General features: G+C 42.5%; 6 protein-coding genes across 7 annotated transcripts; 4 read left to right on the forward strand and 2 right to left on the reverse strand.

Moving 5' to 3' along the window:
* Positions 1-1,675: 1,675 nt before the first annotated feature.
* Positions 1,676-11,971, reverse strand: tmc1 (transmembrane channel-like 1; the record flags this gene model as incomplete). Its single annotated transcript, XM_080050613.1, has 20 exons — positions 1,676-1,890; positions 2,425-2,560; positions 3,760-3,838; positions 3,971-4,096; positions 4,194-4,433; positions 4,534-4,601; positions 4,738-4,866; positions 6,318-6,470; positions 6,560-6,739; positions 7,242-7,436; positions 7,531-7,675; positions 7,764-7,906; positions 8,038-8,136; positions 8,300-8,406; positions 8,627-8,708; positions 8,803-8,893; positions 9,017-9,205; positions 9,324-9,493; positions 9,656-9,855; positions 11,890-11,971. 20 exons carry the CDS (start codon positions 11,969-11,971, stop codon positions 1,676-1,678), a joined length of 2,829 nt encoding a protein of 942 aa, XP_079906739.1.
* A 9,735-nt stretch (positions 11,972-21,706) lies between these two features.
* Positions 21,707-29,292, forward strand: zfand5a (zinc finger, AN1-type domain 5a). Of its 2 annotated transcripts, none has more exons than XM_080036984.1 (6): positions 21,707-22,029; positions 25,403-25,564; positions 26,233-26,335; positions 26,453-26,538; positions 27,086-27,214; positions 27,356-29,292. In XM_080036984.1, the coding sequence occupies exons 1-6, from the start codon at positions 21,999-22,001 to the stop codon at positions 27,502-27,504; spliced, it is 660 nt and encodes a 219-aa protein (XP_079893110.1). In that variant the 5' UTR covers positions 21,707-21,998; the 3' UTR covers positions 27,505-29,292. The 2 variants fall into 2 exon arrangements, with proteins under 2 accessions (XP_079893110.1, XP_079893111.1); XM_080036985.1 differs by having other exon boundaries at positions 21,707-21,955.
* Positions 29,293-31,799: 2,507 nt separating this feature from the next.
* On the forward strand, positions 31,800-45,292 carry snrnp200 (small nuclear ribonucleoprotein 200 (U5)). The gene is made up of 44 exons (XM_080045839.1): positions 31,800-32,085; positions 32,311-32,474; positions 32,979-33,150; positions 33,304-33,496; positions 33,656-33,711; positions 33,801-33,899; positions 34,014-34,166; positions 34,263-34,362; positions 34,461-34,597; positions 34,697-34,774; positions 35,292-35,465; positions 35,588-35,725; positions 35,820-35,975; positions 36,085-36,255; positions 36,351-36,544; positions 36,689-36,812; positions 36,919-37,068; positions 37,168-37,410; positions 37,503-37,691; positions 37,786-37,983; positions 38,080-38,232; positions 38,343-38,423; positions 38,673-38,756; positions 39,434-39,540; positions 39,636-39,754; positions 39,842-39,996; positions 40,096-40,285; positions 40,380-40,553; positions 40,660-40,820; positions 40,925-41,152; positions 41,295-41,486; positions 41,598-41,776; positions 41,868-42,019; positions 42,108-42,216; positions 42,343-42,451; positions 42,555-42,744; positions 42,868-43,032; positions 43,150-43,271; positions 43,390-43,533; positions 43,642-43,818; positions 43,928-44,088; positions 44,236-44,317; positions 44,423-44,515; positions 44,621-45,292. The coding sequence occupies exons 1-44, from the start codon at positions 32,041-32,043 to the stop codon at positions 44,768-44,770; spliced, it is 6,411 nt and encodes a 2,136-aa protein (XP_079901965.1). The 5' UTR covers positions 31,800-32,040; the 3' UTR covers positions 44,771-45,292.
* Positions 45,293-45,342: 50 nt separating this feature from the next.
* ciao1 (cytosolic iron-sulfur assembly component 1) lies at positions 45,343-48,371 on the reverse strand. The gene is made up of 7 exons (XM_080045850.1): positions 47,890-48,371; positions 47,228-47,376; positions 47,029-47,140; positions 46,824-46,912; positions 46,525-46,726; positions 46,126-46,195; positions 45,343-45,806 (listed from the first exon to the last, which is right to left on the reverse strand). The coding sequence occupies exons 1-7, from the start codon at positions 48,026-48,028 to the stop codon at positions 45,572-45,574; spliced, it is 996 nt and encodes a 331-aa protein (XP_079901976.1). The 5' UTR covers positions 48,029-48,371; the 3' UTR covers positions 45,343-45,571.
* Positions 48,372-48,702: 331 nt separating this feature from the next.
* Positions 48,703-51,286, forward strand: tmem127 (transmembrane protein 127). The gene is made up of 3 exons (XM_080052003.1): positions 48,703-49,443; positions 49,536-49,700; positions 49,808-51,286. The coding sequence occupies exons 1-3, from the start codon at positions 49,206-49,208 to the stop codon at positions 50,116-50,118; spliced, it is 714 nt and encodes a 237-aa protein (XP_079908129.1). The 5' UTR covers positions 48,703-49,205; the 3' UTR covers positions 50,119-51,286.
* A 733-nt stretch (positions 51,287-52,019) lies between these two features.
* Positions 52,020-57,177, forward strand: gatd3l (glutamine amidotransferase class 1 domain containing 3, like; the record flags this gene model as incomplete). The annotated part of the gene is made up of 7 exons (XM_080048552.1): positions 52,020-52,136; positions 52,229-52,281; positions 52,736-52,849; positions 52,979-53,110; positions 53,203-53,295; positions 56,747-56,943; positions 57,047-57,177. 7 exons carry the CDS (start codon positions 52,020-52,022, stop codon positions 57,175-57,177), a joined length of 837 nt encoding a protein of 278 aa, XP_079904678.1.
* Positions 57,178-70,062: the final 12,885 nt, after the last annotated feature.

Consider the following 70,062-nt stretch of genomic DNA (forward strand, 5'->3'; position numbering starts at 1 on the left):
ACCAGTCATTAAATATTCATTAAATAATGTGATTATTTGCCCAGGCTGAAAGTATAAATCGTATAGGGGCTTACTTCATTCTCCTGTTCTCACATAGCTGCAGGATTAATACTTAATGTTAACCGGCCATGAATTGATCATGAGCATCGATGGAAGTGGATTTGACTGGCAAGGTAACTCAACGTCACTGGCACAATGAGCTTGTTGGCTTGTTGTCCTGAATGATTTAGAGACAATTAATCCTTATTGACATCCTTAGCAACCCCTTCCATTGCACACGTCTTCAATTTCAATTTAACAAGACTTTGAATGACTAGCATTATAATGACTATATAGAATGTCAGGTTAATAAAGTTTAACTAATGAGACGAGACTTATAGATTTGACTGAGACAACAGCTACATGGCAGGTTGATTGACATGACCACTCAGTGTTCAGGGAGAGCAGAGCAGATTCAGCTTTTGGGACACTGGATATGGAGATGTGGTTATCAGATGATACAAGTCAGACGTCTATGCAACAAGATGAAGGTTAGGAGACAGCAATGAATGGATTTACACTGACAGTTCAAATTTGATTGGCACAGGTAAGATTTCTTTTTTTTTCTCCAACAGAAGAATAACATGACACTCTCTATGTGTATTTTTAAAGTTCAAAGATCCTGCAGTGTGTCATATCTATATTGAACAGATGGAAAATGTTTTAAAGTTGGGTGTGCAAAGGCAGCCAGAGATCATTTAAGCCTGGCTAGCTAGGTTAAATGTTCTCCATGTCTAATGAATTGTTTAATGCTCTGGGTCAGTCACAGGGGAGAGGGACAGCTGTGATCAATGTCTCAGCGTGACTGACCAAGAGACACAATCGTAATGAGGAAAGTGTAAGAACATGATTAAGAATATAATGTCGAAACATAACTCCTCTTCTTCAAAGAAATAAAACGTGTAGGCCTACAGAATTATTCAAAAATAACTGAATGTTTTTTGAAACAGCAACACCTTGGGGTGGTGTAGTGGATAGAGCGCGTACCATATTTTCTCCGGCCTTCGTTGCAGTGGTCGCGGGTTCAAATCCGACCCGTGGACCTTTACTGCAGGTCATCTCTCTCTCTCTCCCCATTTCAACTCTGTACTGTCTAATAAAGCTAGAAAATGCCCAAAAATTAATAATCTTTAAAACAGCAACAACCCCAAGTTTAGTTCATCCATTTTAAAAACAAGTCAAGAAAATAACTGCCCTGGAGTGCTGAGTTACTATAAAGCCGTAAACCTGTCTAGCCAATATAGCTTAAATACACACTTCCTTTGTGTGCTGGATAGAAGGACAAACGTAAGCTTGTTGAAATGTCACATTAATTCAAAATGTACTGCAGATTTAATTGAGTAATTTACTGATTAATGATTTTAAAAAGACACAACTGAAATGCAACATTTAAAGAAAGATTACATTCTGCTCAATAAACAGAGGCACAACTGTTCATTTGAAATGCTAACAGTTTCTTTTTATCATGAATGCACGGTTAAAAAAAGAGGGGGGAAACACTTTCATTCAGGAGAAAATGTGCACTAACTTCCATCGAGTGTTAGTGCACATTCTTGCTACCCTCAGTTCACAAGAACTTCCCATTCAAGTGCTTTGCTTCGAGTGACATTTTACTAGCATGCTGCTGTTTATTCTGTCAGTGTCTCTGCAGGCTCGGCACCCTACACATCCTGGGTTCACTTTGCCGAGGGAGACCCGGCAGGTACCCAGGTGCCCCGTGTTTGCTGTGGTGATGGGTCCTGGAGAGGCAGGCGCTTGTGGCTGGAAGTTGGTCTCTCACAGGAGGATGAGGGTTGCGTCCATTCCTACCATGAGACAGCCGGTGACTACTGCCCTGCTTTTCTTCCCAACCTAATGAAGTAGAAGGTGGAATAAGAGGGGTGGACAAATGATTATTTCCATTGCGGATTAATCTGCTGATTATTTTCTCCATTTCTGCTGTGATAATAATAACAATATAAAAAAATATATATATTAAAACGTTCTGAGAATAGTGTGAACTGCCATCACAATAACTTATAAGGTATTCCTTCACAGTGCTTGTTTGGTTCAAACAATCGTACAATCCTGAAATGATCCAAAATGAGTTACAGTTATTTAAAGGAAAAGCAGCAAATCCTCCTCCATTAGCTGTGCTTATTCTGTATGTAATGTCAGGTAGATATATTTCTAACAAAGCATATTTTATAAGCTCTTCGTGTCACTTAACTCACTGAAGCTTTCAAATAAAAGCAGTGGAATAAATTAGTAATAGCAGGCCTTAAAATATTTTTATTTTCTTTACCAACTGATTGGTGTTTCAGTACTACACTTATGCAACTACCTGTAATATTTTTGACTTATTCAGTGAAATTCTCTTTTTCATGTAATTTTCATTGTACTAACCCTCTTGGTCTTCTACTGATGCGTTGTTGTTTCTTTGTCGCTCTGCAGTATGTGATGCAGCTTGTCTGGCCTCCTCTAGATCCATTTGGGCCTTCAGCGCTGCTTGTTTGTTCTTCTTCTTGTTCTCCTCATTTTGCTTGCAAGTGAGACACAACAGCAATTTTAAGATTGACTGAAGGAAACATAACCCAATCCACTAACCCACACAGGCACAATAATTTAAAAAGTTAAAAGGACATACAGAAATTATTATACGTCTTTGATTCAGCTGCAGCAACAAAGTTAATATTACTTTGCTGCTCTCTGCTGGAGTGATTATACTAATACAACGACAGTAGCCAGAACAACACCACAGTGCAATAGTATCCAGCTGCATCCCCGGAGAACAACACCCTGGCTGGGCGGAAGTTAACTACGAATTCTTATTTTTTTTAGACAAATAAACGTATTTATCGCTGAAATTAACATAACAAAAAAATTAGAAAATATTTCTAACGTTATTTAGACAAATACCTCAGGAGTTATTTAGACAAATTACATTGTTTTGGCGATTATGTTCAGGCATCACAGCTGGGTGGTTAGGGTTAGGGCAAGGGGACAGGGAGAGGTTAGAATATATATAGATAGAACATTAGATTATGTTCAGGCATCACAGCTGGGTGGTTAGGGTTAGGGCAAGGGAACAGGGAGAGGTTAGAATATATATAGATAGAATATTAGATTAGCCACGGCGCTATTGAGCTCCACTCGGCTGACGGAACACCGCGGCGGCCATCTTGAGTAGGTCACGTGAAACAATAAAAAAAGACCGCAGACCGATAGGCAACAAAATTTGTGTTATTTATATTGTTTTGAGGATTAGGTTCAGGCATTACAGCTGGGTGGTTAGGGTTAGGGCAAGTGAGTGACGTAGCAGCAGACATGTTATGGGAGCTAAATAGTCAAAAAACACGTTTGTCACACCACTTCCGCCCAGCCACAGTACTTCCGCCCCGCCAGGGTGTTGTTCTCCGGGGCTGCAGCTAGACTCTACTCCCACAGTGTGGCCTCAGGAGCATTGTGAATTCATACTGTTGGGAAGTTTCGAAGATGCTAAACTGCATTGGTCAGCTCTAGAATGACAAGAATGAAATCTGAATGACAAACAAATAAACACGAAAGTTCATCCGAATTTCATAGATTCATTTCCCTCTTTATTTATGTCTATTAAAGATTGAAAAAAAATAAAACAGCATTACTTCAATTCCCACCCCAATCACTTGACTGAACATCATTCAAATGTCCTAGTACGAAAATGAATTTATTGTTTTCAAAAGCAGGTAAAGCTAAAGTTACCGTTTGCAGTTTTCTTTTCAGTTCCACATTAGCTTCTTTGTAGCTTTTAGATGTGGATTGCAAGTAATAAATTGCCAGCCTAAAAGACAAAATGAGAAATTGTAAGATAACCGTCAAAGAACCTTAAACCTTACCACAAAAGAAATTATGACAACATAGTCAGAAAAACATCTAATCATGCAATTCTGCTGCTGAGTGTTAACTGACTCACACCATCAGCAGAATGAACGGTAGCACCAGTCCAGGGTTAGAGGCATAGCTGAACACTTTACCGATCCAGGCAGGGAAGTCTGACTCAAGAGTCTCCTGGATCACATCGAACATACGGTTTTTCCCACTGAGGGTGAAATATAACATAAAAGGGGCAGGACTTTGACAAAAAGTTAAAATAATCCAATTGTTAATGCTAGGTACCCTTGACCAAGCATGATTACCTGAAGGGTCCACAGTCAAAGGAAGGAGGGATGGTGACAATGGTGTAGATGGCAGGCAGTGTGGACAGGAAGAGGATGACCAGCAACATGGCCATGTAGAAGTTGTTGGAGCCAGAGGCCTTGAAGACTCTTTCCTGCGGCACATTACAACACATCACGGCCCAGCACTGCAGGTACATGGACACATGGAGCCGGAGGACGTTCAGGGCAGGCAGGCACGGAGCATAGAAAGCACCCATCCTGGAGGGGAAAGAAAAACATTGGTAGTTTTCCTTTGTACCTGACCTGCTGTTGGTAATTGAAACATAACCAAAAGAATGAAATCAATGTTGTTTTTTACCATATCATTCCTTGATTGAAGATCAGGCCCAGGACGTTCCCACTGACATCGAACTCAGAATAGGACGGCTTTACCGAACAACACAAAATTTACATATTTACATAGCCAACGTTTGAATTTAACTTGAAGGTGTAAAGATGTATAAATGATTTAGTCTGTTGAATTTTAGTAGCACAGTTTAATCAGTAAGAAAAGGTGACTCACAAATCCGGCCTCAAGGTCCCAACACCAGCAGTAGTTGAGAAAACGAACAAGCACAGCTCTCAGGAAATCACCAATCAGCAGCGTGATGTAGGTTGTCATGGTATCAGAAATGATCAACCGCACAAACTCCTGCAGAGAATGAAGCAACCACACATAAATATCATTTTACAAAAGTTATACTTTTATGTTTTATTTCTCATTAGTTCACATATGTATGGTTTATTGTTTTCTAAGTACAGAATGTAATTGTCCTACCCAACATAAGACACATCAGATATAATTTCTTATGAAAACCTTAAATAACCTTAAATCTGTATTTCTGAGGATTTGTCAAGCAAAGGTAATCAATGTATGGTGACCCAAAGCTGTCAGTATTAAATATGTTGTAAATAAATTGTATTATAGTCAAATTTACCAGTGAAAGATGGCTCTATTGATAAATGGCAGTCCACTCATTTACACCACTATCATAACTGACTTTGCCATATTTGTGTTCATTAGACATAGATAGACCAAGTGATGAAAAATGCTATAGGAAAAATGAATCATGGATGAAAAGGGACATTCTGAAATACAAACGGCTATGATTCATAATACTGACCTGCTATAGATTCTGATGCTTTGATTAGAAGCAGTATATTTCAACATTTTCCCTTCAATGTGACTCCAAAAAAAATTGCATATTACCATGACAAAACCAGTTCTGCTACGGACACTAAGAAATACATTTCCACCTTCAGTGGCCAATCTACAGACGCCCCCAGCCACTGTGCATCTGCTGCAATAACAGTGAGTCACTTACTGGATTGTTTCCTTACACTAAGAGAAAAGCATCTTGGGGTATTCTCCCCAATGTTACCCCACTGCTGAAAATCCATTCCTAAATCTATCTCAAATTAAGAACTACAGGCCGTTCTTTCTAATACCCTATCCAATGTTCCAGAGCATGCAGTTTCACCCAAGTTGACCTCATCTCTCAAGATAACCTAATTGATCATAACTTGGTTTTGAGAACGGTCATTACACTGAATCTGCACTGATGTCAGATAATAACCCTAAGGTCAGTAGGAAGGTATGCCCAGTCACGAACAAATGCTTCTGTTCACCCTTTCCTGAACCAGACACCTACCATATTCTATGAGCAATCATTTAAGTCCATGCATCTTCCTTTGTCTGGTTATTCATTCACATGATGTTTCTTACCACTGCTGTATGCCGACGATACCAAGCTCTACCTGTCCTTCCCATAATAGCAAAACTGTCTAAGCACAGACTTCAGTCAGCCTTAGTTATATCTAAAATTGCATGATGGAATGTTGCCTTCGAGTCAAACTCTCCAAAACTGAACTCTTGGTGATCTCAACCAGTCCTTCTGTTCAGCTCAACATTAGTATCCAGCTGAGCTCTGTCTCAATCTAACCATCTAACCATCAAAGGCTGCTCAAAATCTGGACATCTTGATTGATGATCAACTAACTGCATCGGTCACTCGGTCTTGTCCCTTTCCACTTGGTCATGTCCCTTTAAAAAGATACATTCATTATTTGTAACTTTTGGTATAGACGCACATGCAAACTGACCTGCCCCACCATGGTCTCCCAACATGGCCCTCTGGGCACATCAGCTGGCTGGATAGTAATTGGTGGAGCAGTGCTGTTTTCTGATACTGTGCCATTGTAAAAATGTGCTTCCCAAATGGTGATATTAAACTTTATTATCTGTTCCTCTTCCCTCTGCAACACATATACAAACACCTCAGGTCAAGAATTTTGTAAAATGACAGTATACAATATCCCACACATCTTCTTGCTTGAGTTCTCACTTTGAGGTTGATCTCATCCATGAGTGCAATGATGAAGGTGTAGAGATTTCCCAAAAAGAGGGCAAAGATGCGACCCAGCTGCCACTGCAGGGCGACACGAGGGTGGTAGTTCTCAAGGGCGCTGATGACGTCAAACAACATGGGACAGAACATTCCCAGTAATGACATGACCATGTTCACCTGAGCAACACAAAAGCCCACACTAATCAAAGGCTCATAGGACATGTAAGAACACCAATGGACAGCACAGAATCTTTTAGTGTGTGTAGCCTACGTATTTTCCACTTACACATTGTGTAAGTGGAAAATATGAGTATGAAATAATATCACTATGAAGTATGAAATAATATCACCAGCAGCTGGATTTTCTCTGTCTCTCAGGATACTGTGCACACTTACATTTTAGCAAAAAGCCCAGCAATAGGGAAAATCTAAGAGTGAAAACTTGTGCACGTGCAACATTCGGACCATGCACTAGTCCAAAGCAGTTTGGTATGATTATTTTTTGTTAGTAATAACAGATGTGCTTTTCTTGCTATGTCAAACATGAAAGAGGCAAACTTCCAAATGGTAGCATGGTACTAATTCTTGAAAAACCAAATATTCACCCATCTGTATAAGTCTTGCCTGATACTATGATGACTCTCACACTAATTTTCAATCTCTTATTTCTCAAGGCTACCTCATTCCTCTCCCACCAGGAGTGAGTATCTAGTCCATCGAGGGCAAACTTCTGAGAGCGCCGCACTACAAAGTAGATCAGGTATCCGCTCCCTGCTAAGCAGCACAAGACCAGGAAGTTGGCCAACACACGAAGAAAACGAGTCAGGTGAATGTTGTCATCCTTTTGGCTCTCTTGCTCCTCTAAGATTGCCTCCTGGAGAGGTAGAAGGACGGATAAACAGGATATAAATAAATGTGTTACAAATGGCCATAACTACACTGGATCCCCAAAAGGCAGCTGCACTCACCTTGAAACTGGTGGTGATGGAGGCAAACTTATTGTCTGCAGTTTCAGGGTTTCCTATCAGGTAGTCCCAGCTGGTGAACATCTTCCAGCTGAAATTAAAGCTGTTATCATCTCCAACCCCGGACTCATTTGCATTGCGGGCCATCCTTCAATAAGAAATAATTACAGATTCAGTGGAAAATTGTGCCTTAAGGAGATTATTATATTGTGTGGAGTGAGTCACAACAAACATACGTTCTTATGACCACCATATAGCTATACGCCACTGTTCCCACACCAACCAGGAAGTATGACAGAGGCAAACGGAACTTGAGCCAGCCAATAGCACGCTGGTTGTTGTAGTAGCCGTAGAAGAGGACTGAATACTGAGCGTAACCCTGTGGATGGAAATCTCAGTTGAGGTTATCCGCAAACAAAGAAAGCATCATTATTTTCTAAAATTACTCATGGGCATTCAAAAAAATGCTATTCCAGCTGATTGTGATGTTTGCACATATTCTTAACTGACTCCGAAATCCCATAAGACAGCAAAGTCCATGGCAGAGGACCCCTCGGCCCTGGGCACAGTCTTTCTTGGGATGCTGCCATAAGGCCGGCCCATCAACGCCTGTTAGCAAAAAGAACGATGGCGATCAGAAAACTAAATCATAACAGGCAACACAAACAGAATGAACAGAGAATTACACATGAGAGCTAAACCAAGCCAAACAAAACAAGGAAATTATGACTGGTTTACAATCAACCGCAAAAAACTGTTCATAGTAGCCTACCTCTGGCACCATAACCAGGCCAAAGGTCAGACTAAACAAGATCAGGTTGATTCCATACATCCATCTCAGGAAGATAAAGTAAGAGGCAACTGAGGAGCCAAAATGACCTGAGAGGCAGAGGGAATGAATACGAAGAGGAGTGTTACACCAGCAAATACTTTGTGAAAGCAGATAACCTGGGGGCTAAATGTGAGGCCTGCATGACATACACTATAAACTGTAATGAATAATCTGGTCTCTTAAAACTTTTTGAATTCTTGAGTACTTCACCTAATGTTTTAGGCTATGAGGGGGAAAAAATACGTCTGAAGAATAAACCAAACCTACTTTCGATCTCCTTGATTTTCATCTCCCATGGAATGCAGGCAGTCTTAAAGTTTTCAAAGTCTCGTTGAAACTTCATCCATTTCTACAAAAGACATTAAAGTGAATTTAAAAAATGATTACTCAAATAATGACATGACTAAATTATTATCGATCAAATCACTATGGGAATTCCTAACCTTGCCCATCATGACCTTGTACGCATAGAGCTTCCTGCCTTTCCCTTTGCCCAAAGCTCCCTCATATTTATCCACAAACTCCTGAGACTCCCTGTACGAGCGAGGAGATTAATTGATTCAAAAGTGAGATATACGGGCAACATGTCGTACTGCTACTGACAGAGTATGTTTATTCAAAGTGTACTTCCATAACAACCTGTTGAGCGAATTTTACCGTAGGGTCAAGAGTTTCTTTTTCATTGTCCAGGGTTTTCCCCTCAGACCCTGAATGAGTTTCTTCCTCTCGTCCACAGCCTCCTCCAGTGTCTCCAGCTCCTCCGGGGACAGAGACTCTGGCCTCACCTCTGTCTCATCATTGTCCTCTTTTTGGTTGTCTTCTACCTCACTTGTCTCCTGCTCTGAACTGATGGAAGGGAAGATCAAAGACTTAAATAATCACCTTTCTGCTTGTAATAAAGGCTGACCACACTACAGACTGGGATGATTACTCATTAGTTTTCATTTGTACGATGATACGTTACCTTGTTTCAACTACTTTCTTCTTCTGCTTTTTCTTCTTCAGTTCCTGCGGTTTCTCCTCCACAGCAAGTTTTTCTGCATCCTGCTCTTTTTCTCCTTTTTTGGCACTTCCTTGTTTCTTTTTCCCTTTGGCATTTCTTTCGTCAGCTTCTCCCTCCCCATCCCCATCCCCCTGCTCCCTTTTTCTTTTTACTTTATTTTTTTCACTTTCGTTTTTGATGTTCTTCCTCGTTTTGCCCGTCTTTCCACTTTTTCGTTCGCATTTTCCCTCCTCCTCCTCCTCCTCCTCCTCCTCCTCCTTCTCCTCCTCCTTCCTCTCTCTTCTTTCTACTACTTCATCATCTCTTGCTCTCCTCCTCCTTCTCCTGCTCTTTTCCCTTCTTTCGGGCCTGGCATGTGATTCCTCTTCCCTTTCTCCTGCTCTGGATGCTCTTTTTCTCCTCTTCTTTCTCTCGCCATCACCAGACCGTCTTTTTCCTCTGTGTCTCTCCCTCTCATATTCCTCTTGACTCACAGAGACTTCATCTTCCTCACCTGTAGCAAAGAGATAGATGCTGGGTTCAATTTTCAATGGTGCAATAAGCCTTAACATGTTGCACATATTGACACTCACTCATAGCATTAACATGAGATCCTTCACCTCATTATCTTACAGTGATGTAAAGTCTTTCTTTGTCTAAGTTAATCAACATCTCTTTTTTGGTCACTGATATATTTTTACACATGGTCTGATAATCCTTTGATATTTGAGGAAACATGTTACAATAGACTGGCAAAAGGCAGATGGCTATGGGGGGAGGGGAAGGGTGTACGGTGGCAGCAGAGAAGGAAGTGAATAAATAACTGGTCAAAACAAACATCTCTGACATAATTCCAACCCCAGGAACATGATAAAATATATACTATATTACCGTTAGAAAGTAAAAACTCCATCGCCTCTATTATAGTGTTGTTTCATGAGGAACATCTTTCATTATCACCTTAGCCGAAGAAATGCCCCTAACAAACAAAAGAACATTTAGGATTCATGTGATATGCAAGAAAATACTCACCTACAAACTCCAGGCCAATGTCAACTGTGGGACAGAAATAATTTCACTGTAAAAATGACAAAGTTGAGAGAACTTGACATTTTTGAGGTTTTCCCATTTAGAATTTCCCCTCTGTTTACTTGTTATTGCTTAACTAATTATTTTACATTGTGACAACTACTTACTTCTGCTTCTGCTCAATTACACATAGTTATAATAATGTGTCAAATTCAGTTAATTGTAAAGCTTGACTTTTAAATTTGGTCCATTGACGCCATTCTGACGTTGACATTTTTGAATGCATGCAAATACCGCCAGATCAGAAACAGTGCTGTTTAATGGGACATCCACATCTGCAGCATTGACCATATTAGGAAGGCATGGAGTGACTTACGTGGATATCTATCTTCATTTGGGTTTGCATTGGTTTCATTGTCATGGTCAAGTGTAATTTAGTGTGAGACATACAGTAACAAGCAACATGCCAGCCTCCACCATGTAACAAAAATTGAGAGCTGTAAATGCAATAATGCATGATGGGAAGAATATCCCAAAAAGCTAACAATTTTTTTTTAACAACCTAATTTGCAGGATCATGTAAACGATGGGTTGGACATTCAATCAACTAATTTTAAAATAAAAGACTGGACTGGATTGCTGAAACTTATATATTTTTCATAATCTGACCAACTACTAATCCCTATTTATAGTAAAGACTGTACATATTATAATAGAATATATATATATATTTCGTCTTCAATACAAAACTGACTCCTTTCAATGGTAGAGCTTAGCCTTCCATATTGTATACCTGGTGCTATTATCCTGCAGTAAAGATGAATAAAGAGTGAAATGAAGAGGATCACTGACAAATTGATCAGATATTTATTTGTGGTCAGCCTTTTGATGTGTAACCGGAGTGGCCAGCACACGGGTCATTACTGCCGAGTGCAGCAGAGGGGCACAATGAGACAAACAATGGCCTAATGACGGGAGACAGGCAGGCTAAGCCCACATGGACAGGGAGACAGCTCAAGGCCAGAGGCCAGCTCCCAAATATGCAGCCGACTGAGTTGGATGGAAGAAAGCAGTGGATAAATATGTTTGATGTTTGGATTTTTATAATGATTAAAACCATATTCCAGTGTAAATATCATATTCTCAATAAAAAATTAATGTTTTTATTCCAAAAATAGGTCAAATCAGTTATCACAATCATTTCATGAACACACCACAAACGGACACCAAAGGGCCTTGCTTTATCATACAGTAATATTTAGCAATATTTTCTACTTATGAACATTTTGACATGCAGGAACTACAGTAAAACTAAAGATCATTTTAATTAGATTGTAGCAAATAAGCAAATAAAACACTACAACAATATTTTGTGTCTTATAATGTCTTATAATGTAAAAAAAAAAACACAAAAACAGAATATAGCGAATTGGTCATGGAGACATACTCACTGTCATTCTCACAGGTGATGAGAGTGTTCCGAGGCATCTTCCTCTCATGGTCCTGTACCCCCTTTGACCTGTCTCCTGAGCATCCAGCTGACTCTGTGCATGTATGACGTGGCCTCTCTCCTCCTGTACCTTCACAGTGATAGATGCCATTGCCGCTTATCCATGCCCACACATGAAAATGAAGTGTGTGTGTGTGTATGTGTGCGTGCGTGTGTGCGTGCGTGCGTGCGTGCGTGCGTGCGTGGGTGGGTGGGTGTGTGTGTGTGTGTGTATGTGTGTGTGTGTGTGTGTGTGTGTGTGTGTGTGTGTGTGTGTGTGTGTGTGTGATGTTTGTCTGAGGGGCTGGTACATGAACTCTGATGAGAAGTTTATTTTTTTCTTGCCACCCATCAACCCGAAACCGGGACAATGAGCATGGAAACCCTAGAGCCACGCAATTTCACTAGTGATCAATTATTCAATACAGTTATGACTGCCTTTATGCAGCTGTGTTTGTGTGTGTGTGTGTGTGTGTGTGTGTGTGTGTGTGTGTGTGTGTGTGTGTGTGTGTGTGTGTGTGTGTGTGTGTGTGTGTGTGTGTGTGTGTGTGGGTGTGTGTGTGTGCATGCATCATGTGTGCGTGCGTGTGTGTACCTCTAGGTATGTGTGTGTGAAAAGACAAAGGACAAGAACACAAGGGTTATAAGAGCAGCGGGCCTAATCGTGGGCCAGCCTCAGCTGTTGGGGTTCACTGAGAGGTGAAATCACATTCCCATCATGTATCTGAATGTACTCTTGGGCCACAGTCTGATTGTTTTCATGAAGTACAGGCACACACTGTTATCTCAGCGTACAGATGGCTTTCCAGCTGATGAACCATGTGTAATGGGTCCTAGATAATGTCTCAGTCCTGTGTGTCTGGATGGGTTTTTGGACGAATTTGACACCTCTGAATATGTGTGTGCATGCGTAACACTTTTGTGTGGGAAAAACCTCTAACATTAGGGAGACTCATCGCCCATTTGGGAACAAAAAGCTGGTCCTCTGGGATTGGTTCACGTCAGTTTAAGATAGGGTCGGACTATATCCATAGAATGTAGTTTGTGATGCTCGGGCAAAAGCTAAATAATGGAAAAATCTTTTTTTTTGTTAAACAATTAACATAAAGCTTAAACATAAATGAACATATGAAGAAAATATTTAAAAGATGCTGGTTAGGCATTTGTGCAAAGGAGTTATTTTCAGCTATGAGAATGTTCTGGATAATTCTGGGGGAAATTATCACATGTGAGTATGGTGTCATTCTGAAATGACTAAAAACTGAACGTGAATTACTGTGTGTATAAGAGAGGCAGAAGGGTGTTCCAAGCAAACCAACCTGTAGATGGCGTTGCTGCTCTGTACTGGAAAGTGTATGAGGGGACACTTCTGTACGGCTGAAGATTATTTTTATCTTAAATTTTTTCGGCAAGTGTGTGTGTGTGTGTGTGTGTGTGTGTGTGTGTGTGTGTGTGTGTGTGTGTGTGTGTGTGTGTGTGTGTGTGTGTGTGTGTGTGTGTGTGTGTGTGTGTGTGTGTGTGTGTGTGTGTGTGTGTGTGTGGTTTGTCTATGCACGTGCAGAGAGAAGCCTAAAGTGTCAGACATGTAAGCATGTTCATCATTAACTGTGTGTGTGTGTGTGTGTGTGTGTGTGTGTGTGTGTGTGTGTGTGTGTGTGTGTGTGTGTGTGTGTGTGTGTGTGTGTGTGTGTGTGTGTGTGTGTGTGTGTGTGTGTGTGTGTGTGTGTGTGTGTGTGCGTGTGTGTGTGTGCGTGTGTGTGTGTGTGATATGGGGGGCAACGAGAGAGTAGAGAGAGATTAGTTTCCTCCTGCTAAAGATAGCCGCAGCTACGAGGGAACCCGTGAACATAGAGGTTATGAAGGTCTTCAAGGCCACTTGAGCAGAGAGGTAGATCAAAGGAAACTGCTAGATTCATCTGAGTGGAAAAAGGATACATCCATGTAGAACAGCTAGGATGAGTAGCTGGGGAATATATTACAGACTGTATACATAAGGCTCCACCAAGACACTGTATTCAGAGAAGCAACATGAATATATTTATGTATAAAGCTGATCAATTGGGTGAGATGTGTGATATGAAAAGGTGGATCCACACAAAAAGTGAACAATATAAATGCATCTCTTGTGGCACTGGCCATGCAGATAGAGTAGTTTGGGTTTTTATTTGGCCTGGTCGTATGAACCATTGCTCTCCCCAACACAGGAGAAATTTGGTTAAGGGAGCTCACAACCTCTAAGAAAAGTGTTTTTCCAGAAACAATGTCTTGGTTTCTTGGTTAGTCAGGATCATTCCCAGGCCTCATTGTTTTTATTGGAACAACCTTCTAGAAAGAAAAGTAAAGAAAAGAAATATCTAATATGTTTGGAGAGATACCATAAAAGAAAATGAGAAAATAGCTTTGCTTTTGTTTAGTTTTATTTTGGGTGAACAGACCATTTAGGAGTAGACTTTTTACAGGTGATGTGGGGCCTTACAGGGAGAAGCAGTATTTAATTATTCCACTTTTTCAGCTATGTGAGGATGAGGCCTATATGCAATGATGTGATATGGTACTTCTTCAAAACAACCGTTTATTGGCTTTAGGGCAATGCCATTTCAAGGTTATATACAAAATAGGGGTTCAGAGACATCTGGAAATGTAAATAATATTAGATATATACTGTATATGCAGTATAATATATATATAATAACTTTCTTTATGGGGTGTAAAAAAAATATAATGAAATCTTATTCAAAGTTCCTATGTGTCTGCGTTTGTTTTGTTTGTTCCAGTCTGTTCTGTTCTGAGCAGGAGCTGATCGGAGTGTGTCGCTGTGCATACACAGAGCAGTGTGTTTGTGCTGTATACCAGTGATTAATCTGACAGTTGGCGTGGTAAGAGGCTACAATCCCCGCAAAGGGCATGTGTGTACTGTGTGAGTCAAACAGCAGCTCTGTTACAGACGATCTGTCTGTCAGCAAACTCCCTGCCCCCTATTGCAGGTTAAAGAGACAGGAAATACAAGATGGACTCAGAGGAAGCCTGTGTAGTGAGATCCAATGGCACTGTACCATACATTGCTAAAAATAAAAATACGAGTTAAACAGAGGAAACAATCCTCTATCAGTTTTGGGTTATGAGAAGCAACAATCTACAATAACCGAGGATATTTCTTCGAATCTAAGTTTCTCTTTCTTTATAGCTTGTCAGATATAATAAATCATCCTTTTTTTAAACATAATTTTTCACCTCAACAGTCGAAAACAAATGCTCAAACACAGTTGGTGTGTCTGGTTGTGCCTCTTTGTTTTTCTCCACCGGCACGATAAACCCGTGAACTTTGTATAGCAATAAAGTCTCTTCAGCTCCACAACTGTTGACACTAAATGTAAAGCAGCAGGGAGTTGTGGCCCCGAGGGCAAACCGTGGCTGTTTTTGTCAGAGAGTGAAGGGAGCTGAGAGAGAGAGGTGAGGGGGGTGCAGGTTAATCAGGTGTGACTCAGACTATAAATCCCATTTTTGCCAAAGGGATTCAAGATGAGACAATGGTGGCATAAAGAGACTTTCCGCCGGTGAAGAAGTCTAAGTGTGTAGTTTCAGTGTGATACAGGGTGTTCAACTGGAAGCCTGTCTGGGATGATTGGGAGGTTTGACTTGTTTTTCAGTTTCAGGGAAGCTATAAACAGACTATACTCTGAATGCTGCTAATGGAATTTCATCCTTGTTTAATATCAAGTGATTACAACATACGTAAGGGGGGGGGGGGGGGGGGTAACAAAAACAGTCACAACACTATTCCCTTAGAAACCCTCATGTCTTTGCTATGAAACCAAGCCCTTGTCCAACTTGATCTCACCCTCCCTTGTTTTCCCCTTCACTAAATTCCTTCTTCCTGTTTCTGGGGGGTTTCTGAGAACTGACTGGTGTCCAAGCATGGAAGTATAGAGGAAGAAAGAAAACTTTTTGGGGGGAGTGGGGGTGGGGGACGGGGATTTCAGCCCTCAACATATCAGGAGCAAGAGAGAACAAGAAATGGTTTTCCCTGGATGGAAGGTGAAGAAGTGTGCAGATAGACCGTGTGAGAGTTAGTGAGAGAGAGAAAAAGGAGATCATGGTGAGTATGCGTGAGTAAAACAGCGTCATCAAGCAGGGGGGAGGACCCTGTCAGACTGTATGAGTGACGGTAGGGGCAGGTTTTAGATTAAAGGGGTGGAGGCGTAGCTTGTCCTTGCAGACAGAGAAGCACGTGGCCAGGGCCGTCTGCACGAGGGAGCAGCAACAAAGACCAGCCAGTCTGGGGAACAGCGCAGAACACCGGGCATATGCTGCTGCACACATGTACGCACGCCCTCACATGCACAAGGGTTCACATTTGTTCACCTCATGCAGGCATGCAGCTGCAAAGTAGGCTACATAGGATCTCCTATATCAGCTGCAAAGCATGAACCCACTGCAGAGCACTATGCAAATGTAAACAGCAACACACACATTATTTCAGATGCTATGTTGGTTTATTCCAACAATCCTCCAGATACCCATGTACAGAGAGGTTTGTGTGTGCGAAGAAAGGGAGGAGAAAGGAAGAAGGAGGGTGTTCAGACAGAGAGTGTATCCTGGGAAACTTTTGGTGGGACTCCTCCCCCAGTCAGAAGTAACAAGAAACACATTCAGGGGAGATGCCGAGGAGCTGTGAAGCAGCAAGTGGAGGACTGAGTGTGGTCAGAAATGGCTGAATCAGCAGATCACATTCATTTGGTCCACTTTTGTTCTTTTGTCTCCATTTCTCTTGTGTTTCTTAATGTGTCTCCAGGTTCTATTATCTTTCATCCAATGTCTTGCTTCTTTGGGACGCCAGTGAATTCCACCTTGCACGTTTCACTTAAAGGTGGGGTCAGCAATTCTGCAAAATCACTTTTTGCCAAACTCAGTGAATATCTCCTTCCAATCCACTATCTATACCGCTTGTATGTACTGAGTTTGTGCTGAAAGAAAATCCAGTCTTACTGTAATACACATAAACAGGAATGTTGCTTGCTACGGTGGGCCTCTTTGTTTACATACCAGTTTACAGAACCTTTGTTGTGTATAATGACCAGATTTTCTGATCATGAGGAGATATTAACTGCCCCCTATTCCATGGGCTGCACATGAAGTTGAATGAGGTCAGGGAAGGGTAGGGGATCAAGTTTTGAAGCAATGGTTTTAGTGAACCTTGGTGCGGAGCTTATCAAGCCCCGCACACAGCTTATGTAAATGGATAAGCTGCCATTTCCACCAGCAACCCCTTTATCAACAGCGTTTCACCACACAGACGCTAGACACAGGCAAGCTGTGCCCCTGTGTGTGTGTGTGTGTGTGTGTGTGTGTGTGTGTGTGTGTGTGTGTGTGTGTGTGTGTGTGTGTGTGTGTGTGTGTGTGTGTGTGTGTGTGTGTGTGTGTGTCGGGTGGGCCAATATCTGCCTGGTAACTATAGGCGGGCTGTTCCACATTCACATAAGTAATCCTCACACCCTCTCACGCCCCCTTAGACTGTCACACAACAAAAATGTGTGTTCATCTGTTGTCATGGCAACAGTGTTAGCCTCAGCCCCTCAGGTGGACGAGTCATGGTCAGGGAAACAAATCGTTACCCCCTCACCCACACATACAACTACCAGCTCTATTATACCTAACCCCCCACACACACACACACTGTCTTGACAATAACTACAAACACACACACGTCCAAGCAGAGCTATGACAGCGAGGGGGATGGGTGATGATACTCGACACTCTCTCCTCAGCTGCCCCCTCCCCAAACTGAAACCCATGAACCTTCACATACTAAACAGACATACATTTCACACACACATGTTCCTTCTTTTCTGCTTCTCCGTCAATGCAGGGCTGCCTGCGTTAACAACAACACACACACACCCACACACACAAAGACCTCAGTGTAAAACACTGACCACATTTTGCTCTTACCTTCCCCCTACCGTCCTGTGCTTTCTTTACTCAAATATGAAAAGCTTGTTTCAGTACAATAAGGGGACCATACTACTTCTACTGTGTCTAATACATGGAGGAACATTTGCATAAAAATGATGAAAAACATGATGGGTCTTTTCACAGTAACCATACTGTGAGCAAGACCTTTCATCTAAATCAACACTACCTGTTGCTGCTTGTCAATAATTCATCCTTCTGCTGTCACGTGATTGCATTATTCGATAACACTGACACTTTAGTCAGCAAATAATCGTCCTGGTTTTGGAAGACAGCCCAGTGTTATACTGGTTGTAAATTGCATTTAGATGAACCCACTGTCATCAAAGTGATTGTTTGTGAAAAGCCTATAGAGAAAAGCAGGAAACAACAAGAACATCATGTGATATTGAGTAAATGACTGAAGTGTGACATGTTGCTCGAGCACATAAGATAACGATGACACCTCTCCTTCTTGTGTTCACTCCTCATGCTAACACAGAGCTACTGTGGAGCCTGTTAATCATTCAGATAACCACTGGTTATCCTAAGGTTATAGTGACCAGCTGGCTTCAAAGATTAGCAATCTGACTTTACAGTTTTTTTCGATTGCTAAACCACAGTGGGCACAACTGGAACGCCAAGTGCAAAACTCTAACTACACTATGGACAGCAGCAGTTCATGTGGACCAAACTCTAGCTAATTTTTCATTGATTAAACACAATTTTCAAAATTCTACTTATCTCATGGCTTAACCACATCCTGCACAACACTGTGGATTTCCAGCACTTTTTTCAAATGCTAACACACTGCTGTCACAACTGTAAACCACACATTCAAAACTGAATGGATTTCAGCCTAGTGCATTTTAAACACTGCTGATTGCAATTTCAACTGAAACACTAAGAAAGTGTCTTGTTTTAGACTTGTTAGTGAACATACAGTATATACAGTATGTAGTATATATATTTTTGGGGGAAATGGACCAATGAAGACAGGTTGTTGGAGGGAGAAGAGTGGCAGTGAGAGTGTGAATGTGAATGTGTGGAAGACCTAGTAGACATAGAGCTGTATTTTCTGATTACTGTAAATACAGAAAGGGCTACACTGATGTACCCTGTTGTGAATCATGGTCTCTCATTGAGAGAGGCAGGGTTGAGGGTGCAAACCAATCTGCAAAGATCTAAAGTTGAATCTGTAATGTGAATTTTCCAGCAAACAAAAACGTAAGAGTTGCATCCTTACAGTAAATGACAACATTACAGGAATTGTATTTCTGTATTACAATTATAGAATATTTACACAGATAAATATCAATAAAATATAAAATAAAAATATGTATCTATTGAAGCAAATGTCTGTTTTTCATTTATTTTTGTTTACCTAAACATAACTGGTATGTTATAAAATAAACAATTTCATGTGAAATAATTTCACTCTTTCATCAAAGAAAATTTTATTATTTGTGTGAAATTTTATTATTTGTGTGAAGTAACTCAAATTATTCAAACTGTAAAGATTAAAAGTTTGTCATTTGTGTATTGGGGTTTGATGCTAGTGTTTATCTAAGTGTGTTCTGAATGACAGTATGTGTTATCTCAATGAAGCTGGTTCATAGTGTTTGCTGCACTGAGCCTATTTTGCAGGTGAAGTGAAATGTTCAGCTCCAGTGACTGTTGGTAGTGCAGACTGTAGTTAGAGTTTTGCACATTGAGCTACAGTTGTGCCCACTGTGGGTTAGCAATTGAAAAAAACTGTAATATGATCAGAGCATTGCTAATGATCAATGTTTCAAGGCCTCCTTAACTCTAATTGTTTGCGAGAAAAGAGATAAACATTATTTTGTTTGTTTCTGTTGTGTGTTGGAAATAGGTCACATTTAAAAAAAATTTAAAAATTCCCCCCGAACACAAAATATTATCATGGCAGGCAGAACAAATAAGGAGCATGAGGCAATGTCATGATGAAACCATGCTATCTGTGTGTGTGTGTGTGTGTGTGTGTGTGTGTGTGTGTGTGTGTGTGTGTGTGTGTGTGTGTGTGTGTGTGTGTGTGTGTGTGTGTGTGTGTGTGTGTGTGTGTGTGTGTGTGTGTGTGTGTGTGTGTGCGCGTGGGTTTACTTAGATAGGGGAAGTTGATCAACAGCGCCTACTTTTACTTTCAATTGGCCAATCTTCTTCCAGTTTCGACACCTATTCCAGTTTCAACTGGAGCTAGCAGAATGTACTATTCTCGAAGTTTCCACGAATCCACTCACTGATAGATGACAGCATGTTCCCTCCTATGACAGCATGTTCCCTCCTATTCACACACACACATACACACACACACACACACACACACACACACACCACGCCGCCCTACCCCACAGTGTTTATTTTCTGCTCGACGTGGCCTATAGTGCCTGGGGATGTGTATGACGTTGCACTGACAAGGTGGGGGAATCGGTTTGGACTTGTTAGAGCTTCAGGATAAACTAATCAGCACACATGGCACACCACAAGCAAGTAGAAGGAACATGTTTTCATATTTCACAAAAACATCCTAAGAAGATGAGGCGGCTGCTGGAGTTTAAAAAAAACAGACTGCTAGTAAAACTTGATAGAACAAAAGAACACACAGCTGTTGAGCATGATCACGATATTGTTACATATCATCAGTATCATGATCCTTTACTGGAACTATGTTCACCACAAGATTCTTAGAATAGTGCTTAGCATAAGAGTCTTTAAAATGGTATTTCCCTAATTTGCCTATTCATTTAATGTATATCTCCTACTAAAATGTATCTACCTTTGAAATGATCTTGATACCACATTCAAGCTTTCCCCACAATGCCAGAATATAAAAATGCATATAAGAATTTGAAATGTGTGATGACAACCATTTTCTAAGATATACGTCCTCAAGCTGTCCTGATCTGTCGGTGCTGTTCAGCCCTTATCTTTTGTCACCTCCCACAACTCATGTTTACACTCTCAACATGAACACGCGTGTTTGTGTGTTCTATACACTCATGTTTGGGAGGACAAATGTGAGTTGCAGACCTTTAGGTTGTGGCCCTTTTTCAAAAGTGATGACACTTAGGTCTGTTTTTACTTGGGGCAGATATTTAAATAACTGTTAAAAGGTAAAGACTTTCTTATTGGATAAGTGTTGGAATTATGTTTGCGTTCAGTTGAGGGCTTTGTGTAGGGTTGGGTGGGTATGACTTGGTATCACACACCTCTTTTGCTTATTGTAACTGTTGTTATGCAAGAAAACATGTTTACACTCTAAATGTCAACAAGTTTATGTGTGTGTGTGTGTGTGTGTGTGTGTGTGTGTGTGTGTGTGTGTGTGTGCGTGTGTGTGTGTGTGTGTGTGCGTGCGCGTGTGCGTGTGCGTGTGTGTGTGTGTGTGTGTGTGTGTGTGTGTGTGTGTGTGTGTGTGTGTGTGTGTGTGTACGTTTGCAGCCAAGTGCACTCTCCCATGACAAACAGGCTTGTTTATCTCTCTTGTGTAAATCTGCACTTGTTTTTTTCCTCTGACAGAACTAATCGTGGCAGGAGGGGGCCAGGCTGCTTTGCCTATACAAAATAGCGGCATCACAGATATTGCATCTTGTACTGGAGGCATTTCCAGAAGGCTAGCGTCTTAGTCATAAGTCCTTTTTTTCAATTCGGTCATGTCAGCACAACCATTCACATTTAGGTGAATTACTCAATAAAAAAAGAGTCGTGGCCTTGTACAAGGATGACGAATAGATGTGTAATAATGCCACCCTGGGCACGCGCATGCGCACACCCCGCCGTTTAGCAGAACTGCGCTCGGGGGCTCCGCGGCCAGCCAATGGCGACACGTTGTTTTACCCGTGACATCATCCACCACTCCTCTTACTAAAGAAGGAAACAAACATCCATCCAGAAGGGACGGGAGACGGATAGAGAGAGAGAAAGAGAGGTAGGAGGGCGAGGAAGGGAGAATTAAAGCCACCGAAACCTCACTGATACGGAGGACAACGCCACACAAGAAACACAGCTGGACACAGAACCAAAAAGGACGTTACCAGGACCTGAAACCCCTCGATCCCCTTTTTTCTTCTGCCAAGAGACAAACGGCCACTTTTCCTGTCGTCTCGCGAGAAGCCCCATCGATTTTTAGCAGGTGATGATCTTGGATTATTGGTTTCTTTTTTCTCTTAACAAGGATGAATTTTGAAGTGAGCTCAGCTTGTCGAGGTAAACAACGAAAAGAGGGGTGTTTAACTAGAGCTGGCGGTCGGTCACTGCGACCTTTAACGGTGGATTGAAAGGTCAGGTGCTGTGTGTGTGGGTGATTGTATTGTGTGGTAAACAAGCTTTTTTTGTATGAGTGTGTGTGGGTCTTTTGCTGGTTTAAGTTGCTTCCACCACCATCTCTTCTTTGACTGGAAATATCACTAGTCCTCAAACGTGACTCCGTCTGCTTCAGTGGGGAAAACAAGGGAGGGAGCTAGCTGCTGTCGATGGTTGCTATCTTCTGTTTTTCTATTGGCCCAGAGCTGGGGGATGGGGAACCAAAGCCAACTAATTCCTGTCTAGAAATAGAAAATGTATAAGCCGAACGGGCAAGTAGAGCGAGAGGGTTTCCCTGAAATTACTACCGAGCCTTTGGTTAAATATTAAATGAACTGCCAGCAGAGCTTTTGCCGTGTGTGTGTGTGTGTGTCTATAGTAGGATCAGCTTTGGTGGAAACGAGCTTTGGGTCGGCGTTCAGAGCTATGTGGCGACGGCAAGTCGTTTTTAAGTAGCCTACTTAAGAGTGCTTATATAATCGAGGTTCTGCACATTGGTTTGTTGTAAACACGTATTGAATGGTTAGCCTACTAGTGGAAAATGCTGCGAGAAAGGAGAGCCACACCAAACGATGGCTAAACAGGAAGCGTAGGGGTTGTAGACAAAGGAATAAAGAAGAAACAAAGGGAGCAGTGAACACACCGTCTAGACTGTGGTTTATCAGAAAACATCAGTGCTGTTGCCTTCCTCTCTGCCTCCTGTGATAATTTGCAACACCGTGTCCTTTTTTTTCACAGAGCATAATTCACTTGCTTGAAAGAAAACAACTGAGGGCTTTTTTTCTGTTCCGTCCTTCAGTGTGACTCAGTAGTTTTCAGCAGGGCCTGATATATGAGACTGATACAGGAGCAAAGTCTTCCTTCCCCCTTTTGTTTGCTCCATATAGCCTATTCACACGTATGTTCTTCAAACTATGCGTCGATTGTCTAGAACCCAAAGGGATCAAATTCAGTCAGACCAGTTTTCACATGTTAGTGGTGTGAGTGAGTGAGTGGGGTTTTGAGAAAGGAAGTTGGTAGTGAATGATTGAGGCTGCTTATCTGGAAAGCCCCTGACTTACCCTGTCGGATATACAACATTTGAGACACACAGTCAATGGCATAGTTGTAGCTTACTGTAAAGTTGAAAACGAAAGGCACTGGTATTTGTTTTGCTCAAGAGCAGTAATGTAGCTATTAATCAATCAATAATAATATTTTCCATTACCTCCATTTGGTGGTAAACATCAGCATTAGCCACATGGTCAGTTTTTCTTTCATGAGTAATATGTGTGACCTCCAGCCTGAGTGTCTGTACCTTCAACCTAGAAAAGGTCTTGGTAAAGGTTATGTTCACAGGCCTGCTGTTTGTCTGACAGCTGGGCACAAACGTGACAGCTGAGCCTCACTGTTCATTGTTCCCTTTGTGTCATAAAGTCAACAGCCACAGTTAATCTGTTCTCTGCTGGCTAAGGGCCTCGCTGTGTTCCTTGTTTTTTCTGTTGTTTTGGTTTTTAAGATGTGATGAAGGCTTAGTCTTAGATATCATTCCTTTTTTTAAGGAGCTGTATTTGTTTGAAGACCTTGTCTGGAGGACATGGGGTCTGTCTGGGTGTGTAGATCAGACCCTGCAGTCCAAATGTAGCTGTCCATGTTGTGGGTTTAAAAAAAGAAAAGACCATTATAACTATGTCACGTGTAATGAAAAAAAATCCAACTCCAGCTCAGTTGCCCTGGCTGGTATTTTTCAGCAGTCAGCAGTTGAACACGTGACACCATAAGGGAGAAAAGGTCTTTGTGGGCTTTTCCAAGGAAACCCTTTGTTGACACGGCAGTGATAGCACGCAGGGGTGGGGGTTGGTGTGGGATGTTGCTCAAGGTTTAAGAGCACTTGTTACTCTGTTGGTGAGGTCAGGACACCTTGAGTGAACTGACAGGACGTTCTAAAGAAACAACAACAGCCAGCGTCTCATGGAAGACTCGTCTGCTGCGCTGTTTGTGTCCGTGACCAGAATACAGACAAGCCTCACACTCAGGCAAGTAAGAAGCAGCTGCCATGTTACACCACATAAGGACTAACGGTTGTTTGCAATGGAGATATGGTTCTCTTGCTGTGTATACTGGCTGTGTTTTAGTTTTTGGTAGGACAGTCACAGGCGGGGGTGGGGGTCATCTGGTATCAGTTGATCTGATGATTTGTGAAACAGTCAGGGCAGGACCGGCAGACAGGATGCCTAATCTAGGCCTTACTGTTTGTCTGTTTTTGTTCATTCATCAAGGTTTACTTTTTGATGTGTTCCCTCAAAGGCAGCGCCTCTGTTTACACACATTCCAGCTGTATTGCATTGCAGCAGAGCCGGTCGATAACGTCATAGGGCTACACACGTTTCGCCAAGTTACGCACATACTTGCTTGTTTATGGGCGTATGTGTGTGGTGAAATGACACTGGAAGTTTTGAAATCTCTGTTTGGCAAGAACCACGGGGAGGGAGGTGGATGCTTTCTGAAACCAGCAATCAACACTGTTCTTCTCTATTCATTATCTTGTGTCTTTTGGTAGAAGAGCAGAATATTACTTTACCGTATGAATTCCTGTTCTTTTTGTTGGTTATTGTTAAGACTTATTGTACTCATGTGATTGTTATGATGCACAACGATGATGCGTAAGTGCGTGGCCATGAGGTTATTTTCTTTCACACATAACACAATTACTGTTTTAATTGTGAAGAATTTACTATACCTATTAGCTATGAGGCATGATGGGCCAAATAATGAAACCGTTTTTCCTAAGATGTGAAATGTTAGGAAGAAAGGAGCCATAACCAACTTTTCTCATGGCAGTGATAAGTGTGTGGGGATGAAAATGGATGGAGGAATTGGGGACACGGCCGTGAAACAAAGCTGTTGGACAGAACGGAGTCCGGCTTCTGCCACGTTGCTGAACAGAACACAGCGACTGTTGTTTGTTCCCTCGACTTCCTGCTGAGAAGCCTTCATTACTGTGTACAGGCTAAAGGCCAGATACAACAACAAAACAGGCATTTTTGATTTTTGATTTTTTTTTTTTCATGATACGACTCCTGTTATCTCAGCCCGTCACATTTCTGTAGAACCAGACTGGCAGGATGACAGCGTCTTTTTAAAGGGGAACTTGACCTCACCTGTGATGGGGAAACATTTTAGCTCTCAGTCATATTTCACATTGAAGTTTTCGTGCAGCAAAAATGCTCTGGTTGGGTCCTTGTGTGTGTCTGTCAGACTAATAAGCATTCTCATTGTGTCTCTTTCATTCTGTTAGCAATGGCCCAAGAGACGAACCAGAGCGCCATGCCCGTTCTTTGTGCCACAGGCTGTGGTTTCTATGGCAACCCAAGAACCGATGGCATGTGCTCTGTATGCTATAAGGATCACCTGACACGGCAGCAGAGCAGCGACCGTATGAGCCCCCACAGCCCTATGGGTAAGTCACTCACGTCACTAAAATAAAATAAATTCTGTGCGTTTCTCAGAGAAATGGGGAAAAACTTGCGCACTCCAAATTGGGTTTCAGTCGCCTCGAGTTCAGGGTGTCAACACATAACTGCTCTTCAAACTATACATTTACAGATAGAGAAAAGTGTAGACGTTGAAATCAAACCAGTTCCAGGCTGGTCGGTGTGTTTTTTTTTTTCCCCAGCTCTCCTTCCCTTGCCCCCCTCTTTCTGTTTTTCACTCTTGTGTAATGAAAGACAGCTGTTTTCTTCATTATAGTGTTCAAGGGTAGGGGTTGTTCACTCCTTTAGACATTTCTTAGGTCAAACATTGAAGTTTCTCTCCTGGGGGACATTGGTGACCTGTTAGAACCTTTTTTTCCAACAAGACAAACACGTTACAAAAGATAATACAGCTTTGAGAGGGAGGGAATTGGCCCGATATTTCTACATTCCCAAGTCACCTTAAGAGATTTTAAATGATTAATGAGGTATTATTTCAACATCAATGCAGTGCAGCGTTTGCGAAGAAAATTTGTATGCACATTCCTCTGAATGCGCCGATGATTGTGCATGTTTTGTACTTTGTGTTGAGTTGAAATGTTATTGTTTTCTGTTTTGAGTTTTGTCTAATGGCATTCACTGTGTTTTCTTCCAGGCTCAGCTGGTAGTTCTTCCTCAGGGGCCTCAGCCATCCAGAGACTAGAAGCCAGTCTAGCCAAGGTTGATGCCTCCCCTGCCTCTTCACCAGTCATGTCTAGGTCAGTACTAGCTGTGTTTAACTGTTGGAGATATTCAGTAGGCTTTCTGTTAGTCTCACTGGTTCCCTTTCTCCTGCTAAAGCCTTTCCTCCTTTTTTATTTTATTTCAACCACCAGGACTATTCAAGGATCTCTTCCTGTTACTCAACAAATGACAGAGATGAGCATCTCGAGAGAGGACAAGCCAGAACCCTTAGAACCTGGTAAGAGACGCATAAACACACAAACAAGGGGACAATAGATGTGCACGCAAAGAACAGACACGGGTGGGTGACTGCTCACACACATGGATTTCTTAAAGCAAAGATCACCTTTTAGTATCCACTGTGGCCACTGTTTATTTTTTATGCTTCGCTGCATACCTCAAACCCAACTGTTGGTTTTACTTACAGCCTCCAAGAAAGAGAGGGAGAGAGCCTAAAAATAAATCTGTTTAAAAATACCTCTACGCCAGAGGCCATTCTCAGATTTGCTGTTGCCTGCCAGACACTTTCTCAGAGTGGGAGCAGTATTTTCCACGAAGAATGAGAGGGGGGTAATTAAGAGATAAGGAACACTCTAATCTCTATCGTGAGGGGACAAAAGTGCACAATTTAAGGTGCCAGTGGGTTTATATCTTCTAGATCTAGGAGGAAAAAAACATATACAAAAACAATATGCTGCGCTTGATAATTAAAAGCGACAATAGTAATAATAGCGAAACCTTGCATTATTAAACGTTTTTTCTCCCTGTTTTCTTTCTCTGTGTAGTTGTAAGTCAGCCTGCTGCTTCTAGCCCTGCTCCTGGAACTTCTTCCAGCAGTGAAGAAGGCAATGGTGACACCCCCAAACCCAAAAAGAATAGATGCTTCCTGTGCCGCAAAAGGGTGGGCCTTACAGGTGAGCTGAAGGGGGCATCTGATCATTTTTAATTCAGGTTATGATTATTGTTTGATTGGTCGTTAATGGAGAGATAAAGGGTATTCTTTTTCTTACCATTTCTACTGTTCTTGCGCTAACCCCTGACCTTTGTGCTTATAGGGTTTGACTGTCGCTGTGGCAACCTGTTCTGTGGCATCCACCGGTACTCGGACAAGCACAACTGCCCATATGATTACAAGGCAGAGGCCGCTGCCAAGATCCGCAAAGAGAACCCTGTTGTGGTGGCAGACAAGATCCAGAGAATATAGATTTGACACAAACGACAAGCAGCGGCAACGATGACAACAGCTTTTGACAAAGACTGGAGTATGAGTGTGAACCTTTAAGAGACAATTGAAAAGGACTTGATTTACAAAATAACAACCTCAAGAAAATTGACGGAGGGGAAAAAAAGAAGAAAAAAGAAAGAAAGGATCCTATCTGACGGAGATGCATGAATGATCACCTTTCTTCTTTTTTTGATTTAATTCATTAGTTTGTTTTATTCTATTTTTCTGTGGTGTGACTTTTGCCGCTGTTCAGTCCTATTGTTTTTCTAAGAATATGTATTGTCTTATTAAGAGCGGCCCAGGCTTACTGTCCAGGATATGCTGTGCTCCTCTCACCCAAACCAGGCGCCATTTTGTGCCAAACCATAGCCAACCCATTTTACTCTTGAACCTTGTCATGTGTCAGACACTGGCAGGTCTTTTAAAACATTCAGAATACACAGTAACAGTCCACACAAGTTGTGTCCCTCAACCTTTTTAAACTATTTGCTCTGTGCTCCGTTGGTACTGGAGTCAGTCAGCGTTTGGAGAACCGTACAACTGTCCCCTACCACGCACAAGGGGGCTTTGTTACTTTGTCTCTGTCTTTCCTAGCTTTACCTACCTCACAGCTGCTGTGTTAAGCTTTGTCGTCTTCCCGTTTTACTTTGTTTTCATCAGCTTTGACCCCCAGCAGAACAATGGATCATCTTGATAGTCGGCCTCAGTGACCCTCTGATCAGCATGTCGGTGTTGACTTCGATCGGTTTGATTGTGATGAGGCTGTTCCATTATGACTGGAGGTATCACGCTAGACAGGGACAAACACAATGACTCCACGTTTAACTGAATCCTAAAAACATTTTCAATGGACATAATGGGTAAAGGAGTCCCCCTGCGCTCATATTGTGTGGAGCAGGGCCGTGTGTGCCGATGTGTGGCCCGAAAGGAAGGATGGAATCCTTCCCTGGCAAGGCCTGGAGGTTGACTTTAAGGAACAATATTGTAGGGGCATGAATGAATGAATGGGATAAATGCATGAGTTACTCTTCATCTGCATTAGTGTTTCAGAAATATTGGGCATAACAAAACTTAGGGTTTCAGACATTTTATTTGCTGAGAGACAATTATCTGTTATTTTATTAGCTTTTTTTTCTCTTCCATTGATATTGTGCTGATGTTAGCGCATGTATTCAGTGCATTTGTGGACTAGGGTATGTGAACCATGAATTTGTTTTTTTTAAATGCGCTAACAGAACGTTCATGTGAGCACAGTGAGTATGTGTTTGTGGGTGGATGTGTTGTTCCTTGTCTGTGGAGCTACCCGGTTTATCAGCACATGTTTACAGAACTACAGGAGCATGCCAGAGCTAGATTTATGAAAAATAATAGATACCAAGATTAGATGTAACTTTTCATCTGTCTAACAGCTAATGGTCTGTGTGTCGCATTAGAGCACCATAGATAAGTGTGTGTGAGTGTGTGTGTGTGTGTGCACATTTCTGTGCAAAAGTGTGTTTTCATGGCTGCCTGACACATTGAAACCATGTATGTTTGTGACTTGTTTTAACCCCCCCTCTCCATATTTTCTTTATCCCCCTGTAAGGATGTGTTTTTCATTTAAAACAACTGTATGTATCCGTTTGAGTTTTCCTTTCTGATTCTTAGTTATATGCAAATTTGTACAAAAAATGAAAAAACAACAAACTGTGTTGATATTTATGTATTACATATAATCTTGCTATCCAGCATTACGACAGAATAGTATCATGTAAATAAAACTGTACAGAGAGACATTAACAATCTTTTTTGTGTGTTTACTTGTGCGACTCCCCATTTTCTAATTCTGAAGTGTTCAAGTAAAGTTGGAGTGTGATGGCTATTTTAAATATTTGTTTTTAAGTGGCATTATTCATTTTCAGGCCTTTTTTTTGTGTAAAAACACCTGTCGGGCCAAAAGGGCAACTTTAAGTTAATGGGTACATTATGCGACTATAGCGTATAGTAAGTATGACTATAACAAGCTTTTGGGGTCAATCGAGGTGTGTGATGAATCAGCACAAGATGGTTATGAGTGAACACTGGACCTTATTTCAGTCAGGACAAAAATAGTGCAGAAGCCACATGTCTGGAGCGCCAGCAGCATTACCCTGTAATACTTTGCCCTGGCTAACCCGGCGTCTTTAGCAATCCTTATGTTAATACACAGTACTGGCAGAACAGACTGTAAAGCTTTTTTCAAGGCACTCTTCTCCAAACCTCGCCGGGGTCAAACGGGAAGAATTAATCCCTGTTGCCTGGATGAAAGTGATCCTGGTCAGCTCTATCAGGGTAAACGGTGCATGATCAGGATGCACATTATCGTGTTTCCGAGACAATGTGTTTTCTCACACTCCTGTTGGGAGCTCCTAGGCAGAGGGGGCTCACAGATGGTGTCACTGCGACAGCTGCTCAGACAGCTGAGGTGTGCTTGTGGTGGTCCTGTGACAGATAGTTCCAGAGATCACATTGTCTGAGGAAAAGTACAGTGGGCGATTTACACAAAGGCATATTATTGACAAAACATCACAACCTTTTGGGTGTTCAAACACCAGACTTTTGTTGCCGTCTCTAAATCCAGCCATGCAGTGACGATGTATCATAAGGCAAAGCAATCAGTGACCACTCTATCCTCCTCTCTGTTGATTTCAAGTCTGCATGCCCTTTGAGGGAGGAGAAAAGGTTTGCATCATAACTATTGCGGTGACAGATGAGATCAACACAGCCCAAATATGACGTGAACCACTGCAGGCATTCTCAATCACACTTACTGTGTATGTGTGTTTATGCACATGCGGAAAAGAGTTGGAAACACACACTCTCCAGTGTCCTTAATCCCCCAAACACACAAATTAACCTATAATCTGTTTCATTGATGTTTGCAGTAGAGTGATATATATATATCACTCTATTTCTCTGTCGCATTGGGCGTGAAATAGGAAAATAATCTGGCTCAGAAGATGAAAGACATCAGAGATTCAGAGAGATGTAGTTGCCAGATGTATAGAAAGGATGGGAAGTTTACTTTTTAAATGTTTCTGTTTGAGTGTCCTACATTTTAAGTAATTTGAGCCAAAAATTAATCCTTTTTTACAGAATGCACACATAGCCTACTATATGTTCATTAAATCACTTTCACATCCATGTGTAATAATACTCACATACACATAAAGTATTTTGTATTTATCACAGAGTTGGTGGTTTTATCAATGGTTCCTCCTGTACACAAGAGTCATTTAACAAACTCCTAATGTCTCTCTTTGCTGCCACCTGGATGTGAATGCCATACTATCCATTTACATAATGCAGCCAATGCATGTCCAAGTGTAACATGCAACACTAAATACATACCATTACATACATAGGCCTACTTATACAGGATATATACAAACATAAATGGAGAGGGTTGCCTCAAGCAGTTTTGGAGCAACCATTAGGTGAAATAACTCTTATATACCCTATACTGTTTATTCTACATATTATACTGTATAATACTTGATTGTACTGTACGGTTTATATCTGCACTTTACATATTGTTGCACTTCTGGTAAGATGCTAAACTGAATTGAGCTCACTCAGTACTTTTACTAAAAATATAGTGTAATAATATCTCATTTGAAACTGCAGGGTGATAAGAAAATAAATGGGTGTAAAAAACATAATTTGTTCCATTTCCTTTATAAAGAGGTATTTGTTAAAAATTTGGGAAGCTGTGTGTCATCGTGTAGGTAGGACATTGCACACCGGAGGACATTTTTTAACAAACATGGACCACTTTAATGGTCTAGATCACTGTCATACCTGGATTAAAGAGGATACAACTTGGAGCATCAAAGAGACTGCAGACAATCAATCAACCAGTCACAATAAAGTTTTAATGACAGAGCGAATTGAATCATTGAATGTAGGCCTATTGAAGAATCATTAAATGTTAACACTGCATGATGACATCTTAATAAATAGACTATAGGCATTATGGAATTCAAATAATGAATGATATATTCATCCAAAACATTGATGGTGATAATGATAATGATAATAGCCTACCACTAATAATAGCCTATCTTGTAGCCTATTTTGCGAGAAACTAAAAGTCGCTTTAGACTTTGTTTGTTCTTGAGATTTGATAGGTATAAATAGTCGGCTATAGCCAATTAAAAAGCTGAAAGTATGATGAAATATCTACGTCTGCAGAGGGCGCTGTTGTTGAAATGCTCTTTGTCCCTGGTGTAACCTTCGACACCGGAAAGGGAAAACAGCGGCGGATTGTTGTGCGCTCGTGTTAGCGCTGATTGAAACGTATGGGAGACGCACTTTTCTTGAATGAACCTCGGGCATTTTGAACACAATCTCATGCTTAAAATCTGAACTAAGCGTCTGTATTTTCTGCGTCTCTGTAAAGAGGCAGAGGAGACGTGAATTCTGGATGTTTTGAGACAGCGGGCTGCTTCACATCAAGTTATAGTGCGCTAAAAGCTACAGGACAAAGCTAGCACCATGGCGGACGTTACTGCTCGTAGTCTGCAGTACGAATACAAAGCGGTGAGTAATGAGTATTCGTACATAAACATTTACAAAACGTGTGCACTTGTGTAGTTGTGTATCTCTGGAACAGTTTAATACACTTTATGAAGCTAACTATCTTGTGTTTTTAATTCATGTTGCTCAGTCTCTCAGCTAACTAGCAGTTAGCCTAGCTGGGGCTGCGCAGACTGAAATACTGAGTTTGACCGGCGACCACCTTGTGTTTTTCTCTTGGATTTGTAGAACTCAAACTTGGTGTTGCAAGCTGATCGCTCTCTGATCGACCGCACTCGGAGGGATGAACCCACCGGAGAGGTGCTGTCCCTGGTTGGGAAGCTGGAGGGCACCAAGATGGGAGACAAGCACCAAAGGACCAAACCCCAGAAACTTGAGGAGAGACGAGACAAGTCAGTGCTGGCAATATCACATTTTATGACACATTTTATATCTGTTCTATATTTTTTTTAGTATTTTCAACATTTGCATTATTTTAGTTCATATCTGTCAAGTCTCAGCCAGACCATTTTGCAAATCACCACAGTGAATATTTAGCCCTATTGAGTTTCTTCTTTTACATTATCAAAGCATGTTGGTGCATTTCAAAGTTAGGGGTATTATGCTTAGTACTTTTGGGTTGCTCAAAAGCTAAAATCGGGTTCGTAAACATAAATACAATTTTGAAATTTGGTTATTATAAACATCCAAATTAATCCAATCAATACTTTCCATTTAATTACTGTGATTGATTATCTGTCAGAATCGTTCTGCCCGGAATATAGAAAAAGTTAAAAAAAAAAATCTGTGCTACATTGGAACATATTAAGCACTCACCTGGCCAAAGACATTTTTTTTCTGGTGTCCATCGAGTGCTCTTAATCCATTTCACGAACTCCCTTATTTTGTCTAAACAGGAGGCGAAAAAGAGATGAGGACAGGCACGATACCAACAAAATGAAGGGCTTCACCCTGCTCTCTGAAGGCATTGATGAAATGGTGGGCATCGTGTACAAGCCTAAAACCAAAGAAACCAGAGAGACCTACGAAGTGTTGCTTAGCTTCATCCATGCTGCTTTGGGGGATCAGGTCAGAAAACTCTAAAATACCTTTCGGGGGGGGGGGCCCTCTAACCAATACACCATGAGCGCCCCCCCCCCCCCCCCCCTTCAGCTTGTGTTTTCCACCGGTGAATTGCACCTGAGACTTTTGGTTTAACCTGGGTGTCCTGTCTTTTTGCAGCCACGCGATATTCTCTGTGGAGCGGCTGACGAGGTAATGGCTGTGTTGAAGAATGATAAGATGAGGGATAAGGAAAGGCGACGTGAGGTAGAGCAGCTTCTCGGACCTGCTGATGACACACGCTACCATGTGTTGGTTAATTTGGGCAAGAAGATCACTGACTATGGCGGGGACAAGGACTTACAGAATATGGGTAAGTACACTGAAAATAAGTCGTATTTGTTTATTGGTACATAAATGAATGAGTACAGTATTAAATATAATTTGGATTAGCAGTTTAACTGCCTCAGGTTACTTGTCAGTTCTCTATGAAAATGTCCTTGTGATTGATGATTGTATCTTACCCTTACAGATGACAACATCGATGAAACTTACGGTGTGAATGTCCAGTTTGAGTCTGATGAAGAGGTGAGGGCTTTTTGCTTAATACTTAAGAATTTATCGTTATTTGTAGCTCCAAGTAGATTGTGTCACTTATTTTCTCTTTCTATATTTAGGAGGGGGATGAAGATCAGTTTGGAGAGGTACGAGACGAACACTCAGATGAAGACAGCGAAGGAGAGGAAGCCGGTGTGGGCAGCGCTCTGTCAGCCAACGTAAGTGCAACATCTGGATCAATGTTTGCGCTAAAATAAGCCAGTTATTGTGTCTTTTTGAGTTATTGCCCACAACACTCAACAGAAAAGTTAACAAATGACTCTTGATTTTAGCTCGGTGCAACGGGTGACGTGATGAGCGTAAAGAAAAAAGATCTCCATCCTCGAGACATCGACGCCTTCTGGCTTCAGCGTCAGCTCAGCCGTTTCTACGACGACGCCATTGTCTCCCAAAAGAAAGCTGACGAAGTCCTAGAAATCCTCAAGGTAGGTTTTTCATCTCGTCTGTTTTGAGCTTTTTGCTAAGAACATAAACAAGTATTTTTGACAGTTGCTCATCTATTGTCACTCTGTATTCCACAGACCGCCAGCGACGATAGAGAATGTGAGAATCAGCTGGTGTTGCTGCTCGGCTTTAACACCTTTGATTTCATCAAAATCCTCCGCCAACACCGTCGCATGAGTAAGTCAGTGGTGTACAAGGATGTAGTTTCAAATCGTTGGATCTTATGCTTTTTGATTTTTTAAGTTGTTGATCACTTTCTTTTATCTGCTATACAGTTCAGTATTGTACCATGCTGGCAAGCGCTCAGAGTGAGGCAGAAAAGGAGCGGATCACAGGAAAGATGGAGTCTGATCAGGATCTGTCAAAGATTCTTTACCAGCTCCAAGAGACGGAGAAGGAGGATATTATTCGGGTAAGGCCTATTGGTTATAACATGATGCAGGAAAATATATACTGTAGTCTTTTAGTTAATTGCCTGACGTACTTTTTTCATTGTTTTTTGTGTTCTTAGGAGGAGCGATCTCGCAGGGAGCGACTGAGAAAGTCTCGTGTTGATGACATGGAAGCGATGGACACTGATCATGGAGAGGTAAATAATGTAATAATAATTGATAGGTTTTGTATAGCGCTTTATTGCCTAGGCGCTCAAAGACGCTTTACAGGGTTCCTGGTTCAATTCGTTCACACACAGTCATACCGGTGGTGGTAAACTACGAGAGTAGCCACAGCTGCCCTGGGGCAGACTGACGGAAGTGTGGCTGCCATTCAGCGCCAACGGCCCCTCTGACCACCACCTCAAACATACAGCAATCATACACATTCACACAAGGCAAGGTGGGTGAAGTGTCTTGCCCAAGGACACAACAACCATGACACAGGTGGCCGGGCGGGAATCGAACCGCCAACCCTTGGATCGTTGGCCAACCCGCTTAACCACCTGAGTCACAGTCGCCCCTAATGTTCATGTATCAGCTGTACCTCATGCAAATTAAATACCATGGGTACTTTAACTGTGTAAAATGGCATTAGAGAGGCTGCCATGGGTACTGTATGTATACATTAGAGTTGACATTTTGTTAAGATTATCCACTTTTCTTATCTTACAGTCAATGACCCCTCGACAGTTGCTGGACCTTGAGGACCTGACCTTTACACAGGGGAGTCATTTCATGGCCAACAAGCGTTGCCAGCTGCCAGACGGCTCATTTCGCAAACAGCGCAAAGGTTATGAAGAAGTCCATGTGCCTGCCCTCAAACCCAAGCCCTTTGCTGATGATGAGGTTTGTTGGTTACATATGCCATAATGGAAAATGTTTCAAAGCAACTATGCAGAATCTTAATTAAACAGTTTCAGTGAAAACAGCTTGTTCATGTATTATTATTATTATTATTGTGTCATCAGGTGCTAGTTACCATTGACAAGTTGCCCAAGTACGCACAGGCTGGATTTGAAGGATTCAAAACCCTGAACCGCATCCAAAGCAAGTTGTTCAAGACGGCTATGGACACAGATGAGAACCTGCTAGTGTGTGCACCTACGGTAAGCAAACGATGTTACAGCTCAAATGCATTGTAACAGTTTAATTTCTCATGTGTATTCTCTCCTATAACGTTGTTCTTCTTGGTGCACACAGGGAGCTGGTAAGACCAATGTTGCTTTGATGGCAATGCTGAGAGAAATTGGAAAGCACATAAACCTGGACGGAACCATCAACGTGGATGACTTCAAAATCATCTACATTGCACCCATGCGCTCACTGGTACAGGAAATGGTGGGAAGTTTCAGTAAGGTGAGGAATCATAGTGTAGCATTTATTTAGATTTTAATTCATCATCTATCACATTCAGTGGCTGTGTAATTCTAGTCATAAACTTACTTGATGCTCTCCTTTTTCCCAGCGTTTGGCAAGTTACGGCATCGTAGTGTCCGAGCTGACTGGAGACCACCAGCTGTGCAAAGAGGAAATCAATGCCACTCAGATCATCGTCTGCACCCCTGAGAAATGGGACATCATCACCCGTAAAGGTGGAGAGCGTACCTACACCCAGCTAGTGCGCCTCATTATCATTGTAAGTGCTATGTCTGTGTTGAAGACAAGTTTAATTTTGTGTGCAGAATATTCGACATAAAACTGTCATGGTGACAACGTGCATGTGTTGTGCAGGATGAAATCCACTTGCTGCATGATGACCGTGGACCCGTGCTGGAATCTCTGGTGGCCAGGACCATCCGCAATGTGGAGCTGACCCAGGAGGACGTGCGTCTGCTGGGCCTCAGTGCCACACTGCCCAACTACGAGGATGTGGCTACCTGTCTGCGTGTCGATCCCGCCAAGGGGCTCTTCTACTTCGACAACAGGTATGCCGCTTGGGGAATGACAAAAAAGTTAACGTACAAGTAATGATGTTTGCATTTGGAGTTTTTGGAGAATGACACTCACCATGGCGGCTAAATGTGTTTTTATTGCTTATTCATCCCTAACTGCGTTCTTGTTGACTGTAGTTTCCGCCCCGTGCCCCTGGAGCAGACTTATGTTGGCATCACAGAGAAGAAGGCCATCAAGCGTTTCCAGATCATGAATGAAATCGTCTATGAAAAGATAATGGAGCATGCTGGAAAGAACCAGGTAAGTCCTGGCTGACTTGTTCTTCCAAACCTACCAAGTAAGGAATATGCTCTGATCCACACTGAGCAGCTTTTGGAGACTCCTGACATTCACTTGTCTCCCTCAGGTGCTGGTGTTTGTCCACTCCAGGAAGGAGACGGGAAAGACTGCCAGGGCCATAAGAGACATGTGCTTGGAGAAGGACACCCTCGGTCTTTTCCTCAGAGAGGGTTCAGCCTCCACTGAAGTGTTGAGAACTGAGGCAGAGCAGTGCAAGGTGAGCCAAACGTCACTGAAGCAACAGCATAATCAAAGTTTCTTTAGCGCTTAAAGAAAATCCTGTGAGAGTGACACCTGAACTTTTTTTGTTATCTAGAACCTGGAGCTGAAGGATTTGCTGCCTTATGGCTTTGCTATCCACCATGCCGGTATGAGCAGGGTGGACCGTACACTGACTGAGGATCTGTTCGCTGACAGACACATCCAGGTTCTGGTGTCCACAGCCACTCTGGCTTGGGGTGTCAACTTGCCGGCGCACACCGTCATCATCAAAGGCACACAGGTGTACAGCCCAGAGAAGGGCAGATGGACTGAGCTCGGAGCCCTGGACATATTACAGGTTAGTCTGGCTGGATGCTTAACTGCAGGAACGAGTACTTCATACATTTTACTACCAGCAATAACTCCATTTGATTATGTCTTTTATTTCAGATGCTTGGTCGAGCCGGCCGTCCACAGTACGACACCAAGGGAGAGGGAATCCTGATCACGTCCCACGGAGAGCTGCAGTACTATCTGTCCCTGCTCAACCAGCAGCTGCCCATAGAGAGTCAGATGGTGGGCAAACTGCCTGACATGCTCAATGCTGAGATAGTACTGGGCAACGTGCAGACCGTAAAGGTTAGTGGCGTGTTAAGACACAACCTCAAATAAAAGGAGCAGATCAAATATTTCTGGACATTTTCTCTAATTTTATTAAAAATGTTTTGGTCAGGACGCTGTGAACTGGCTCGGCTACACCTACCTGTATGTGCGTATGCTCCGCAACCCCACACTGTACGGTGTGTCCCATGACGACCGGAGTTCAGACCCCCTGCTGGAGAGGCGCAGGACGGACCTGGTGCACACAGCATCCAACGTCCTGGACAAGAACAACCTCATTAAATACGACAAGAGAACCGGAAGCTTCCAGGTATGTATCTGTTATCATCTCGTAATGGTCTCTTTAGTGATGCGTCAGACTGCAAGGCTTTTTTAACGAATGACTCTTTTGCCTCTTTACCTGAAGGTGACAGACCTGGGACGCATTGCCAGTCACTTCTACATCACCCATGACTCCATCCAGACCTACAACCAGCTGCTGAAGCCCACTCTCAGTGAGATCGAGCTCTTCAGAGTCTTTTCACTCTCTTCAGAGTTCAGGAATATCACCGTGAGAGAGGTACGGTCATCTCCAGACAGATAACCTTTTTCTAACATTTTTAACCCCCTAGCAAAACTTAATTTAACATGACAGGATGAAATACTGAGACATGGTTGTGTCTTTTTTAGGAGGAAAAGCTGGAGCTGCAGAAGCTGCTGGAAAGAGTTCCTATTCCTGTGAAGGAGAGCATCGAGGAGCCCAGTGCTAAGGTAGAACTCATAACCAGTGTTCAGTTTCTAAGAAATAAACGTTAGATTGTCACATCCAAAGTCTAGGCATTCCTTGTTATATTTATGCAATACCACCACAGTCAGCGTTAACAAACAAAAACTTCAGGATGATGGTCATGGCTTGTTGGTTGTTTTTCTAACTTAAATGTTTTGTTTGTCTGTTAACCAGCATTATTCAACAAATCCCAATTAAAACATCGTCCTGTATTTTTTGTTTTACCGTTTCAGATTAATGTGCTGCTCCAGGCGTACATCTCTCAGCTCAAACTGGAAGGCTTTGCTCTCATGGCTGACATGGTGTATGTTACACAGGTACGCAAGATCCAACTTTTAGGCTTTTCTTTTTCTTTCAGAATTTTTGCACATTTATACTAAATAGGATCTCCGAGTTCAATACACCTTCATATTCCAACCGCTGAAGTAGGCCTTTAAAGTGGACCTATTATACTTTTCAACTTTTATGACCTATAAACGTTGTTATAATGATTTATAGTCATGTTTAACCATACTAGCGTATCAAATAATTACGTACATGCATTTAGACGTATTCCCTGCTGACCGTCTGGGGTGGCTTTGCAGAGCGCTAAACACTAGGGCAGCTGGTCAAGAAATCACGTGTTCCAATCGGTTAAAATTTCCTGCCATTGTGTCGTCACGATTCCGGATTTTTCCATGTATGGTAACGTGCTGCTCAGGCAAGCTCCGGCCATGCCCCCACCTTCCTGCTCTCAGAAATCAAAGCAGTGTGTGGAGAGTTACTGCTGTGCGCGCTAGGGTGAGAGGAAGAGAAAATCTACATGTTTTTTTGTGGTGTGATTCGTGTCAGGTTGCTCTATAGCAGTCTTTAACAAGAAATTAAGACCAGAAAAGTAGTATAATAGGAGATCTTTAATGTTTGAGAGAACAAATGCCTACTAAAGTCAGTTTTTGTTGTTGAAACAAAGTTGTCATGAGATTATTTATGCATGTATTTTTATTTTTCCTTTCAGAGTGCCGGAAGGTTAATGCGAGCCATATTTGAGATTGTACTCAACAGGGGCTGGGCTCAACTGACAGACAAGACCATGAATCTTTGCAAGATGATCGACAAGAGAATGTAAGTCCAACTCTTTCCTCTTCGTAAAAAAGGCAATGCTGTGTTTTTGTTTGCTGTGGCAGGCCGCTGATATTCTGCATCCCTGTTCTCCACAGGTGGCAGTCGATGTCTCCTCTGCGACAGTTCAAGAAGCTACCGGAGGAAGTCATCAAGAAGATAGAGAAGAAAAACTTCCCCTTTGAGCGTCTCTACGACCTCAACCACAATGAGATCGGTGAGTTTACCTAACATCATGCCCACTGAGTTCCCCTTCCCCCCCAGCCTGAAATGTATTCTATAAGTCACATGTTACATCTTTCAGGTGAGCTCATCCGAATGCCAAAAATGGGGAAGACCATCCACAAATACGTCCACCAGTTCCCCAAGCTGGACCTGGCTGTCCATCTGCAGCCCATCACGCGTTCCACACTGAAAGTGGAGCTCACAGTCACGCCTGACTTCCAGTGGGACGACAAGGTCAGTAGTTAAGAGACAGTGAAGTTAAGCAGACAATTAAGAAGTGTATCGTGGCTCTGTTTCTTAGCCTCCTGTTAATGTTTTACTGTTCCCACTTAGATCCATGGATCATCTGAGGCTTTCTGGATCCTGGTCGAAGACGTGGACAGTGAGGTCATCCTCCACCACGAGTACTTCCTGCTTAAAGCCAAGTACGCCCAGGACGAACACCTGGTGACCTTCTTTGTCCCGGTGTTCGAGCCTCTGCCTCCACAGTACTTTATCCGCGTGGTGTCAGACCGATGGCTCTGTGAGTAACTGGACTGAAACGTGCTAGAACATTTACAAGATGTAAATGTAAGTGTTTTAACTAACCGCTTCCTTTCTTTCTATTTCTATTCAAGCCTGTGAGACTCAGCTCCCAGTATCCTTCCGTCACCTGATCCTACCAGAGAAGTACCCTCCCCCCACCGAGCTGCTGGACCTGCAGCCACTGCCCGTCACTGCTCTCAGGAACTCTGCCTTTGAGGCTCTCTACCAGAACAAGTTCCCCTTCTTCAACCCCATCCAGACACAAGGTACACATGATTAATACATTACTATTGTTAATGAATCAAACAAGCATGCTCAGTGTCCATGTTGTGTTGCTTCCTCGACTCAGTGGTGTTGTCTCTGTCTCTGCAGTGTTCAACGCTGTGTACAACAGTGATGACAACGTGTTCGTGGGAGCTCCCACCGGCAGTGGAAAGACCATCTGTGCTGAGTTTGCTATTCTGAGGATGCTGCTGCACAACGCAGAAGGTCGCTGTGTCTACATCACCCCAATGGAAGCACTGGCTGAACAGGTATGGTGTCATTTGGAAGACTGAAGAAGGCTGATATCTACATTATTATTCCTTACTTTTTCCATGTTACATAATTAGAATATACCTTTATCTCTGTCTGTTAGGTGTTCATCGACTGGCACCAGAAGTTCCAGGACATACTGAACAAAAAGGTGGTGCTGCTGACAGGAGAAACCAGCACAGATCTGAAGCTCTTGGGAAAAGGTGACATCATTGTCAGCACCCCTGACAAATGGGACATCCTGTCTCGTCGCTGGAAACAGAGGAAGAACGTCCAGAACGTCAGCCTTTTCATTGTGGACGAAACACACCTCATTGGTGGAGAAAACGGAGTAAGAATACAATACTGCTATGTGCTGCGTTTAAGCGGTTTCATGTCACACACACACACACACACACACACACTAGTTGTACCCTGCAAAAGTTACTTTTAGACTTTGCATTTTGTTCATTTCCCTTGTTTCTGTTCATTAGCCCGTGTTAGAGGTCATCTGCTCCAGGATGAGGTACATCTCCTCTCAGATTGAGCGTCCCATCCGCATCGTGGCCCTTAGCTCGTCCTTGTCCAACGCCAAAGACGTGGCCCACTGGCTGGGCTGCAACACCACAGCCACGTTCAACTTCCACCCCAACGTCAGACCCGTGCCTCTGGAGCTTCACATCCAGGTCTGTAAAAAGCCTGCTAGTCAGTACAAATGCCTTTTTTTAGAAAAGTTTTGGGGACACAGATACCTGTCATGCTTCCTGATTTGCTGTTAACTTTTCTGTTCTGTTCAGGGCTTCAATGTGAGTCACACTCATACACGCCTGCTGTCCATGGCCAAGCCAGTGTATCATGCCATCATGAAGCACTCTCCATCCAAGCCGGCCGTGGTGTTCGTTCCATCCCGCAGGCAGACTCGCCTCACAGCCATCGACATCCTCACCTTCTGCGCTGCAGACGTGGTTCCCCAGAGGTCAGTCCCCAAAGCCAGATGATGCCTGAAGATGAGATAAAGACTGTGATAGTGCTGATATTGGAGAATAAACGTTTGTGTCTCTCTGTAGGTTCCTGCATTGCACTGAGAAAGACCTCGCTCCATTCCTGGACAAAATCAATGACCCGACTCTGAAAGAGACTCTGGCCAACGGCGTGGGCTACCTGCACGAGGGCCTGTCTGCAACCGAACGCAAAATAGTGGAGCAGCTCTTCAACACAGGTATGAGTCACCCCTGCTCTGCACTTTCAGCTTGGTCTGTTGAAGTGTAGGAATACATCATCATTTGTGGTGTATTTTGGTTTCACAGGCGCCGTTCAGGTGGTGGTGTCCTCTCGCTCACTATGCTGGGGCATCAACATCTCTGCACACCTTGTCATTGTCATGGACACGCAGTACTACAACGGCAAAATCCACGCGTAAGGCTCCAACTTTTTTGATGCTCTCATTAAGCTGTGTACTATTATTTATGGTATGAATTGTGTTTGACATATGCTTCCTTTATTTCCCCCCCCTCTCTCTCTCTCTCTCTCTCTCTCTCTCAGATATGTGGACTATCCCATATACGACGTCCTCCAGATGGTGGGCAAGGCAAACAGACCCATGCTAGATGACGAGGGCCGCTGCGTCATCATGTGTCAGGGCTCCAAGAAGGTAGGAAGACCTCTGGTGTTTCTGTAAACAGTGACTTGGTACAAAAGCAGCAATTGAGCAACAAAAGAACAACTCCACCGCTTTCTTCTTTTTCTCTTGATAGGACTTCTTCAAGAAGTTCCTGTACGAGCCTCTGCCGGTGGAGTCTCACTTGGACCACTGCCTCCACGACCACTTCAATGCCGAGATCGTAACCAAGACCGTGGAGAACAAACAGGACGCCGTGGACTACCTGACGTGGACGTTCCTCTACCGCCGTATGACCCAGAACCCCAACTACTACAACCTGCAAGGTGAGGGCCACACCGTCAGTTTGACAAGTCAAAGAACAATTTGTAAAAGTGGTTTTACTCCTACGGGATCAGATGGGTTTCTTTAGGAGCAACGTTTCAAGTTTTTCCTTTTCTTTTTATCAGGCATGTCCCATCGTCACCTGTCAGATCACCTGTCTGAGTTGGTGGAACATACGTTACATGACCTGGAGCAGTCCAAGTGCATCAGCATAGAGGACGAGATGGACGTAGCGCCGCTCAATCTGGGCATGATCGCTGCCTATTACTACATCAACTACACCACCATCGGTTTGTGCCAATACAACTGTCCCTTAACACTTGCTGAAAAACTGTTTGAATTACCCAATAATTCAATCATGGATGGGTTTTCACACATTTAACTGACTTGTTGTTTTTATTCGGCAGAGTTGTTCAGCATGTCCCTCAATGCCAAGACAAAGATCCGTGGGCTAATTGAGATCATCTCCAATGCTGCCGAGTACAATAACATTCCCATCAGACATCATGAGGATACACTTCTCCGTCAGGTAAACAAACGATGCTGACCCACATCACATAGAAACAGCATTAACACTTCTCCACGCGGTCAGTACCTTAAAACTGATTGTGTTGGTTCAACCTATCTTATCTTTTATCATATTTCAGTTGGCACAGAAGGTTCCCCACAAACTGAACAACCCTAAGTTCAACGATCCCCACGTGAAGACCAATCTTCTGCTGCAAGCCCACCTCTCCAGGATGCAGTTGAGTGCCGAGCTGCAGTCGGACACAGAGGACATCCTGAGCAAGGTACAGATCAAGGGGGATTTGGCACCAAGCGGGAACAAGCTATTAACATTTCTGGATTGGATTCCTGTGTCTGCGTGTGTATATTTAACCCATGTGTTGTGTTTGCAGGCTGTTCGTCTGATCCAGGCCTGTGTGGACGTGCTGTCCAGTAACGGTTGGCTGAGCCCTGCACTGGCAGCTATGGAACTGGCCCAGATGGTCACCCAGGCCATGTGGTCCAAGGACTCATACCTCAAACAGCTGCCCTTCTTCACCTCAGAGCACATCAAGCGCTGCACAGATAAGGTATGTCAGCTTTCTCATTCTACTAAATTCACATCATAAAATCTAACTTCTTCTGCTTTACTAGTTGTACATGGGTCATCTTACCCCCCCCCCTTCTCTCTTACTACAGGGTGTGGAGAGTATCTTTGACATCATGGAGATGGAGGATGAGGACAGAACTGCGTTGCTGCAGCTGTCAGACTCCCAGATGACCGACGTGGCGCGTTTCTGTAACCGCTACCCCAACATAGAGCTGTCGTATGAAGTGGCAGAAAAGGACAACCTCAAGAGGTGTGGATAGATTTTGTCAGCAATGTTGTTTGCAGTAACAGCTGAAATAAAGTTGTAATTTTGCAAACAAGAAATACTGAAGTTGCTACAACTGCTCGACAAGAGTAATGATATATATTTAATCGTTTCCATCATGTGTCTTCACAGTGGCAGTCCAGTTCTGGTCCAAGTTCAGTTGGAGAGAGAGGAGGAGGTGACCGGGCCTGTCATCGCACCACTCTTCCCACAGGTATTACTTCCTACATGTGTTATTGCAATTTCCAAGAGACTCCTGTGATATTTTCTTTAATTGCCGTTGAATAACTCTTTTTGTAAATGTTTGTCATTGTCACAGAAACGTGAGGAGGGCTGGTGGGTGGTGATCGGAGACCCCAAGTCTAACAGCCTCATCTCCATCAAGAGGCTGACTCTTCAGCAGAAAGCCAAGGTCAGTGACAGTTGCCAGCTCCATGTTTTCAATGACCAAAAAAAATAAATGCTGTTTTCCAACAGATGCTTTTTTTTTTAATCACTTATTTTCTTCCCTGTGTAGGTCAAGCTTGACTTTGTTGCCCCAGCGATGGGCGTTCATAACTACACCCTGTACTTCATGAGTGACGCGTACATGGGTTGTGACCAGGAGTACAAGTTCAGCGCTGATGTGAAGGAGGCCGACAGCGAGGGAGACAGTGACTCAGACTAATCAGTAACTTAAGTTTTGAAGTCTTTTGCAACTTGTTTTATATTGAGAGGGATCAGTGGATGTTTGTTTTTTGTTTGTTTTTTTATTACTGTAGATATTCAACCTGATTCATGTCATTGTCATCTCTTTTCCTTTTAATCACAAATGATGTACACCAGTCCAGAATTAGGGTGCAGGATCTGTTTACAGTTAATGTACGGTAACAAGAAATGTATTTGATAAATGCGTTATCAATTGCAAGTGAAGTGCCCTCAGTATATTATATAATGTCTGAGTGCATTAACTGTATAAAACTTTGTGCATACTGTGTTCTCAGGTCTGACAAAATGTAATAATCCCTTCAAAACATAAAATACACATTTCTGAAGATGGTAAAGCTCTTAATACAGATTTGGTCTTTATATACTAAAGGAAACTGTCCAGTTTTTGGACTTGACATTTTGTTGTGAAATCTAATTCTTGGACTGGTTTAAACCTTTTTAGAATGTGCTGTCTGTCTGGAGTGTTTTTTGCAATAAAGAGAATCCACAAAATTGTTTACACTTAGCTTTATTTATACAAACACACAATTTAAAATCTTTCATTGAGCTGTTTAAGAAACATGTATCAGAAGCAGACATGTTAGATGTCAGGCGACACATTAATAAACCATGATATCAAACTGAATCCTGCCGAGCGTTGAGATAAATTGAAAGCTGCTGCATTAATAATATTGTGCGATGACCTAAGGACCACACCACATCCCAGTGTAACCTGCAGTAACTGTTCAGGTAGGGGGGGCCCCGCTCTGCTGATCAGCGTTCATTCTTCCTCCTGGAACCTCCATATGGCGATATCTCCGTCATCGCTGCAGGAGACCAGGAGTCCCGCCTCCTTTGGGTTCCAGGCCACACAGTTGACGTCCTGGTTGTGAGCTCTGGCCATGGAGGCTGCCAGAGAGAACACTGGCTGGTCAGGATCGGCCGTCTCGTCCTCCTTAAACACTCGCACTGTGTCATCACCGCAGGCCGTTGCCAGGGCACCCGTCAGCCGACACCTGGCCAAAGACAGACGTTTAAGTTCAATCATCTTTGACAACAAAAAAAAATACATTAAAAAGCAAGACATGTTTTGACCTAAGTGTAAATTTAGACCCAAGGAAGGTTGTGAGCATCTTTACTCTCAAATGCCACATTTTCATTGACTTAAAACCAGATTCCTTATATGATAAAGCAGAATTGATATTTGGCATCCCATGATTTGGCAGAGATGTTACACAACAAAGTTAAGAAAACCTTAAATAATCAAGGAAACGAACCGGATTGACAGTGCATTGTACTACCCACACACTATATTAAAATGAGACGTGGTCTTACCAGGCGACATCATACACTGTTCTTCCATGGTACCCAGACAGAGTGCAAACACACTTCCATGGCAAGTCTCCTGTTCAACAAGAAAAGCAAAAAGGGTTTGAGATAAAAGAGCCAACCAGTATCGGCCTTTTACATGTTTCAAGAAGATTGTGCTTTATATTAAGGTCGATGGTTGATCCCTTCATCTGACAACAAAGCTTCTCTTCCTGTCAGTCTTAAAGAGTTAACTATGAGCTTTGCCTGCTAAAGTGCTTTTTGTTGGGAATTTTCAAATCAATAATGAAAGTGACATTTAGTGACATCGAGCATAGTAATTGACTGAATTAAACATTGTATTAATGAAATGTATTCTGATTAAAGAGCTGATTTGTGATAGGACAAATGCCATCTACAACTCACCCTGTGAACTTTCACTGGGATACTCCTTCCATATCTTCACGGTGCGGTCGTCGCTACAGGAGGCCAGCCTCTGTCCATCTCTATCAAAGGTCAAACCCCAGACCGTGGACGTGTGTCCCTTCAAAGTGGCCCGGCACTCCCAGTCGTCATCCTCTTCCTTGTAAAGACAAATGTTGTTGTCGTAGCTACATGAGGCCAGGAGCTGTACGGACAAGTGGGAGAGTGAGTCGGTAGTAAGATGATGTTCCAGCAAAGTGAGAAATCAATAATTAAGGTGCATAGAGCCGATTGTGACTTACCTCCTGGGTGGGGTGCCAAACAACATGCTTGACATCCTGCGTATGAGAGTTTACGACGGTGACGCACTCATACTCGTCTTCTTCGTCCACTGTGAAGAACAAAGGGAAAGAGATCATTTCCACAGGCGTACAGTGAGGCATGAATGAGCATGATTTCCTGCTACAAAACTGGATTAATAAGATTCCTGAGTGGGGCTTCACAAACCTTCCCAGATCCAGACACTCTTGTCTCGGCTACACGTTGCCAGCAGAGTTCCTGAAGGTGCCCACGCCACACATTTGACCTCATTCTCATGTCCTTCCAACACAGTCAAACTCTAGAAGAACAAAGCAAAACCAGGGTCAAATCTACAACAAAAGGGGTGAAGTTCATTTAATGTTAAGATTTAAAATGCCCAGCTCACCTCAAAACCATCGTTCTTCTTTTTCCAGATGCACGTGGTAGCATCAAAGCTGGCGGAGGCCAGATAATTCCCACAGGGGGACCACGCCACTTTCCTCACGGTGCGCTGGTGTCCATCCTCAAGCACACTCTTACATATCCAAGAGTCGCCTAAAGGACGAGAGGGTCAGGAAGGTTATCAGTCATGAGAAAAAGAAAAAAATATATCAATGCGGCTTTATGGCAAATTGATTTACAGGATTTGTGCATCACTCTAATGTAGTAAAGTTTCCAAGTGTTTAATTATCATCCAAAATAGACATTACTGTCAGGTGGTTTTATCCTACTTGGTTTCTCTGGTTGTAAAAAAAATCGTTCCATCTAACTTTGTGATCAGTCACAAGGTCTGCTGATGTGATACCATATCTCTGTATTGTACATAGTGGTATAAACTAACTGTAAGAAGGTTACTTCCTGAGCACACTGCACGGTGTGTGTGGTGTAAAAAAAAAAAAAAAAGACAGTACATCCTGTCAAACTCAGCTACCCTGGTTTTTAAAGACTGGACTATTGTTGTTATGTTATTAAACATGTAGCTTAGTAAAAAAAGAGACATGAGATATATCAGCATTAACTCAATGTGTGGTAGGTTTCACTGATTCAGTGTATTGTGTGTCAGCCCACCTTCTTGCCCCCATATCCGGATAGCCTTGTCTCCCCCGCACGAGGCCAGCAACGTCCCAGACGGGTTCCAGCTGACGAACCAGCACCGAGAGTCCGGATGCGCGCTGAGTCTCTGCACCAGGGACAGAGCCTCCTTCATGTCTCCGCTGTCTCCTGTCACACCTGTGTCTCTTCTGTCCCTGTACCGCTGACGGTTAACGGGACAAATCAGATAACAAACGCCACGAGGACCTGTAACAACCCGCACAAACAGACAGCGCTACTGCCCCAAACTACTGCAATGTGTCAGGCAGAAGAGGAGGCGAAGAAAATGATTGTTTTTTTTTCGCCAAAGAACAAAGTACAAGAGTTCACCAAAACAACCATGTCGGAAATGCCGCCATCTTTGCTCATTCGGTGCTTTCGCAATGCATTGTGGGTTTTTTAAATAATTCTTTTTTATTTTGTAAATGTATATCTATAATTACATTATACGTATACATAACATATACGTTGTATGGACAATTATCAGTTCAAATTTAGATAAAAATTAAAAAATCTTAATTGTTGATTTTGCCCTTATCAAAACAGCCATCTCCTCCAAAGAAGTTCATTTTATAAAGTAATTTCTAGTCTGAGAATTGGCCATACAGTTTCTCAAGCAAGATGAACTCCAACCTAACAAAATTAAGTTAAGAAACTGGTTTAACATTACATAGATAATCTAAAAATTTGATTTTTGTTTCTGACCCACATTCCAGTCGGTTGAGGGCGGTAATGCGTCTCCAATCTGGTCTTCCAGCCGTGAATCGACACTAAAGAAGAAGAAGGGAATATTTTACAGGAAGCCAGCGTAAGCTGCCTTTTGTTTTGTTTTGTCTTTGTTTTTCTGTAACAAATTGGTGGACACTTTGTCAGCGTAGGCGACAGGATTGTTTAATAGGTTTTAGTTTGTATAATTTGTTTCTATTAGGTTATTTTTTTTAATTCACACTTGGCGACATTTGGCGTTTGTCGTGAGCTAGCTACGAACGCTAACAACATAGCTAACAGGCCTGAAGGCCATCTATCCATTGTCTGCCCGTCAGTCAGACGCCCACCCTGTAAATATCGAATAGCCAATGTTATGTTGAAAAGCTGTTTGGAAACATCAGTTACCAGTCTGAACAAAGCGTCAGGGCCGCTGTCATCCGTGTATCGCGCAGGGAACGTTAGCTTTACCGGCTAACAGTCCTCTCTTTACCGTACTATCGCGAACGGACAGTTTACTGCGGACACATATTCTGCCATAAACGGGAAACCAACACTAGAACAGACCTTAAGGAGCTTGGGTGACTATGTATGCCCCGGCGGGTCCCACTGTCCCTGGAGTTCGGAGGAGGAGGACGGGCACGTCCCTGCCCAAGCAGCCGGAGCGCAGCCTGGTGTCGGCTCTGCCCGGAGCTCTGTCCATCACCGCGCTGTGCACGGCTCTAGCAGAACCGGCCTGGCTCCGGGTTCACGGTGGCACCTGTCCAAGACAAGAACTGGGGGTTGCGGATGTCCTGGGGTACATTGACCCCAAGCTGCTGGACGGTAAGGAAGTACACAGGGCAACGATGAAAAGCTGCAACAGAGCGGTATCTGGGAGCTCTACTGTAATTCTTTGTGATTTCTCTGTCCTCCAGATTACTGTGTGAACCCGCAGACCATCTTGCTCCTTAGGGTGATCGCTGCCTTCTGTTTCCTTGGCATTCTGTGCAGTCTGACTGCTTTCCTCTTGGATGTGTTTGGCCCCAAGCACCCTGCACTAAAGATCACACGCAGATATGCATTTGCACATATTCTTACAGGTATTATTCTTGTCATACTGGAGTCCTTTTCACATCCTTCCAGTTGTTTAGTTTTTTTACAGTTTGCCATTTTTTTGTACTTAATTGTTTTTCTTGTCTCTCATCAGTGTTGCAGTGTGCCACAGTCATAGGCTTCTGCTACTGGGCGTCAGAGCTCATCCTGTCCCTACAGCAGCAGCACAAAAAGTACCACGGCTCTCTTATATACGTCACTTTCGCCATCAGCTTCTACCTGGTTGCGGGGGCGGGTGGAGCTTCCATCCTTGCCACCGCTGCCAACCTCCTGCGCCACTACCCCACCGAGGAGGAGGAGCAAGCTTTGGAGTTGCTCTCAGAGATGGAGGACAGTAGTGAAACTTTCCCCGCTGACTATGACATTGCAAACCAGTTTCAGCCCCCGCCTGCCTACACGCCCTAAGGCGGCCGGACTGGCCTTGTTAACACGCGCTTCTCTCTCAGCAGCACGGCTATTGGCTTGATGAGCAAATCCCACTCTCTATCAAATGGATATCTTCGCAAATACTCTCCATAATGAACACAGCGTGCACAGTCTGGTGCACCGACTCCTTTACTGGCGGTGCTCGGGTGCATGAAAGCTTTCTTTAGTGGTGGCAGAAATTTTAGGGGATGATTCTTACTTTCACTACTGAAGTCGTTAGTGATTTGCATGTAAATGGCTTTTAGGATTTGGTTCTTACATGTGAAGCAAACTAAACTGCAAGGAGTGCTCAACATGGCTCATCACAAGTAATTGATGGAACAGCCGCAGCCTGATCAGTGCCAATTCTTTAGGCTGGGCAGTCGGCATATGGTCGGCATTGCTCTCGGTTGAACGTGGATGGCGCTTGTTAGGCATCATTCATGATGTCATTTTTGATAAGCTTGCCATGTGTATGATTATAGTTTTACTGATACATCAAAAATGCCGGCGTACACAGAGAACAAGATTGTTTTAGACATTTCTTTTATATAAAATATCAAATGAACCTTATTATTTATTATTTAGCTGTCTGTGCTGTGTTTTACTTTATTTCCCTTGCTTTTTAAACATCTGTCACTGGTTTAGTCTCATTTAATCACACTTGGACTTGAAATAACACAAGAAAATGGTTAAACAAAAAGTGAGGCCAGTCTTTGCTGCGTTTTTTTTAAAGGGGCTTATGACGGGTGTCGAGGGTTGAGAGCCGGAAGCCAAGAAGACATTGAGAAACCCTGTCTGTATGTTTCACAATCGGTGACAAATAGTAATAGGGACTTTTACCGGATAACTTGATCGTGTCATCCCTCTTGTATTTGATTTTAAAAAGAAAACCTTGTTTGTATTTGGTGATTACCATAAGTGACAGTTTTAGTATGTTTTCTATGCATGAGTTCTTCAGTGTGCACATTTTAGACCCAACAGGCCCAATCTTGTGAGAACCTTTCACATAAGGCGGCAAGTTGAGGCTTAAAAATTGTGATTGACGTGGTGACTCTGGTTGGTTGTGTATTGTTCTGTTGACTCCATGTCTGCATTTTTGTCGCTTTAGTTTCATCACCAGTATGTAAATATTGATTGTTTATACATAATAAAAAAAATAATGCCATTTTCTGCCTCACGTTTGTCAACTGTAACTACACACTGTATCTTGGGTTAGTTGCTTATTGTGGTGGCCGTCAACCTTTTCTTTTGATTTACAATGAGTTTGACTTTTTCAGTCTGACCAGGGTATTTCTGGGTTTACTGTCTAGACGCACCATGGTATTACAGTGAGTAAGAGCCTTACAACCTAATAGACTTTAAAGGGCATACCATATGCGTAGTACTGTACAAGGGCATAGCATCCAATGATCCTACTGGAGATAGTTATCTGGATGCAGTGTTGTGTTATAATTATCACTTTTATTCCCAACATATAAAACTGATTTGAAAGAGGTTTTTTGCATTGTTTCTGCATGTTTCTACATGTACATGCCATGCCAAGAATTAAAGTCTAGATGGCTCAAGAGACATTTTATGGGTTAAAGCACAACATGATTAGTTACTTTCCAAAGCTGAGGTGTTGCTCTGTGGCCTAATGACTTAAGTTAATAAGATGAATAAACAAGGTATTAATAGGGAAGGTTGTTCAGGAGGGGAATAGCCCACACAAGGCAAAGAAGCGATGCCCCTTCTCAGGAAATGAAGCTTACGTGGTAACGTCACTCGGCCACACACTGATGGTGTATAAATACGGACGGCAGGATGCACATTACAACCCGTCAAAGTTCTTAACGGTCTCTGCAGGGAGCTTTTAAGTTGTATTATCCTCATTAAAACGGTGAGATCGAAGCAAAGTCATGCTGGCAACCAGGACTTTGCGGTCAAAACAAACACTGGCTATTCTGTCTCGCCAGCCTGCCTGCTTTGTTCACCAGGGTGACTATGGCAACTGGGGAAATACCAATATTGCAGTGGTAAGTGCAACACATCAATTTGGGAACAGTGGGGGGTAGACACATTTAGTTTGTGGGCATTGTTGTCATTTGTGAATCCCAATGTGTTCCAGGTTTTCTCTGGATGTGGCTGGTGGGACGGGACGGATGTCCATGAGGGAGTATAGTGAGTATTGATCCAGCTGAGCTCAGGACAGGGATTTTTCACACCAGTGCATCAACACATGACAAATACACTGCATAGTGTATCAGGTTTTTTTTTTTTTTTTTTTTTTGTCTCTTTTTTGTATGGCTTGGTAAATAATGGACTTTGGTATAAATGTAAATTTGGTGCACTTATGTAAATAGGTGTTTAGAGATGATACATTGATACAAGATCATTAATAAGCAATTGAAATGAAGAATAAATTAATAAGATTTGGCTTACTTCTGCTCCTTTTTGGACACAGACGCTTGTGACACTTTATAATTAATTTTGGTCTGTGTTTTTTGTTTTTGCAAGCTGTGTCACACTTGCTTTTTATTTAATGTTTTTTTATATATTTGTTCAAAATGAAGAAGAAAGGAATGAATGAACACATCACCATAACATAGATAGTAATTCCCATGTCTGTCTGCAGCACCATGTACCACCTGAGTCGTAACGGCGTTCGCTTCCAGCTGTTCGCTCCAAATCAACAGCAGATGCATGTGATGGACCACATGAAGAAGCAGCCTGCCACCGGCGAGAACCGGTAGGGTTGTTAGGGAAAAGAGAGTATCAGAGAATGGTCCAGACACTTATCTAAACTCTGTGTGTTTATACACCTGACTTGACTAATCCCATAAAGTAGTATTTATGATTATTTCTGGCCGTTGTGTAGGAACATGATGATGGAATCAGCCCGCTTCAGCCATGGTCAAGGAATGATGCAAATGCAGGACCTGTCCAAGCTGGACGTTAACAGCTTTGATGCTGTCATCTTCCCTGGAGGCCACGGCGTCACCAAGAATCTGTGAGGAATAAATGAAATGTGGAGAAACACCTTGAGGCTGTGTAGTGTAAAGATGGTGGCTTCATATTATTCCATAACTCCCTACTCTTTAGATCCTCTTATGTGAAGGATGGCAAAGACTGCAAGCTGCATAATGATGTGGAAAGGGTGCTGAAAGATTTCCACAAATCACGCAAGCCTATTGGGTAAGTATCATGTTCTCACTATTCAATAAACAGTACTGAAGGAGCAATGCTGTTGAAGTCATAACTCTGCCCATGTATAATTAATAGAAGGCTAATAGAGCAACAGTGTGAATGTGGTTTTTGGCTTAACAATCACTTCTAATGCACATTTTGAATCCGAAAATGAGACATAATTGAAGACTGTCACTGATGTTACCACACTTTGAATGAGATTAGATAAAATTACATGAGATTAGATAAATACTCCAGCTTTAAACAATCCCTGTAATTGAATTGGGACATTGGATCAGTCGTAGAAAGGATATACTGTGGAGGAAATAAGTATTTGATCCCTCACTGATTTTGTAAATTTGCCCACTTACTATGAAATGAACGGTCTATAATTTTTAAGATAGGTTTATTTTAACAGTGAAAGACAGAATATCAAAAAGAACATCCAGAAAATCATGTAAAAAATATATATAAAGGATTTTGCATTTTATTGAGTGAAATAAGTATTTGATCCCCTATCAAAACATTGCTTAGTACTTGGTGGAGAAACCCTTGTTGGCAAGTACAGAGGTCAGACGTGTGTTGTAGTTGATGACCAGGTTTGCACACATCTCAGGAGGATATTTGGACCACTCCTCTTTGCAGATCCTCTCCTAATCTTTAAAGTTTTGAGGCTTTCGCTTGAGCTTCAGTTCCCTCCACAGATCTATTGGATTAAGGTCCGGAAACTGGCTAGGCCACTCCATGGCCTTAATGTGCTTCTTCCTGAGCCACTCCTTTGTTGCCTTTGCTGCATTTTAGGGTCATTGACGTGCTGGAAGACCCATCCACGACCCATTTTTACAGACCTGGCTGAGAGAAAGAATTTGTCACCCAGTATTTCATGGTACATGGCCCCATCCATAGTTCCCTCGATGCAGTGAAGTCCACCTGTCCCCTTAGAAGAGAAACAGCCCCAAAGCATAATGCTTCAACCTCTTGACTGTGGGGATGGTGTTCTTGGGGTCATAGTCAGAATTCCTCTTCCTCCAAACATGGCGAGTCACTATGATACCAAAGAACATGATTTTGTTTTAATCTGACCACATCACCTTCTCCCAAGCATTCTCTGAGTCGTTCAGGTGTTCATTGGCAAACTTCAGACGGTTCTGTATGTCCCTTCTTGAGCAGGGGGACCTTACAGGCACTACAGGATTTCAATCCATTACGGCATAGTCTGTTACCAATGGTTTTCTTGGTGACTGTGGTTCCATCTGCCTTGGGATCATAAACAAGCTACTCCTGTGTAGATCTGGGCTGATCCCTCACCATTCTCATGATCATTGATTCCCCACAAGGTGAGATCTTGCATTGAGCCTGAGACAGAGGGAGATTGATGGTCATTTTGTGTTTTTTTAATTTTCGAATAATCGTATCAACAGATGTTTCCTTCTCACCCAGCTTCTCGCCAATGGTCTTGTAGTCTATTCCGGCCTTGTGCAGGTCTACAATCTTGTCCCTGATGTCCTTAGACAGCTCTTTGGTCTTGCCCATGATGGAGATGTTGGAGTTTGATTTATTGACTCTGTGGACAGGTGTATTTTATACAGGTAACAAATTGAGACAGGTGTGTTTTATACAAGAAACTAGTTGAGATTAGGAATACTTTTTTAAAGCACGAGGACTAATCTGTGGGAGCCAGAATTCTTTATGGTTGGTAGGGGATCAAATACTTATTTCACTCAATGAAATGCAAAATAATTTATATATTTTTCTTAATGTGATTTTCTGGATTTTCTTTCTGATATTCTGTCTATCACAGTTAAAATAAACCTAGCTTTAAAATTATAGACCGCTCATTTCTTTGTAAGTGGGGAAATTTACGAAATTGGTGAGGGATCAACTACTTATTTCCTCCACTATAGCGATTTACAGATTAAATTTAGCAAAACAAAAAAGTGGAAGACCATGTTATGACGTTTGATAAAATGCTGTTTATCCCATTACCAATTCTAAAGTCATCCTTATTATCATTAAGAGTAGTATTAATTAACAGTGGCATCACTAGATCTGCTAATAATCTGAAGTTTATTTGCACAGTCACTATAATGTTTCCTAGAAAATGTATTTTACTTTTACCACATTTACTACCACTAAACATAATTATGATAATAGTTATGCTATGCTTATTCCAGTGAACACACATTTGTTATTACATTCACAAAATATCCCAAATAAAATGTTCACAGAAACCTTTTTTTAATAAGTCAAATCTCAAAATGTAATAGAAACCTGCATAGTGTGCACTAAATGAAAAGTGATTATTATTATTTTTCAAATCACTTTGTCTTGTGCGCTTTTGCATCATTTAAGAAACCCCGCAGTGAAAGTCACTGCAGACACAGTAGGAGGAGCAGATGTAGTAAAAACTATCCTTAGAGTTACGCTTACATTAGGCAACATGATTCAGATCACAGGTCACTCACCCTAAGGGGTTTAAAGATGACATGTGATCTGACTCGGAGAGAGTGACTAATGCTATATGTGGATTGACAGAACGATGTAGGGCAACTGTCCTGTCAGGTGAAGGTCTCAGGTGGACTGATGGACAGGTGCAGAATGACAGGTCTGAGATGATAGGATACACAGGATTACAGGTATTAGAGACAGTTGAGGATGTAGAAGGGGATGAAGCTGGTGTCACCATGACAATACAGGGTTCAAAGCAATGTTTCGACCATGGCCCAGTCTTAATTTAAATATTATTCCATTAATGCATGTCTATAAGAATTTTGCGCAATTGGAGATCATTATGCCTACTGCATACAATCAAATAATAAATAACAACAGAGGGAGAGAGATGTTTGTCTAGTCTGGGCTGTACAGACCCACACAGGTACTGTATACATAATACAGTATACGTATGTAGTATATAGTTGAATGGTGAAGACACCAGCGTGGGCACACCATACTATAGGTTTGTAAAGGCTTTCAATGACACATTGACAAATCAGGGGTATTCTAAGATTGCTGGTTGACATTCAGAAGATTATTTGATGGAGTGGAAAAGAGAGCAAGGTTAATGAACTTACTGTTGGCATCTACTTTAGGTATATGATGTCTACTTTGCAGTGCAACACTGCTAATGTCAAATAGGAGGTATTATTATTAAGAATCCTACTAACTTGAACTACACTCAAAATGAGGTTAAATCTGAAGTATCCAACTAAAACTTAAAAAATACCATGTAAATTTGTGTGTTACCTGGTTCTAAAGTATAAGAGTGTGTGGTGATAATACGCAGCTGCCAGTCTCATTACAGTAGGTTTATAAGAACAGTGCTATAGCTGGGAGATAATTTACTTTTTCAGGCTTGCTTCTCTCCTGTCTGATGCTGGTAAGGCAATAATTCTCACACCATGATCAGTGTCTTAATCTTGACTTAATAAAAAACTCAACTGACTGCCTGCTCGTGTTTCAGACTGGCCAGCATGGCTCCTATGCTGGCCTGCCGTGTGCTGCCCGGCATCGATGTGACCATGGGCTACGAGAAGGACGAAAACACCCGCTGGGGGACCTGGCCTCACACAAACATGGTGCAGGTTGTGAAGAGCATGGGAGCTCGCCACAATGTCCGGGAGCCATATATATCCTTTCAAATGTTTCTATTTACCACGTGTGTAAGTTAACACAATCAACACAAATTTGTGTTAATTTTGTCATTTTCTTTTTATAATCTGAAATAACACCTGTTTTGGCCTTAACCCGTCTTTATACGAAGCCTATGTGGATGAGAAGAACAAAGTGGTCAGCACCCCTTCCTTCATGTGGGAAACAGAGTATCACTATCACTATATATTTGATGGAATTGGAAATATGGTCAAACATGTCATGCGTATGTCAACCAAGTGATGTGAAATGTTGAGCCTGTAAAAGATATAGAGGAAGTTGGTGTGGATGTATTGTGTATTGTGATGAATCCTCAACTGAAACAATATAAATGTTTTAGTTAAAGAGCAAATGGCTTGTCGTGCGTGATTGGTGGTATTGCTTAGGCCGGCAAACATGTGACATGTACAGCAGGGGAGCCAGCCAAGTTATCTGTATGAGTTCAGAAAGCATCTGCAGAGAGCAGATCTGCACAAGTGAGGGGTTTATGGGTCAATATCTATTCAGCTTGACCCATGTTCTGAATTGGAAACATCAAACATGGCAGGTGCAGGCAGCTAACACTGACATCAAATAAATAAAGATATTAGGTCAGCAGTTCAATGGCAATTGTTGATGATCCTGTCAGTTTTACATAATCCACACCTGGTATGTACTGTTGACAGATGTTACACCCTTTTTCTTTCTTTCATTATCACTGACTTAAACCTAGTGATAACCCCCTAAATCTCTGAAATAAACAGTAATATTATGGACAATGATCAAAAATGTTCTGCAATGTTTTTCACACCTGTGACTCACCTATTCCCAACTGTGTGTGAAGTACTGTAGATGTAGCTGTATGGATGGCACACTAGGTCAACTACTTGGGACCAGACTGAAATATCTCAACAATCAGATGGATTCCCTTATGTAGAGCAATCATATTCGATGCCCTGACTTTTCCTCTAGTGCTAAAATTTATATTTTTGGCTATTAGTGAAATCTCTTCATGACTGATTAGTGGTGCTAATAATAAGCCAATGTTAGCATGATAAGATAATAAACTAAAATGGTGAACATGCGCTCCAGCTTTCTCATTGTGAGCCCAAAGCACCTTGGCCTTGCTCTGAAAATTAAGGACATAATACAATACACATTTACTCGGTCTGTTACATTGAGAATAAAACAATTTATTAATTAAAAAACATATAAAAATGACAAAAACAACCAGGTGGCAAAATATAAAAATTTCCAGTTTGTACAAAACTATCATCAGAAATGCATACTCACTCCATATGATGATTTTCATCTGGGTTATTTAAGTAAATATAATACAAATTTGGAATATTCCCAAAGCTTTTGTCATTTTACATTAAAAACTAAAACAACAAGAAGATGTAGGGTAATGGGCACACATTTCGTAACAGACTTGCAATTCATATACAAAGCCACAAGTCTATAAAATATTCACAGTGTTGCCTTCACATCAAGGTTGTGAATTGTAAACATTGTTGCATATCATAACTCAACTAAATAAATATACAGCAATACTCATGTGAGTAACACCTGTGTAAAAAAGGAACAATTTTTGAACGCTTTTTAAACCTCTAATCAGATTGATTATAGCTCGGCAGCTGGAACCCTCCATGGTCAATTAACTAGTGTGTGCTCCTGACATGAACAAAAATAAGGCAAAAATCTTATCAAGTTTGACTGTATCCGTCACCCAATCACATAGGCAAGGTATAACCGATTCAGGGGGAGTAAAGTAGCATTTTCTTATCTGATGAAGTAGAAGTATATAATACAAATGCAGACTTCATTCACATTAGCGTACATATAAACATTTGTACATTTTGAACAAATACTTGGAGGCTATTATTTAGTGATTTGAGTCATAAAGTCTGAACATGAGAACGTTATTGTGTCAGATAAAATGTAGGAAACAGGAAATTCATGTAACTAGAGGAAAATCACAGTGGCAAACAAACATATACTTCTTATACAATACAGTCAATTATTGTTTGGAGTAACACAGTCAGATATCATGAACTGCTGCGTCAAAGTCGCCTTATCATGTGATCTTTAAGTACTATTATTTAAGTACTTTTTTCATATTGAGAGGGACATTTTGGTGAAAATGCTTCCAGCACCGCTTGATTGGCAACACGGGCAACATTATAGGTACAAACATTTTCACAGACAGATGTTAACTTGGACACAAACCTACATAATTGTCATTAGCGTCCCTTTTTCATTAAAAGGGAGGTCTTTGATGTGATGGACATAAACTTCAAATACAACCTTAATTATTATAATTCTGATGCTTTTATAAAGCACGTTTTTCTCTGCTCTTAACAGTAAACCTGTCTTAGTCAAGGGAGAACATTTCCTTTCTCAAAGTCGCCCTGTGTGCTTGATTGTCAAGGTTTATAAAAAAAATAAAGACATCCCAAAACACAACTGCACAAGCTTCTTAGAAAAATAAATAATCCCTTCTCAGCTTCATAATGCAAAGCACAATTGAACAAGTACAAAAAAATTTGTCAACTACACAGTTGCAGTCTGTCATATTTGATAGCATACACAGCATAGTACTGTCTCTTTAAATTGCTAAACATTGATCTGCTGGAACGGGATGACATTTTTTTTAAAACAAAGAGTTATTTCATGAAACATTGCTCCAGTGAGGTGTGACAGTGTGCACCACCACAGTGTTGTCGTCTGTTCAATAAAACTGCAATTTGGTATCCGTCTTAGATTTACCTGTGAAAGAAAAAGACAGAAAGCGGCACAGCATTAGAGAACAGTGTTTTAAATACAAAGTTTAAATATTTTAACAATAAATTGAGCAGCATAGGTTTTGGCATGCACAAATTCACAGCACATGGATGATACAGTAGCAGGCAAGAAAAGGGTGCAGGCAGGCGAGCAGTGAAAGGTGGAAAAAAGAGGGAAAGAGGTGATAGGGCAGGCACAATAACGGACCAATTTAAGCTGCTAGAGCAGTGCTGAGTTGGAGTCAGGGTCTGAATCGTGGCAGGGCTCATGGGAACAGGTGGATTCCTGAGCCAGCCTGTACTCTTGGTACTCCTGGCGGAGAGCATTGAAACGCGCCTCACTTAGGGAGTGGCTGTTCTGGCAGCGAGGTGGTTTGGAAACTGGCGGGCTGACTGAGGGAGACGGGCCTGGGGAAGGCATCAGGGAGAGGATATGCATGGATGGATAGGCAAGTCATGGGACAAGCTGGCACATAATCACAACACAAGGGCACAGGGTGAACACATGCAGCACAATCACGTCAAGCATTACATTCACAATGACACATGCAACATAGAAAAAACATCCAACGTTAAATGAGAATGTGAAAAGGAATGTTTACCTTTCTGTCGCCGGTCCTGGAGGCCACCAGTTTGATCATGTCTGACCTCCCCCGTGCCTCTCCGTATAGCACTTTGTGACTGATCAAACTCCATAACCTCCAGGACCTCAGAGTCCACACACGAGTCCCACTCATAACTCTCATCTACTGATGTGTTCCTTCTAATGAGATAAGCAAGACAAGTGGTCAGAATACAATTATCACAAAGAAGAAAAATCAACACAATTTAAGTTGGAGTCTGCGATTCTGGACAACACTGTCAAAATCAGTAAATATCTTCTCACAATCCACTACCTGTCCTAACTGTGTGTCCGCTGGGGGTAAAAAAGCAGGTGTTAATACACAGCCTAGGCTATATAAACAAATTCCCATTTACAGAGCCTAGGCTGTGTATTAACACTGGATTTCTTTTCCAGCGCACAAAGTAAGAAAGCGGATCGTGAGGAGATATTCAAAGATTTTGACAAAAAAGTTGTTTTGACAACAAGCATTCTCCAGAATCGCTGACTCCACCTTTAATGTAATTTTGGCAACATAAATAAATCTCTCAAATCCCAAGAAGACGCTCCAGTGTGTTTGCTGTTATTTCCCAGGTGTGGTGATGTTTCACCTTTTCGTTCTCCTCTTTGGCAGCTCCATGTCCGCTCTGTGCCGCTCGCTTTCCTCTGTGGTTTCGGGGGAGCTGAGCAGCGTCGGAGTGATGGACAGGGACTGTCTGAACAGACCGGCGCTACCTCTACCACTGCTCTGACTGGCATAGCTTGTCCTTCCCCCCTCCCTGATGTCTCTGCCCTCCCTCATCTCAGTCTCCGCTCCTCCCCTCCCCATCACCCTGTCTGGCTGTCTGTAACTCTCTCCCTCCCTGGGTGGGAAGGGGGCGTAGTTAGGTGACGGCGTGCTGTTGCCCCTGGGTAGGTAGGACCTCGGGGGGCCCCTCCTGGGGTCCACAGGTCTCATGAATTCCCCTCTGGATCCTGGCCAGTGTTGGTAGTGGGGGGCAGGTATGGGGGAGGGCATCGGGACATATTTGTGCTGGGCAAACCTCAGGTTATCTTGATAAGAGGGAGACCACCTGGCAGACTCTGGTAGAAAAACAGTGGCTTGCCGTCGTGGATCGGAGGGTTCCAGCATTGGGGAGATAGAGGTTTGCCTGGGTGGGTACATGGAAGGAATGAGGTAGGAAGGACTAGCTGAAGATCTTTGTGCGTATTGAGGCCTCTCAAAGCTCCCGATGCTGGGGCGTCTGAGTGGCACATACTCTCTCCAGGAGGTGCCTGGCCTGGAAAGGGAAGACTGACTGCGACCTAAGCTGTAGGAGTTTACCCTGGGATCTGGGCTTGGGAACTCGTCCCAGTAACATTTCTCAGAAATATATGTCCTTGGGCTTTCGAAGTGCTCCCATCTCTGTGAGCCTAAACTGATGGATTTCTTTAGGAAAGGACGAGGAGGTCCAATACCTGAGAGTGTCCTACACGGGCCCATGCTTAAAGATTTCCTTAGAAATGGCACAGGGGCTTGACATATTCGTGATGCAATGTTATTTTTCCTGCTGCCCTGAGAAGCTTGGCTTTGGGATTCCTCCAATAAAGGTGGACTGCTGTCTACAAAACTCTGTGAGTGTTTTGACACAATATCTGCAATGTCTTTAGCTGCACTGATCAAGTTATGAGCTGACCTGGGGCCTAGTCTAGATTCAGGTCTTTCTGTGCTTTTGTTCCCATCTCTAATTTGTGTTTTCTCATCATAGAGCTGCTTGCTACTCTTTTCTGGACCAGGGGAGAATGGTCTTGTCTCATCTGGAAATCTTACTCTAAGTGTAGAATCCTTTCCTTCCAGGGAGCGTTTATGGCCTTGTTTATTACTGCCATAAAAACTGGACAGGGCAGCACCCCCAGAGTGAGTTTGTTCAAGGCAAACCTTTTGGTTCGAGTCTGTTTGATGCTTTTCCTGAACATGAACCTCCCAGATAGGAACTACATCAGGCTTAACCCCCGGGGATCTTTCTGGCTTTAGTTCCGAACTTTGTCCAGCAGTGTCTGTCACTTCAGCGTCTTCCACAGGCTCATCCACGCTCATTTCAATGAAACCAGGAAGGCTCAGGTATTCTAGAATTGCACTTGTTTGCATTGGGGACATTTTGGTGGATGAAGCTGCAGGCTTGGCCATGTAGGACGCGGACATTCCGGGGACAGAAAATTGGGACTGGTCACTCTCAACCTCTTCTACAAGAGTCAATGTTGAAATAGGGCTTGGGCTATCAGAGAAGAGGCATTTGTCACTCCTCCTAGAGCGTGTTCGGACACGCTCTCTCTCCATCTCAGAGTAAAACCCTGAACTCTGTCGGCCATCTTGGACCTGAGTCTCTTTTTCTTTGGCCTTTGCCCCTACTTGACGATGTTCATAGGGTAAGGTAGAATAACTTGACGGACTGGGATCCCTTGTGGCTGTATAGTCTACACCTGCAGTTTTCTCAGGCTGATTATATGGTGCAGAGTCTGAACTTTCAGGACTCTCACTGTCAACTGAAGGACCTCTGGCAGCTGAGTCCCAGCGCTGAGTGCCAGAATGAGCATATGAATGTCTGGTTCTCGAAGCAGCACCTCTGTCCTGTGCCTTTTCCCTGAAGCCCTGCTCAGTCATGGACCTCCTGTATTTATCAGGCTCTCTGACTATAGGACTCAATGATCTGGCTCTGTCTGGTGTCTCTAGACACAGGACGGGGGGACTTTCTGAGGTGACCTCAGGGGAGAGCATGGGGAGGGAAGTGTTCTGGGTGACCGGAGAGCAAGATGAATTAACAGCAAGAGAGTCCTGCGTGGTTTCTCTACATGTGCGAGGATGCCGGGACCTGGAAGACGTGGTCTCCTGAGGGCTTCGTGTAGGAATGAGACTGGTCCTTGATGTAACAGGGCTAACGTCCCACTGTATGCGAGATGTAGGAAGTCGGTCCATGGGACTGCTGGTGTCCCCAAAGTAGCAAGCCTTGCGGTAGTCCGATACCCGACTAGTCTGACCCGAGGGCCTGTGTTTCTCTCTGATGGTAACATCTTGTGGCTTCCATACAGGCTCTTCTTCTGACTTGGGTGTGTCCCTTTGAGGGCTTTCTGTTTTATTAGACCGCCGCTCATCTCTTCCACGACTTCTCTGATCGGCTGTGTAGTTCTGCAGCTCCCTCTCCATTTCTTCCCTCTCCTTTGCCAGTTGGACACACTTGTTAATGCTATTGTTCTCCTGCTCACTGTCAAGTTGTGAGACCAGGGTGCTGTTATTAGTCAACTGACTCTCCATAGGCTGGTAGCCAATATGGCCTGTATGGTGTGGTCTGTCTCTATCCAGAAGTCTAGTTTTCCTGCCCAAACTTGGGAACAGATCTTCCGGGTGGTCCTGCTTTTGATATCTTCTGAGAGAATCACTGGGTTTTTTCTCACTGTTGTCCGAATAAAAGCTGGCTCTTTCCAATAGAGCTTCTGAGCCTTGTTCGTCATCAGAGTAAAAGCAGCCGTGACGGGAGAAATTTCTGGCCATGGCCCGTACTCTTCCAGGAGAGGAGGGAGGTCGGCTCAGCTCCGGGACATCCACAGTAAGAGGAGATTCCTTCCTCTCGTCCTTTTCGGAGCTCAAATTGCTTGACTTTGGAGAGTCCCTGATTGATGTCCTATTGCTCCCCGAGCCACCTGGACCCCCATTACTTTGCAGGATGTCCCCCCTCAACATTTTCTTATTGGTAGAACTGGAACATTCTAGCAGTGGTTGAATAATAAAACGTCCATCTGGGCCTCTGGAGATAGACTCCAGAGCAGTTGGTGAGGGTGCCTGAGACCCCAGGTGACTCTCAAAGAGTGTATAATGTGGTGGTGGAGAGGAGTTGGAAAGGAGTTGTCTCCGCTGGTCCTGGTATTCCCCTCGGCTGCCTTTATCAAAGGTGGACCGATCGGACTGTGAGGACGAGGGGTTAGGGAAGAAGGGTGGACACAGCTTCAGCTTCAGGACACTGTCTGGGCTGCGAGAAGGTGAGCGGGCACTGAGAAAGACAGACAAGAAAATAACTTAAAGCAACCTCACAGTATTGCAGTCTCTTGCAAATTCATACAACATCACAAATGTCAGAGATTGTAATGACTTGGTTGTAAAATAAAGTAACTAATATATAATCTACTGAAGTTATTAAATTAGATGGATGGTAGCAGAATATAAAGAAATTGGCTTTTAGTGTTTCACCACAGTCTAACAATGGCAACAATAATGATTCATTAATTATGAACATTCAACCTTTACAAAAATGAAGCAGTAAAATAAACACCAGCTAATTAAATGGGATTTTAAAATGTAAATAGAAATTAAATAACAGAAATGTATACAAATGTACAGTAGCATATGGTAAGGACACTTACTCTGGAGATGAGTTCTTTTGGAAGGCCGATGGGACATCTAAGAAAATGTGAGGACAGGATCAAAATATCAAACAACTGCCCAGCTGAATTTGTCCTAACATAACAAAAAAAATCACAAAAACTAACAATTGCACCTTCCGCAAAATAGTTTAAATAGTTATGTTTACCTTGTCTTCTCTTTCGTTTGCGTTGTCTCCTATGACTCATAAAGCATGCTGTCACCAACGAGAGGAGGATGGCCGCAAACAGAAAGCACACACCTCCTAACACACCAGCGAACAGGGGCTCAGGGATGACCTCCAAGAAACTTGGGCGCAGGGGGTAAATCTCCATACCTGTAATCAGGCCAGAGTCAATAATGGTGGTTGATATTCCATTGTGAAAAACTAATGTTAATTTTGTAATATCAAGTCACATACACATGTCAGAGATTTGACTAAATACGTAATGTTAAGCCACTTACCAATGGTGGATACATTGACGGACTCACTCGGTTCACTGAGCACTTTATTGATGCGGGACATCAGCCTCAGATCATAACTGGAGTCCTGACAGAAAGACACATCAAATAACTTTGACTAAATACAAACTAGTGTGCTTGTGAGTAAACTTTTTTGATCAAAATCATTATGAATAATTACATCCAATCAGCATTATTGCAATTTAAAGGTGGAGTTAGCGATTATGTAGAATGCTTGTTGTCAAAATCACATTTTGTCAAAATAAGTGATATCTCCTCATGATCCGCTACCTGTTAAAACCAGCTTCTTATTCAGGGCACACAGGTAGCGGATCATGAGGAGATATTCACTGACTTTGACCGAAGTTATTTCGACAACAAGCTCCAGAATCGCTGACACCACCTTTTTTAACATACTGTACATGCAAACAGGTTGCAACCAAACTAATGGACCTCGGAAAATAAAGGTGCTATATATAAATTAACTTATCATTACCCTTAGCAGTCCTTTTACAAGTTCTTCACTCTGATTGGCATTGATGTTGTTGCTGAGGATGACCCAGTGGCCCTCATTCCTGCGGGCCTGAAGGACATAGCCCGTCAGTGGAGAGGACTGATCCTGAGGAGGGGACCACTGGAGGAGAACACCTCGCTCAGTCAGGTTGGCTGTCAGGAATATGGGGGGATCCAGCATTGGGAGAGTGGTGACAACTGAAGGTTTCTCTGTTGGGACAGCTGAGAAGAAGATGCAATGTAAGCTTAAACTGATGCATGATTAAAGCAGAGCAGAATAACACAGGGGGGGAGGTTAGGGAAACTCAAAACAAAATGCTAGTTTACTTTCACAAACCTTGTGTTCGCACAGAAACTATTTCACTGAAGGGTCCAGAGCCGAGTTTATTCTGAGGTAGGACACTGAACTGATAGCCAGTGCCAGCAAGTAGCCCGGTCACCAGCAGGTATGTTTTGGATGTTGGCACAGGCAAAGACGCCCATTCATGTTTCCCCCTGGATGTCTGCTTGACCCTGGAAAAAATTCATAACAGTCAAAATTAAGAAAGAGCATTAAACAGACAGGGCTGTTGTTGATAGCCATGAACTGTATATTCGACTATGTATTGTATGTCACTTACCATACGGTGAACTTCTGGGTGTATCCACCATCAAAGCCAGGCAGCCAGGAAACGTTGGCTTGGTTCATCTCTGTAATAACATACACTGAGGACACAACATGAGGACTGGTACCTGAAAAACAGAAAAACATGTCTGTAAGTCTGAAATTCCACAATACACATGAGTACATTTAGGCTATGTTTCAGATCAACATAGTAGTTTGCAGAATTTAGGTGCACCCACTCACCCAGCACCATGACCACAGTGCCTGCACTGACAGTCGCTACACGATTAGAGGCCAAACACTCCCAGCCCCCATGGTGGTCTTTACTGAGTGGCTGCAGCAGGAGGGAGCCATTAGCCAACACAATGTACTGGGAGCGAGGGGAAGGGCCGATCTGTGAGGATGGATGGCAACAAGTTAAAATAATGGTTTAATATGACGTGTTTTGTGCAGTGCCTTAATCTATCAGTGTGGAAAATCTCTGTACCTTGCTCCATGTTATGTTTGGAGCGGGGTCTCCAATGGCCTCACATGGGATGATCAACTCTCTGCCAACCTCCTGGAGATATTCAGGTTGAGGAGGCATTCGGAATAATGGTGGATCCTGGAGGAAGGAGGTAGCATTTATACTTATGCCTATGTATAACTGTGTACACTCATAGGAAAGAACACCAGCCTTACCTGCAGAATGACCTGGGTGGGTTCAGACTGGCCCATGGTGCCAAAGCTGTTATAGGCCGTACATGTGTACATGCCCACAGCATTGTCATTGGCTGTTGCTATAAAAACTGAGCCTTCAGAGTTCACAATCCAACCTGGAAGCTGAACAGATCAAGGGAGAAAAATACGATGAACAGAGTTTTAAAAGGAATGTGTGGAGTTTGTAACAATTTCCTCTGTGTGACACATTTCATATCTTCACTGCAAAGCTTACGTTTTCAAGATTCAAGTCATTCCCATCTTTGGTCCAGTTGACATACAGAACAGGCGGATCAGCCTGGACAGGGCAGACAATGACCCCCTCCATGCCCGCAGGTAAGTATGTTTCCCGGGACATTCGGCCCACACGTGCAGGGTCTGAGATGAAGGAAGAGGAATTTAAAAAATAAAATGTTTCTAAAGAAGTTCTAGCCCTGGGCCTAAAGAAGAAAAATTAACAGATTATGGAACTACGTAAGGATTAAACCCTTACGTTTCACTTTGAGGTGTGCAGAGGCTGAAGGCGGGGTCAGTAGCCCATTAGTTGGGATACACGTGTAGTTGCCAGCATCTTCGGGAATGAGATTAGGGATAAGAAGTGTTCCATCCACTAAAACCTTCACTCTTGATTTTAAGGACCTGAAGACAGACGATACAAAAGATGGCCATTTAAAATAAGACCAAATTGACATCACACATTTTCCTCTCATTTGAATAAATATTTAAATTTTGAGAAGGGTATTTATCAAATATGGAAAATGTTGCGTAATTTTAACAGTTATCTCCTTTGTTTAATGTTTTTCTCATGACCACATGATATAATATTTTTTTAAATAAATTATCTAATTATAATTTAATTAGATTGTATTAGCCACATGCTTTCGAGAAATGCCTTCATATTCCATTTTGTTTCTAAAAGCTAAAGGCTAAACACAACAAAAACTAATTATCTTTAAGGACCTGCACTCACTCAATATGATAAACGTTTCGTCCTTGTTTCACCCACTCATAAGTGAGGTTAGAAGGGTAGGCGTCAGCCTGACACTGCAGGAGTGCATCCTGGGACATATTGAGAGTGGTGTCCTCTGGGGAGATGAGGATGATTGGAGGACCTTTTGATAAAATGGAGGAAAAGAGAACAAACACTTTGTGTTATACAGTAACACAGTTAGTCAAGTACTGGATTACAGTGATCAGTGTTGGTAGGTCTTAAATCAATGCATCAGCAGGGGATGGACTCTAGGTGGCAGTATACTCTTTAACCATGAGTATAAAATTGTTCACTGGGTTTGCAGCAGCCAAGCAAGATCAAAAAGCCTTTTAGGAAAACAGGGGTCAGAAGACAATTAAATCATTCTGAAACTGTTTGTCTCAGGAAAATGCATATAAATGAATGTGCAAAGCATGAGATAAGCAGAGATTCTGTCTCTTACTGATGATTGACAGTTCAACACTGACCTTTGACCTGCAGCTGTGTAGAGTGGGTCACGTTCCCCTCTGAGTTGGACACGTGACATTTGTAGACTCCTGAAATATTTCTTGTGACGGAGGCGAGAGACAAGGTACCATTGAGCACCTAAGAGGGGGGCGAAGGTAAAGAGGAAGAGGATCAAAGAGAAAGAGAAAAGTCAGAGGAAGATCTTGAGGCTGCGGTGGAGAGGACAACAAAGCAGTTTGCTTCAAAAGGAACATCAAAGCCACAACTCCTACAGAAAATGCTAATTATGAAAGTATTTAATTAAAATACTGCAAATGCCATCTGTTAATCCATCTCACTTTTATTTTTTCATGTTTCTCTATTCGGCTCTCATCTTTATGCCAGACAACAGTTGGTCGAGGGTTGCCATGGGCTCCACAGCTGAGAGTCAGTGAGTCTCCGAGCAGAACCTCCACAAAAGTTGGTGGTGTCTTGATGAACACAGGTGGAGCTACAACAAAGCACAGATGAAATATTTATTTTAATTTACATATTCAGATGGAAAATAGTAGACCATCAGAGCAATTAGTGGACTTTTACCACAGAATTCAGTAGTTCGTAATACATCCTCAAGTTTGACAATTTGGGGGTGATTTTGTGTTTGTGTCACCTGGAGATCAACCCAATACAACAAAGGTCCTTGACAATTGGTTTGATGCTCGAATGCTTGGTTTCTCAAGTTGATCCCGAGACCTTGTGAGCAGTTTTATTTCCTCTGTGTAGGGAAGGACAGCTGGTGGGTTTACTTCATTTAAACTGTTCAAAGATATATATATATATATATATATATATATACATACACACACACACACACACACACACACACACACACACACACACACACACACACACACTATATATAGTTTTATGTTGTCGTAGTTTAGTTCTTGCCTGTGTCATTGAGGGGAAAATATGGACCTGACACTGTCACGTTTGTTTTTTTCCCGACCATATGGGACCATCCATGCTAAAAATATATGCACTCACTGAATTGGAAAGGAGTTTGGGAAAAATATGTCATCACTGTCTACTTACAAGGGTCTGTGTCAAGCTTGGTTTAAGGATTAGTGAACCCATTCTTAGGGTAACATGCATTCATATGATATTCAGTGCATGCACTAATGTAATGCTTTTACATACAAGGTACCTGATGCAGCCCTTGTAGGTCATTCATTCACTTTTTTGCAATCATATGGAATGCTCTCTTTACACTCTCAATGGATCTCATTCCTCCTGTGGCATAACAAGTGTGACAGGGTATATGGCTTAAAAAGATTTAGCATTTAACCTTAAACTTTAGTCTAGACAAGCAACTTTACTGCTCTTGTTGTCACATACTATGCTAATTTTCAGGTTCAAAATTGTAACTTCTACTTGAAACTGCTTTCATGGTGGAGTTTAAAACACCCTTTATATTTCTCACAGTGCCATAGCACTCTTTTCTGCCTCTGTCTAAAACGCTCTGTTTTAGAGCCTGTCTCTTTAAACCTTGCCTTACAAAAAGCCCAGTCTGCTCAGATTGGCCCTCAATCCAACTGCCAGTTTTATTCAGGGGTATATGGGAAGGGGCTTAACAAACAAGTTCAGTTTGTAATGATTGGGGCGTGGCTTCTACCCTTG

Source organism: Ammodytes marinus, assembly GCF_949987685.1.
Source record: "Ammodytes marinus genome assembly, chromosome: 2".
Taxonomy (NCBI): domain Eukaryota; kingdom Metazoa; phylum Chordata; class Actinopteri; order Uranoscopiformes; family Ammodytidae; genus Ammodytes; species Ammodytes marinus.

What these genes read in the sequence shown, in the direction of transcription:
- ciao1 (XM_080045850.1), bottom strand. Translation starts at nt 48,028, where the DNA reads ATGAAGGAGGCTCTGTCCCTGGTGCAGAGACTCAGCGCGCATCCGGAC. An exon ending in CCGGATATGGGGGCAAGAAG is followed by an intron (nt 47,377 to 47,889) that starts GTGGGCTGACAC and finishes CTCGTCCTTTAG; the next exon opens with GCGACTCTTGGATATGTAAG. An exon ending in GAGTGTCTGGATCTGGGAAG is followed by an intron (nt 46,913 to 47,028) that starts GTTTGTGAAGCC and finishes TGTTCTTCACAG; the next exon opens with TGGACGAAGAAGACGAGTAT.
- zfand5a (XM_080036984.1), top strand. Translation starts at nt 21,999, where the DNA reads ATGAATTTTGAAGTGAGCTCAGCTTGTCGAG. An exon ending in GAGCCCCCACAGCCCTATGG is followed by an intron (nt 25,565 to 26,232) that starts GTAAGTCACTCA and finishes GTTTTCTTCCAG; the next exon opens with GCTCAGCTGGTAGTTCTTCC. An exon ending in TCTTCACCAGTCATGTCTAG is followed by an intron (nt 26,336 to 26,452) that starts GTCAGTACTAGC and finishes TTCAACCACCAG; the next exon opens with GACTATTCAAGGATCTCTTC.
- snrnp200 (XM_080045839.1), top strand. Translation starts at nt 32,041, where the DNA reads ATGGCGGACGTTACTGCTCGTAGTCTGCAGTACGAATACAAAGCG. An exon ending in CAAGGACTTACAGAATATGG is followed by an intron (nt 33,497 to 33,655) that starts GTAAGTACACTG and finishes TTACCCTTACAG; the next exon opens with ATGACAACATCGATGAAACT. An exon ending in TGGAAGCACTGGCTGAACAG is followed by an intron (nt 40,821 to 40,924) that starts GTATGGTGTCAT and finishes TCTGTCTGTTAG; the next exon opens with GTGTTCATCGACTGGCACCA.
- tmem127 (XM_080052003.1), top strand. Translation starts at nt 49,206, where the DNA reads ATGTATGCCCCGGCGGGTCCCACTGTCCCTGGAGTTCGGAGGAGGAGG. An exon ending in TGACCCCAAGCTGCTGGACG is followed by an intron (nt 49,444 to 49,535) that starts GTAAGGAAGTAC and finishes TCTGTCCTCCAG; the next exon opens with ATTACTGTGTGAACCCGCAG. An exon ending in ATTTGCACATATTCTTACAG is followed by an intron (nt 49,701 to 49,807) that starts GTATTATTCTTG and finishes GTCTCTCATCAG; the next exon opens with TGTTGCAGTGTGCCACAGTC.